Below are 72,089 nucleotides of genomic sequence, written 5' to 3'. Positions count from 1 at the left end.
ACGTTTCTGTTCTACCTTTCCAATTTTTCTGTAAATCTAAAACTGCTCTAAAATGAAAGTTTATTTTTCAAAATATGAATGTAAGAAAATTATTTTACTTAAAATACTTACATTTTTTGTCCTGGCCATGACTCAGTTGGTTTAAGCATCATCCCATACACCAAAAGGTTGTGGGCTCAATTCCTGGTCAGGACACATTCCTCAGTTTCAGGTTTCATCCCTTCTCAGGGCATGTACAGGAAGCAACTGATTGATGCTTTTCTATAACATTGATGTTTCTCTCTCTCTCTCTCTCTCTCTCTCTCTCTCTCTCTCTCTCTCTCTCTTTCCCTTCCTCTCTCTCTAAAAATCATTAAAAACATATCATTGGACCTTAGCCAGTTTTGCTCAGTGGATAGAGCATCAGCCTTTAGACCAAAGGGTCCCAGGTTTGATTCCGGTCAAGGGTACATGCCTGAGATGCAGGCACTATCCCCAGTGTAAGGCATGTAGGAGGCAGTCAATTAATGATTCTCTCTCATTATTAATGTTTCTGTCTCTCTCTCCCTCTCCCTTCCTCTCTGAAATCAATAAAAATATATTAAAAAAAATAAACATTTCATTGGGTGAGGAGATTATATATATATATATATATATATATATATATATATATATATATATATATATATATATTTTAGGGGACCAGTGCACGAAATTCATGCACTGGGGGTGGGGGGCCCCTCAGCCCAACCTGCCCCCTCTCACAGACTGGGAGCCCTCAGGGGATGTCCTACTGACGGCTTAGCCGCAGTCTGGCCTCCCTTTGTGGGAGGCGACCAGGCTGATCAGGGGAAGGCACCAACCCCATCACCCCACTGCTGCAGCCACTGCCAGTCACCACAGCCACCAAGGTGTTTTCATCAACACGGACTCCAGTCCCTTCACCATGAAAAAATGACAACTTTCTTTAGGCATTTTCAAGATGTGTCTTTCATAGGATATGACATTTCTTTATTTTATTTTTTTATCCTCACCTGAGGATATGTTTCCATTGACTTTTAGAGAATGTGGAAGAGAGAGGGAGAGACAGAGAGAAACATCAAAGTGAGAGGAACACTTTGATTGGTTGCCTCCTGCATGAGCCCTGACCTGGGCCCCGGCCAGGGAGGAGCCTGCAACCTAGGTACATGCCCTTGATCAGAATTGAACCCAGACCCTGCAGTCGGCAGGCCGAGGCATTATCCACTGAGCCAAACTGGCAAGGGCAGGATATGACATTTCTTACCCCTCCAGCAGCAGACCTTCGTTTTTTTTCTCCAGAAGTGTGGTGGAAAAACCCTAGATCACCTTTTTGGATTCTTATTACCCAAGTTACTAAGAATATTACCAGTGGCATATAGGAAGCTTAGCCAATGAGCGGTCAGAAAAGGTGTTTTCTCTGTAGTTCACACCAATAGCCACTGGGCCCTGCCCAGGCCTAAAGCCTCTGGCCAAGGCGTTCGACCTGGGGCAGGGGACCCCCAGCTCCCTCTGATCGCAGGCCCTCCCCCTGCCCCCTCGGCTCTGATCGCAGGCTTGGCCCTGCCCAGGAGCCCCCTGGCTCAGGCCCTTCCCAGGCTGCTCAGGGCCCATGCGGGGCCTACCTCAGAGTGACCTGGGTGCCAGGATCTTCCCGGGACCCAGGCACTGGGCGCCTATGTATGCAAATTAACTTCCATCTTTGTTGGGTTAATTTGCATACTCACTCTGATTGGCTATGGGCGTAGCGGAGGTATGGTCAATTTACATGTTTGTCTATTATTAGGTAAGATACATATATATCCATTTATTTATTTATTTTCTTAATTTTTATTTGTAAAGGTGTGTTTCACTTGGCAATTTCAAATTTTATGGCTTTATTATATCTCTATCTTTTTTAGACAGTCAAAGAAAATCTCAAAAAATTCAATGGTTCTCAAACATATTCAATGAAGTACTTTTACTTCCTGTTGTATAAATATATAAAACACTACAGTTAATTCAAGAAAATCACCACAAGTGATTTGAAATAGAAACATCAGACATAAAGGAGATAGTTTTTCTACATAATTATAGGAAGGTTATTTTACCTTTCACAATTTCTAGGTTCAACATATCATGTATCACAACATTCAGTTTAGGAAGCCATGAACTGTAGTAATACCAAAGTCACTTATCTTTTTTTTTTCTTTCACTTGCATGTTTATTACTGTACTTTGGTTTAGCCTTGACATGAGAATCCAGAGGTGGGTTTTTCTTATGTTGTTTCATTTTAAGCATAGAAAAGCATAAAGTGTGAATGTCTCCTTTGGACAACAATTTTATTCCTACACATCATAAGCTGCCAATATAACCTTGGCATTGAAATTTTTCAGACTATAGTCTTTGTGAGGTCCATATCTAAAAGAAGTACTTAGTTCCTAAAAGAGTATGAATCAAAAGCAAAAACAGTACTAAAATTATTCATATAACAACTATAGAAAATGTCAGTTAGTAGAATTTAAAAAAACATTTTAAATTAAATGTTATTTTTTTCTCTGTCTTATTGAATGTTTTAAATGTCCACAAAATTAAATCTTCTGGATAATTCTTGGTTTCAAAAGGCATTACTGCTTATGTGATTTTAGAATAGATGCTTCAACATCACACACACACCCTCAAAAATATCATTTTATACCACATCTTTCTTGTTTCAAAAATAGATTCCCAAGGAAAGGTATCAGGCAGGGATAGATGATAGATAAGTGGATAGATAGATGGATTAAATAGATAGATAATATATATGTGATATATACAGTAAATAATTCTCATGACACAAATGTAGAAATAATCTATTTTGTATACATTTGTGGTTTGCATTTGGAGTATCCATGTCCTCCTTTTTAGAAACCCATTGGGGATTCTATGGTTTCATGGAAGCATAAGTGATCTAGCTTAAGCCAAGCAGAGCATTTCATCTCCATGACACAGTGACTGACTCAGGGATAATCAGCAACTGAAACGAGCTCATTCCGAGTGATTCTCAAAACTTTTGCAAGAAATACTGAGACCGAGAGACTCTTTTTCTTGCTGAATGTGAATAAGAAAGCATTTTCCTCTAATGTGGCTGGCATCCATCTTGAGAAAACAGAGCACCGAGACTGAAGGAAACTGGGTTCTTAGTGACATCATTGAATAAATAAATCAAGCCTTGCCTGAAGCAAGTGCTATTTCTAGTCTTTTTAATTATGTGAGCCAGTAAATTATTTTTATTGTTTCCACCAGTTTAGGTTAGGGTGATAGTTGCAACTAAAGGCATCTTAAATAATACAACATTCTTAAATAAATAAAAAATGGGGTTAGTTTAGCTCAATTGTCAAGAACACATACTCTGTGGCTAAACTGCCTGGGTCCAATTCCCTGGTCTGTCACATATTAATTGTCTAAACTAGGTTTAGTTTATTTTACCTTTATGAATCAATCTATTTAAATTAAGGGTGGTAATAAAAGCATCTTTTCATAAGGTGATTGTGAGCTATAAAAGAGCTATGCAGAATATAATTCCTGATGCAAAGTATATACTCAGTAAGAGTTTGCTATTATATTAAACTAGAGGCCCGGTTCATGAAATTCATGCACGGGGGGTGGGGAGTCCCCACAGCCCAGCCTGCACCCTCTCCAATCCAGGACCCCTGGGGCATGTCTGACTGCTGGTTTAGGCCCAATCCCGGGATTTGGGCCTAAACCGGCAGTCAGACATCCCTCTCACAATCCTGGACCACTGGCTCTTAATCACGCACCTGACTGCCTGCCTGGTTGCCTCTAACTGCCCCCACCCCGCTTCCCTGATCGCCCCTCACTGTCTCTGTGTGCTGGTCTGATTGCCCCTAACTGCCCCCTGCTGCTGGCCAGGTCACCTCCAACTGCCCCTTCCCTGCCGGCCTGGTCGCTCCTAACTGCCCCCCACCAGCCTAGTCACCCCTCACTGCCCCCCCTGCCAGCCTAATTACCCCCAACTGCCCCCCCCCTGCTGGCCTGGTTGCCCCCAAGCTCTCTCCTCGCTGGCCTGGTTGCCCTTAACTGCCCCCCCCCATCAGCCTGGTCACCTCTTACTGCCAGCCTGGTTGCCCCCAGCTGCCCCCCTTGCCAGCCTGGTCACCCATCATGGCCCCCCTTGCCAGCCTGGTTGCCCCTCATGGCACCCCCACCAGCCTGTTTGTCCCATGCAGCCTGTTGTTCAGTAGTTTGGTTATTCCTTGCTAACCCCCCTGCAGGCCTGGTGGTAGGCAGCCATCTTGTGAGGGGGTGATGGTTAATTTGCATATTGCCTCTTTATTATATAGGATACTAAGCTAATACTACTTGACAAAAATAAAACAAACTAATTACATACTCTGTGAGGCCTAAATTTACAGATGGTCTCATGTAATTGTAGGAAATGATTGGCATTTAAAAAATAATAGGCATAATTTAACTTCATTCACTAGAAAATCATATAAATAAAAGCAATATATACCAAACCCTCCAGGGATCTAACCTATTTCCACTCTTCAACTATGTTAAATTTTTTAAGAATACATAATTATATTTTAGAAATTTGCATATTAGTCAACTATCTGAGCTTACTGATTTTGAGCAGCCTGAATCAAATCAATTACAGTTGTTTCAAGGCATCTTAAGTCACACTGATGCTCAAACTTGTTTACATGACAGAAAGGATACTTGGTAATCATGATATTATTTTCCAAACAACATATAATAAAAATGTATTACTTAAATAAGTCCTAATTTGGACACTATTTACAATTAGCTACAATATAAATAAGCAGTAGCAGACATCAAACATTTAAGAAAACTAGCTGGAGAAAAGTGAAATTGATGAAGTTCTAAGCCCTAGCTTAACTATTTGATAGAAACTGGAAAAAAATTGACTTTATTTTATTTTAGTGCCAAGAGCCATTCAGCTCTGTTTATAACACATCAGGAGCATGGTTTAAGAATAATAGCACAGACAATCTGTACATTTAATATAGTTTTTTACTATACTAGTAGAGGGCACATAACAAATGATTTTGATTGGAGAACTAGGAGGGTAAATTTAACATTTATTCTTCACCTTATTCTGCAACTTATAAAGTACTCATGGAGATGATGTACTTTCAAATATTACATGTGGCCCACCGCGTACAATTGTAGTGGTGCCCTTTATAATATCGTCCATTATAATCTTCTATCAATGCTGAATGAAATATTAAAGTCAAGTATGTATGTGGTGATTAGTGATCTAGCCTTTCATTTCCTGAAGATTTGGAAGTGATTTGAAGGCTTGTACCAGTCCAAAAGAGGGATTAGCTATTGCAGAGTGAAAGGAATTAGTGTACAATATCCTAGGGCATTTTTAACATGTCTTCTGAATAGAAAAAATTAAATGATTGTATTTGTAGAAGATAATATTTTCTTGATGTGTTACATTTAGAATCTCTTACATCCTATACTTAATATTATAATAATAGAAAATCTGTGAGCAATGACTGTACCATCTTCAATGTGTTTGCTGCTGACAGATGCTCAGCCTCATGATAACTGGTGAGTCATTAAAGTAGAACTGAAGTAAATTCCCAGTAAATTGTGCAAAATATTATATATTTAAAATTAAGATTATACCATAACATTTAGGGTTTTTTTTTATTTTACATTATTATAGGGAACTGTGAAATCAGGTCTGCATTGGTCAGAAGATAATTGTTATTTTATCAACATCAATACTAATGAGAGTGCAAATTTAATGTTAAAATTCCAAATTGAGTTGTTAAGCAACATGTCTCAATACAGGTAATTGATAGCTATTTCAATGGCAGACAAGAAAGATATGAATACATAGGGAAGCCAAACATCTATGGTTGAATTTGGAATCAGCATTTTCATAAATTAACTGAAAAGCTTACATGTAAATTCCGGTGGTTAGCAAAATAGAGAGTGTGGAAAGGTACTTATTCTCAAATACTTCTACACAGGTATTTAGTTATTAAAAATTAAGGTGAAATGACTTATTTTATCCCAGATTGATCTTTAATGATAATCAAAATCAGTAACAAATATTTTTGTGCTTATTTTTTTAACGATCCCCTGAAGAATTACCCTGTGAAAGCACACAAAGTCAAAGGCCACTACATGTGTCCAAGGTCCAGTTAGATGAGGATTTCATTTGATCTTTTCAGAGAATGAACGTGGAAGCATCTAGTTAGTGGATGAAAAGTATCCATGCTAATTTAAAACTATTGGCAATGGTGATATGCTTAATGATTTATTCACTTAATATTTTTATACAATATATAAAATTATGCTTGCGTCACTTCTTATGAATTCTTAAAGTGCCTAAAAGCATTTATAAGAATTTTTTAAATAGTTTAATACAGATAAAGAATTTAGAACAGTGGCCCTCAAGTCCAGAAGCACATTGGAATCACTGTGAACCATAAAAAATACTGATGCCTGGGCCTTACCCCAAATCCTTTGAATCAGAATTTATCAAGGACATCCCCTCTAACCCTGACAGGCCCCACACTTCTATGTTGCACAGAAACCTTCCCTTTCAGGCTTTCACAGAAGCCTGGCTCTGCAGAGGACTCTGTTTCACTTCAAGCCTTTCATGTTTTTTCCCCACCTCTCTCATACGTTCCAGCCTGGAGGTGTGGTAAGTGCTTTCCATGGTTTTCATCACTGTTTTAGACCTCTCACCTCCCTTAAAAAAATCCAAACTTTTCAGTTTGTCAGATTTATACCACACCCTACCTGTCCTTTTTGCTCTATGTCACTCATCAATCTGGAATATTTTCTCTGTGCTTTGTCTTTGGTACTTTCTCACACTATTCCTGTCATAATTTCAATGACCACATAGCTAAATCTTTCCAAAACACAGAATTCTGAATCCCATGACATCTTCTCCTCCGGTGGTCTTGTCATTCACCTTTCCTCACCTCCTAGAATAAATCCTAGACCTCGTCATTACAAGAACTGCAACTTTCCTCACTGCCTCTTGTCTCCTAAGATCCTCACATCCCTACTATGCAGCTTAAATCTATGATCAGTCTTCATCATTACTCCCTTTCATACACACCCAACTCCCTGTTCCTCTCTTGCTTCATTGTACAACCATGTCAACATTTCGGCTCTGGTTAAATAAAACCACCCCCTTACTCGGCATCTATACCTACCTGTACAGCCAAGTGTGGTTGTAAGAAAATAGTCATGCTAAGCCTCCATACTTTAACTTTATGACCACTAATCTCAAGTGTACCCTTAATGCTACCTGCTCCTAATCCACTAATTGCCCCACTACTTTCCTCTTCTTCCTTAACCTTTAATACCTTTCCCCCTTTTCTCAGTTTCAGTTTCTTAGTTCTCTAAGAAGAATAAGTAACAGAGGAGAACCATCCAAGTCCTGGCCACCAAATGAATCACCCACTTTCCTCCTGCCTATGTATTCTGCCTGGTCTCATAACCATGGTCAACCCCACGACTTCTGTACCAGACAGCATCTCCTCTTGCCTATTCAAGGGTGTCTAATAATTTACTCAACTCTCTTCTATATTATCAATTATTCCGTCTCTTCTGATTTTCCCCAGCAAAATGCAAATTAGTTATAAAGTACCCTTAATTTGAATATGGACTCTAGATTATAAAATAGTATTGTATCAATATTAAATTTCCTGATCTGGGTCATCATATTTTGCTTATGCAAAAAAAAAATAACCTTGTTCTTAGAAAATATACAAGGAAATATTCAGAAAGGGGACACAGTAGCTCCAATTAATATTCAATTGGTTTAGCTAGAAAGTGGATAGAGGATGGGAGGAAGAGAAGTTAGAAGGGAACAACAGAGGGTGATAGAAAAAAAGAGGGAGGCAAAGAGAGAATGGGAGACAGTAAATAGATTAAGTAAACATCAGTGAATAAGGAAAGGATATAGGGAGTTTCTTGGACCATTTTTATAGCTTAAATTTTTTCTGTAACTTTGAAATTATATAAAAAAATAAAGGTTACAATATAAAAACCTGCCAAAATGAGAAAAAAAAATTCGAACAGGTCAACAGATTATTTGTATTGCTTCAACAGGTTTGGCTAAAATTATTTGCATGATACAATGCATTACACTATGTTATGCATTGGGTTAATACATAGTTCAAAATGGGTAAAGGACTTAAATGTAAGACATGAAACCATAAAAATATTAGAATAATCCATAGGCAGCAAAATATCAGACATATGTTACAGCAATATCTTTACCGATACAGCTCCTAGAGCAATGGAAACTAAAGAGAAAATAAACAAATGGGACTACATCAAAATAAAAAGCTTCTGTACAGCAAAAGAAACCATCAACAAAACAATAAGAAAGCCCACTGCACGAGAGAACATATTTGCCAATGTTATCTCCGATAAGGGTTTAATCTCCAAAATTTACAGGGAACTCACACAATTTAACAAAAGGAAGATAAACAACCCAATAAAAAATTGCACAAAGGACCTAAATAGGCACTTTTAGAAAGAGGACGTAAAGAAGGGCAAAACACATGTGAAAACATGCTCAAAGTCACTAATTACCTAAGAAATGCAAATCAAAGTGACAATGAGGTACCATCTCACACCTGTCAGAATGGCTATCACCAACAAATCAACCAATGACAAGTGCTGGGGAGGATATGGAGGAAAAAGGAACCCTCATGCACTGCTGGTGGGAATGCAGACTGGTGCAGCCACTGTGGAAGACAGTATGGAGTTTCCTCAAAAAGTTAAAAATGGAACTCCCCTTTGACCCAGTAATCCCACTTCTAGGAATATATCCCAAGAAAACAGAAACACTAATCAGAAAGGATATATGCACTCCTATGTTCATAGTGGCACAATTTATAATAGCTAAGATTTGGAAACATCCTAAGTGCCCATCAGCAGATGAGTGGAGTAAAAAACTGGTACATCTACATAACAGAATACTACACTGCTATAAAAAAGAAGGAACTCTTACCATTTGCAACAGAATGAATAGACCTGGAGAGCATTATGCTAAGTTAAATAAGCCAGTCGGAGAAAGATAAATATCACATGATCTCACTCCTTTGTGGAATATAATGAACAACATAAACTGATGAACAAAAACAGAGCCAGAGCCATTGAAGCACTGAACAGACTGTCCAACCTAAGAAGGGATGTAGGGGAATGGGGGAAGAGAGATCAACCAAAGGACTTGTATGCATGTATATAAGCATAACCAATGGACACAGACAGTAGCAGGGTGAGGGCATGTGCTGGGGGCAGGAGTGGCTAGGGAGAGGTGAATGGGAGGAAAAGGAGACTTATGTAATACTTTAAGCAATAAAGAATTTAAATTAAAAAAAAAAAAACAACTTAGCGAATCTAAGTGTTTCTGACAAGTGTATGGTAGGCAGATCTCTAAGTAGTCATTTGACTTTCTTATATAGGCATAGCTTGAAGATATTTCGGGTTCATCTCCAGACCACCATAATAAAGTGAGCAGCGAAATAAAGCGAGTCATAATCTTTTTGCTGGTGGAGGGCAATGCCTTCCATTTGTAAAAATTGAGACACCTGTAAAATACAATAAAGCAAAGCACAATAAGATGAAAGGAATGCCTGAGTACATAATAGAAAATACATTTCTACCAATTTTTAGCAACTAGAATCCTATCTAATATGAGAGTAATATGCAAATTGACCGTACCTCTGCCACACCCACAAGCCATGCCCACCAGCCAATCAGGAGTGAGTATGCAAATTAACCCAACCAAGATGGCTGCAGCCATGGAGAGAGCAGGAGGCTTGGGTTTCTCCGGCAATGGAGGAAGCCAAGCTTTCCACCTGCCCTGGCCTGCCTTGGCCTCTGCTTAAGGCTACAAAGTTTCAATTATAGAAGATAAATAAATCCCAACAAAACCTGTGGCAGCCATGGAACTGGAGAGAGCAGGAGACTTGAGTTGCCCCCAGTGATGGAGGAAGCCATCTTTGACCACATGGGGGCAGCCATCTTTGACCAAATGGGGGCAGCCATCTTGTGTGTTGGAGTGATAGTCAATTTGCATATTACTTTTATTAGATAGGATAGAGACCTGGTGCACGGGTGGGGCCAGCTGGTTTGCCCTGAAGGGTGTCCCGGATCAGGGTGGGGTTCCCTTGGGGTGTGGGGCAGCCTGGGTGAGGGGCCTGTGGTGGTTTTCAGGCCAGCCATGCCCCCTGGCAACCCAAGCGGAGGCCCTGGTATCTGGGATTTATTTATCTTCTATAATTGAAACTTTGTAGCCTTGAGCAGAGAGAGAGAGAGAGAGAGAGAGAGAGAGAGAGAGAGAGAGAGAAAAGAAAGAAAAAGAGTAAAAAATTATTTACCTACCTGGATTGGGCCTAAACAGGCAGTCGGACATCCCTCGAGGGGTCCCAGATTGGAGAGGGTGCAGGCTGGGCTGAGGGACACCCCCCTGTGCACAAATTTCATGCACCAGGCCTCTAGTTAGAATATAAATTCCATAATGCTAATGTTGTTCATTTTTTTAGATTATAATATAATAGAGGCTGCCTTGCAGGAACCTTTCTACAGTAAGTGTCAAGAAGCACATAAGATGCAAACAAGTTTCTTCATGTTGCAAGCAAAAATGAATAAATTCCAGAATTTATTTCATTTGAGTCAAAAACTGGTGTAAAAAATGGCCTTTGCGCCGAAACCGGTTTGGCTCAGTGGATAAAGCGTCGGCCTGCGGACTGAAGGGTCCTGGGTTCGATTCCAGTCAAGGGCATGTACCTTGGTTGCGGGCACATCCCCAGTGGGGGGTGTGCAGGAGGCAGCTGATTGATGTTTCTCTCTCATCGATGTTTCTAGCTCTCTATCCCTCTCCCTTCCTCTCTGTAAAATATCAATAAAATATATTTTTTAAAAAATGGCCTTTGACACTAAGCCAAGTCAAAATAAAACTGCTTAAAGCATGACAATTTCAGTAGGTGGGTTAATAAGGAGACTCCCTAAAATATGTTTAAAAGCAGAGAGTAAATGGCCATGAAGTTCCTACATTATTTAATAAAATATACCTCTATTTTGTGAGTGTATTCAGGGGATCCACAAATAAGTGCATTCTTCATTGTAATAGTAATAATTTCAGAACTGAGAAGTATTAGAAATTGACAAGTTTGTAAGGATTGCTACTTTGATGGGTAGTACTATAGAAAGATACTTACAAAAGCCTTGTTTATGCCTTATATTTTATTTCATTCAAGCTGGATTACGCTAAGGTTTTCCTGGTAGTGCTTTTCCCACAATATTGACAATGGGGGGTGGGGGAGTGAGCGAAGACAAGTGGTAGGTGTTACCCACTTACCCCTTGCTCACCAACAGAAGCCAGTGCTCAGAGTTCACATCACTCTGCACCCAGCTTAACAATCCTTCTCAGCACAGGACTCTCGGCAGCCACCATCACTAGCTGAGAGCCATTACCATCCTCATAGTGGGTGGAAATCTGCTTTGATAAAAACTTATTTAGAAAGCTGAGTTGAACGATATTGATGCAGTTAAAGTCATCCTTTGTCAGTTTTCTGGCTCCAAATTATGAGGAGATGAGCATGCCTCTATAGAATTAGTTATTGTAAAATAGTAATTAGTAGTATACCAAAGGGGTCATGCTCAGAACAGGTTCAAGCATAGAGGAGACCTCAAAGAGCATCAAACTCAACTCCCTTATTTTCCAAATAAGGAAAACTGAAGACTAGAGAAATGAAATGGCATGTACAATTAAACCCACAGGCATAGGAAGATAGAACACAAGATTCCTTTTTGTGTTTTTTTCTGATTTGTTCAATATAGTGCTGGAAGTACTAGCCATTGTGATCAGACAAGAAGAAGAAATAAAAGGCATCCAAATTGGAAAAGAAGTAAAACTGTCCTTATTTGCAGATGACATGATACTGTACATAGAAAACCCTAAAGACTCCATCAAAAAATTACTAGACTTAATAAATGAATTTGGCAATGAAGCAGGATACAAAATTAACGCCAAGAAATCTATGGCATTTCTATACACCAATAATGAACTTACAGAAAGATAGACTAAAAAAAGCAATCCCATTTACCATTGCACCAAAAAAAATTAAGATACCTAGGAATAAACTTAACTAAGGAGGTAAAAGACCAATACGTGGAAAACTACACGACACTGAAAAAAGAGATAGAGGAAGACGTAAACAGATGGAAGAACATACCACGTTCATGGATTGGTAGAATCAACATCATCAAAATGTCCATACTACCCAAGAAAAGTACTTTAGCCCTTGCATAATGTAGCCTCTGATTTTAAAATTAGTTCATTTTTCCCTGTGTGTGTGTGTGTGTGTGTGTGTGTGTGTGTGAGAGAGAGAGAGAGAGAGAGAGAGAGAGAGAGAGAGAGAGAGAGAGAGAAAAGAAAGAAAAAGAGTAAAAAATTATTTACCTGGATCTTTGTTTTATGTATCCAACTATTCACTGATGAGCTAAATTCACATCAGTAGGACTCAATCATTTGAAAAGAGCAGACAGATAGAAACCGTACCCAACAGCAGACCCAATTTTCTTGACAGCTAAAGTATAACAGCCATGGGTGTCATAGGAGGTGGTGACTACATTTGAGCAGTACTTAAGATCTAATGTAATACTCCTCCACAGAACAGTGAAAAGAGTTAATATATAGACATTTCAAGGTAAATTTCTCTCATTCAGATTCAGAAAGTCAGATTTGAAAGCTATTAGCACTATGATAGATGATCCTCTTTCAGACACCTTTCTTTTTTACTGACAAGTTGCTGTTAAAAATTAAAGTAAAAAGAGGCCTCCTTTTTTGCTGCACATTTTTAATGGACCTGAAGCCAAAATAAGTCAGACTAAATTATGGGAGTAAATGACCTCCCGGGAAGTATTATACCAAATTCCAAAGTACTATAAAGACGTTTCTTTGATCTTTTTAGCTTCACAGCCTGAAATTCAAAATCTGTATTTAATTTTAGACTGCATATACCAGCTTTTAAATTTTCTTTCCAAAATGATATATCATTTTAAATGATAGACCACCTTTAACTTGTATTTCTAAAACTGCTGACTGGCATTTCTTTATTCTTTTACTCTATAAAAACAGATATAGATATAATTAATTATGAGGAGTATTTGGGGTTGGGTCTATAATGGATAAACTACTGACCTTCACTTAAGAGATAGCACTTTAAACTCAACCTTCTTTCCTAAGTGAAATGACTCTGATCCAAAGTGAAGTTTTCAGTTCACACCTGATAAAGATGCTGAATAGAGAAAAAGAAGACTAGACAGAGATGACTTTCAAATCCCTGCTTTTAGGACTATTTTGGATAACGACATCTGATTTAGAATACATCTTTTAGCAGGTTGCAAGCAGGTGTGCTCGCTTTCCACATGAACCCTTTCTGTAGTTTCACATATGCCTTAATTGAACAGCATCTTGACAATAATGCATGCCCATTAACACCTATAAATCAGCCCACATTCTTAAACAAAGAATCACTTAGATTTTTTTCTGTACATGCTGTATTAGCATAGTTGTAGAGATCAGTGCTGCATCTGCTAAGGTAAAAGTAACGGATAGACAGTAATAGTTTGATTTTATAACTAAGACTTGTCAAACTGGAGGACGAAAATTAAGTATTAAGCCTAATCATTGTGGGAGACATCAATAACAACACACAATAGAGTCAATGTGTATCACCCAGGAACCAAAAATACTTTTCACTCAGGCATAGAACATGCTGGATATATGGAAACTAATCATGTGAAATTTACTTTTACTGCCACTGTTGGAAAGAACTCACATGGTTTTGACTAGCATTGCACATGGTTTTCTGAAACTATAGAAAAAAAAATTGTGTATCCTACCCATATTTACTGGTTATTTTCTGTTTTCTTTTATCAGTCTTTTAGGTTCTATGAAAAGTAGAAAAGGAGACCTCAACCAAGATTGGAGTTGGGAGGAACCAAGACCTACCGTCAGAGCAGATTGCTCCAAACAGGAAAAGATATGCTTTGTAAATCCAACAGAAAGATGTTTTCTACTCTACTATTCCAGCAGGAGGAAGATTTTCTTTTCCCTCAATGATGGCCCAGCCAATGAAAAGCCACTACACTTTGAACTCCCAGCTTCCTTCAATGGACAACTCTTCCAAACTTTCCCTTTCCTTTGTAATAAATAAATAAATAAATAAATAAATAAATAAATAAATAAATAATAAACAAATGTTCCTCTCTTTTGTTTTCCTGACTTGCCTATGGTTGTGCCATAACTTGCATGTCCCAAATTGCAATTCTCTACTATTCATGAATAAATCATTTTTTAACTAATTGTTTTATTTTTAAGATCAACAGTTCCAACGTGGCCTCAGGGAAATCACATCATTTTTCTATGCTGGTGCCCACAATTACAAATCATGGAATAAATTCTGCTCTACCCACCTCATAGGTAGGCCAGTAAGTAGGGTGAGACAAGTAAGGCACCTAGCATACAAAATTTAAGGAGGCACTCACTCCTAGGAACATGCAAGTGCAGGATCATGGAAGTGTATTACCTTGAGCATGAGTACCTCCTTAATGTTTTTTCCCCCCTTGGTGAGCGTGAGTACCTCCTTAATGTTTTTTTCCCTCTTGGTGAGCGTGAGTACCTCCTTAATGTTTTTTTCCCCCTTGGTGAGCATGAGTACCTCCTTAATGTTTTTTTCCCCCTTGGTGCCTCATATGTCTCCTTGCCCAGGTCATAAGGTTGCTGTAAAGTTGACATAGATTTAGGATTTGAAAGGTTTAAAAAGCTTGAGGGATTATGACCCACATCCTAATAATAGTATTTCTCATAGAAAGTATCAAAATACAATGTCTCTTCTTATTGCAATTAAACAAAGAAATGGTAACTTTTTCGCATCTTACTTTTTAATCAGACAACTTCAAAGAAATCATGACCTCATAAATTTAAAGATAATTTTTGTTAATTTTATTTATTTATTTATTTATTTGGAGATTGTTTCATCTAATAGTTTTGCAGAGTGTGGGAAATAGATTTTGAAAAAAGGTTTAATTTACTAAGAGCACTTATTTTTGTTCAAATTTGGAAGGTCAAAAAATAAAAATTAAGTTACCTACCTCTCTTGCACAACCCTATCTTTCCACTCACCTTAGGCTTTCTCATGAGTAAAAGCCCTTGAACAACTAGGAAAAATATTTGTTCCCTCTTTATATTCTTCAGAATTCTAGTATAACTTAAATATCTTTTATTAGATGCCCAGTATAAACTTAGAATTTAGTATATTAATTACTTCACTTGAAAATGTTTGTTGAATGTTAACTATGGAACAAGAATGGGGCTAATTTTCTAACATAGCTTATTTGAGATTACTGTATTTCTCTTTCAGAGTACAATTGCAGAAGTTTGGGGAAGGAGGAGAGGCAGAGAGAGAACACTATTTGAAGGCATTTGAAAATAACCAAGGCGACCAGAATTTGAGAAAATAGAAAATCACTGAGGTGACTTTACATTTGCCATCACATTTTCTTCTTGAAACATTTGCCAATTTGCATCAAGGAGAACAGAGTGCAATGACATTAGTATTAAACATGTGCAGACAAATCCTATCTAATAAAGAGGGAATATGCTAATTGACCCTCACACCATTGCAAAGATGGCGGCGCCCACAGCCAATAAGGAGGGAATATGCTAATTGACTGCCCCACCCTCAAAGATGGCATCTCCCACCACCACAAGATGGTGGCGCCCAGTCCCCTCAACCCCACTGGGGCGGCAGGTGCGTGGCAAGGCTGGGCCCACTCCCAGGTGGGCCTGGCTGCTCCACGTGCCTGCCTCCAGAGTCCCGGTCCCCTCAGCCCCCCAGCCATCCAGGGCCGGCCCAAGGTGCAAGCAAATCTCGGATGGCAGCTGCCCAGCCAATGCCCGAGGCGCAGGCAAGCTTCCGATGGTGGCTGCCCAGCCACCCAGGGCCACCCAAGACTCAGGTAACCAGGGCTGGCCAAGTCTTGCGCTGCTGGCAGTGGCAGCAGAGATGTGATGGGGCGTCGCCTTCCCCTGATCACTGAGTCACCTCCCACCCCTGAGGGCTCCCGGACTGTGAGAGGGGGCAGGCCCTCTGCATCCAGGGCATGAATTTTTATGCACTGGGCCTCAAAGAATGGATCAATTCACCACAAAAAGAAAATCTATAAAAGGAATCAAATAGAAATTACAAAATAAAAATACCAACATATTTATTTATTTATTTATTTATTTATTTATTTATATATTTTATTGATATTTTACAGAGAGGAAGGGAGAGGATAGAGAGCTAGAAACATCGATGAGAGAGAAACATCCATCAGCTGCCTCCTGCACACCCCCTACTAGGGATGTGCCCGCAACCAAGGTACATGCCCTTGACCGGAATCGAACCTGGGACCTTTCAGTCTGTAGGCCGACGCTCTATCCACTGAGCCAAACCGGTTTTGGCCCAACATATTTATTTAATAGCAATAGCAGTAAGTAGAAATCTAGAATAAACCTCTAAAAGAAAAAAGGATGAAATATATACGAAATAACATGATTCCCTGAGTCGCGAAGACAAGGTCTAAAATATGTGTAGCTGCAGTCCAAGAAGGAGAAAAGCAATAAAGTGGTAGAAGCAATATTTTAAGGAAATAGGGTAAGAATTTTCCAAACAGATACAAGGTCTACTAACTTTAAAGATAATTGAAAAAAAAAAAAAAAAAAAAAAAAGAGAGAGAGACCTGGCCATGTCAGATTAAAACTTAAAAATCAAGGACAAAAATAATTTTTTATAAACAGTTTAATAGAAAACACAGTATTTGCAAAGGAACAGTAATAAAAAGTATCTCACTTTTCAATACAAACAATGAAATTCAGCAGGAAAAAAATGACATCTTTAAAACATCAAAATAAAATTGCTGCCAGTCTATAATTATTTATGCAGTGCTTGGCTAACAAATGAGCCTCTCACACGTACTCTGTTTGCAGACTCATTTTCATTTTTTATGTGTGTGAAGAAAGTTTTCTTTGATGAGATTTTCATATTACAGTTTCTAATTTTTCTTGCTGTTGCTTTACTGCGAGTTGAGAATACTGTGATGATTGTTTAGTCTGATATTGCCAATGTCTGTTATATTTTTTTTAGCACAGCTATAGAGTTGCTAAAAAATATAATGCTTTGCCATCTAATTTGGTAGCAAAATAATCCATACTCCACTGTATCTTAAAATCATGACATTTAGAATTCACTTTTATTTCCTTCTTTTGTCATGCTGGTTATGAACTGATGTAAAAAAATAAAAGTACTGCACTACAAAATGTGTATGGCACTAGAAACTCTGATCAGTTAAAACTCATCATTACAATTTGTAGTGCAGTGAGCAGCAGTGCAAAGTGATGCGCATACCATATACATGGTATTTATTACAATGGCCACTGAGATCTGCTGTTGGGAGGGAAAGCAGCCATGAAAACAGGTAATGAATGAGTGTAGCTTTTTTTCAATAAAACTTTATTTATGGACATAAGCTTTAAATTTCATATCATTTTCATGTATTTTAAAGTGATTTTTCTTTTTATTCTTTTATAGCCACTTATAAATGTGAAAATCAATCTCAGCTCATAAGTCATTAAAACAAACAAACGAAAACAATAGATAGTGGGGAGGATTTGGCCCCTACATCATAATTTACTCACTCCTACTTTAAACAATATTAAGAGATGTTAGAGCTTTAAAATATATGTAGAAATAAAGGCCATAAATGGGGTTAAAATGTTTTAAAGCCTTCAAATATTCTGAAAAGTTACAAAAATAGTTGAAGGCGGATTTCAGTAAGTTTAGTGTGCATATTATAACCTCTTAAATAACTACTGAAAAATCAATAAAAGAATGTATAAATAAAAAGATAATGGATAGAAAATTAATAAAAACTACTATATTAATAAAAAAGGCAATAAAAAATAGGTAAGATAAGTAGAAACCAATATAAAATGGTAGATTTAAACACCCAAAGCAGAAATTAATTTGCATATAAATAAACAATATACACAGATTAAAATGAAAGATATCAGAGTAGATAATAACTGCAAAACAAATATATGTTATTGACATTTTTAAATTAAAGAAACAGAAAGATTAAAGGTAAAAATAATGTGGTATAGTTATACTGACAAAGTAGATTTTAAGTCAAGAGGTATAACTAGAGATTGAGAGAAATATTTCATAATAATTAAAGGATCAATTCAATGTGAAGATATAACAATCCTAATTTTGTATGCATTAACAGGAAAGCCTCAATATATAAAGAGAAAAAATTACAGAGCTAAAATCAGAAATAGAAACCTCCACAATCATAGTTTGAAAATTACTGTCAATATAGTATAGAACAAGTAAATAAAAAATTAATATAGAGAAACTTTCCAAAACAACAGACTACATTTTTTTCTAAGTTCATGTGGAACATTTAACAAATTCACTTTGTTTTGAAACATAAAGCAACTCTGAAAAATTTTACTCTGAGCACAGTGAAATTAAGGTAGATCTACACTAATAAAAGAGAAATATGCAAATTGACCATACCTCCGTGACACCCACCAGCCAATCAGGAGTGAGTGTGCAAATTAACCCAACAAAGATGGTGGGTTAATTTGCATATGCAGGTGCAGAGTGGCCAGGCAGGCTGGGATGCCTGCTGTGAGAGGGAGCTACAGGAGCGGCACTCAGGCCAGAGCGGAGAAGACTGAAGGCTCCGGCCAGAGCAAAGACTCTGGCCAGCCAAAGCGAAGACTCCAGTGGGAGTGAAGACGGAAGGCAGTGGCCAGAGCGAAGGCCTGGGTCCCAGGTGCCAGAGGAAAACCTGTGCTGGCAGCCAGGGGAAGGAAGGCCTATTGCACGAATCTTCATGCAATGGGCCTCTAGTATAAATTATAAAAAGATACTAGAAAATCCTCTCAAATTAGGTAACCAGACAATAAAATAGTAAATAACTCATCTTTATGGAAGAAATCACTATGAAAATTAAATATATATGTATGCTCTTTTTTAATATCTTTTTAAATTAGTGTTTACAAGGAGAGGAAGGAATGAGAAAGAGAAAGAGAAACATCAATGTGAGAGAAAACATTGGTCGGCTGCCTCACCTGGGCATGTGCCCTGACCTGGAATTGAACTGGCAACCTTTCAGTGTATGGTACAACACTCAACTAACTGAGCCACACCAGCCTAGGATACATATATATTTCTATTGAATGATATTAGATATATGATACCTAAAAATGTATGAAATTAAAAACTATTCAGAATATGTGGGATACAGATAAGCCTTTTCTTTCACATTAAATTAATATTATTAAAGAAGAAAGTTACCAAATGAATTAACTAACATGAATCACAATATGCCAGTAAATATCAGTAAACACAAAGAAAAAGAAAAAAATAAAGCTAGTAAAAAGTAGCTAAGATAAAAAACAAATGTGCAATAGAAAAATCAACAAAGCTAAAGTTTTATTATTTTAAAAGAATAGCAAAATTTGTAAACTTCCATAAAGTATGATAAAGAAAAAGATACAATGAATAGAAAAACATGGATAATGTTTATTGTTATTATAGTTATTACATGTTGCAGTTATCACAAATGTAATAATAGGAATTTATGAAAAACATCACAGCAATGAACTTGACTACTTCAATTAAATAAACAAATTTCTGTGGAAGAAATAATGACTTAAGACTTTTGGCTATGACTGAGTCAAACTCATCTCTCCTAAAACATCTCTAAAACTCTACAGAATTAACAACAACAAAACATTTCAAGGCTCTGGAAAGCACATAAAGGTACATAGTAATCTAGAAGCATTTATGCAGCAGCTGGGATTTGAGAAAGAAGAGTAGAAATTGTTGTCTCTTTTGGGCAGCTTTCAATACTCCCCTGACCAGCTCAGCTGCTGAACAAGGCCAAGGCAGGCCTTGAGAATGATCAACTCTCTGCCATAGTTGAAGAGGTCTCACATAGTTTGGAATGATGGGCAACACCCTACAACATTGCCTGTTTATTTCTTGCAGGCAGGCCACGTTCGTGATTGGGCAACTTAATATCATAAAAATGCCAATTCTGCCCCAAATTAAACTGTAAATTCAGTGCAATCAAAATCCAATAGGCTATTATGTGAAAACTGACAAGCTTATCTTTATGGAAATATTAGGATCCAAAAATAGCAATGGCAAGGTTAAAGAGAACAAAGCTGTTGGATATACATTGTCAGACATCGAGACTTACTTTAAAGACAGTAATTAAAATGTGTGTTTTTCAAGAATGAAAGAGAATAGAATCCAGGATCAATTACATATATAGGTTCACCTGATTTACAACAAGGCAGTGCAGAGGGGGAAAGAAGGTACAAAAATAATGGGATATAAAATTAAAGAAAAAATATTTAGCCCTTATTTCACTATATGAAAAATAAATTCCAGATGGGTCATAGAACTAAATGTGAAAGCAATAAAGCTAGTAAGAGGTAACATAGAAGAGTATCCTTATGACCCTGGCCTAGGAAAAGACTTCTTAAATGTGACACAAAGATAATAACCATAAAGGAAAGATAGGTCTGGACTCATTAACATCAAACTTACTGATCATTAAACATATTATTAAAAGCATGAATGGTGAACTTTTAAGTGGGAGAGAAGAACTATCCTATATAATAAAAGCATAAAATGAAAATCGACCAAATGGTGGAATGACCAGTCGCTATGACATGTACTGACCACCAGGGGGCAGATGCTCAACACAGGAGCTGCCCCCTGGTGGTCAGTGCACTCCCACAGGGGGAGCACCGCTCAGCCAGAAGCCGGGCTCACTGCTGGAGAGAGCAGAGGCGGTGGCGGGAGCCTCTCCTGCCTCCGCTGCAGGCTGGTAGTAAGGAGCAAGGGGTCCTGGACTCTGAGAGCCCTGGATTGTGAGAGGAATGTCTGAGGGCCGGTGATCAGGCCTAAGCTGGCAGGTGGACATCCCCCGAAGGGTCCCTAACTGCAAGAGGGGATAGGCTGGGCTGAGGGACCCCCCAAGTGCACAAATCTCATGCACCAGGCCTCTAGTCTATATATATAAGCCTAAGCGACCGGAACGACCAGAATGACTGGTCGCTATGATGCGCACTGACCACCAAGGGGAAGACGCTCAACTCAGGAGCTGCTCCTGGTGGTCAGTGTGCTCCCACAGCCAACCTACCACGGCTGGAGATGGGTGGTGGTGGACGCAGCCGCTTTCCCAGGGGGTCTGAGGGCCAGCGGCCAACCTCCTTTGCCCTGTCCCTCCCTCCGGCCAGCAGGGCCCCCATCAGCCCACACTCTGTGGTGGTGGTGCAGTGGCGCAGAAAGGAGGAGGAGGGGAGGCGAGGAACCGTGCAGTAGTTGGGTGCCAACGGTGGTGGCGGTGTCCGGTGTCCATTCCTCCCACACCTGGCCCAGCGACCATCGCTTCCTATCCTGACCCCACAAGGGCCTTCGGGCCCCGGTCTGGGATGGGGAACTGGGAGTGTGTGACAGCAGACACGGCCCCTTACCTAGGGGAACAGAGGGCCAGCTCGCTCCTGGGGCTGGCAGCCAACATCCTGTGGTCCCTCCCCCCAGCTGTCAGGCCCCAATTGGCCCAGTCCCAATTGGCCCTGATCGCTGGCCAGGCCTAGGGACCACACCCGTGCACAAATTTTGTGCACCAGGCCTCTAGTAAGTATTTAAAATATATTTCATATATATATATATATACACACATATATATATACACACATACGTATTTAAATATGAATATATTTATACAACAGATTAATCACACAAAAAAGACATCCAAATTAAAAACGTGAAAATACCATGAATAGTAAACCTCAAGTTTATTCTTGATGTTTAAACTTTTCAAATTCAAAAAGTTGGAACCCTGGCTATTGTAGTTCAGTGGTTAGAACAGGGCCTCAGGCACTAAAAGGTTGAGGGTATCTTCACTTGGATATATAACTGCCACCTCACATTCAACAGGTCTACAATTCAAGTTACCTTTACATAAAATTTATCATTTGTATACTACTCAATCAACTGGTAACATTATTAGTCTTCAAATTTTCCAAGTTCAAACTTTAAAGTCTTCTTTTAGTCTTTGATGTCTTAATTTCATCAAATTTACTACTATTAAGTAATTGTGTCTTCTAAATATTTTATAATATGTCATTTTCTCTCTATTTTCATTCTTATGCCTTCATCATGTTTTCACTGGATGATTCTAACAGCCTCTTGCTCAGCTTCCTTTACATTGTGGTAGCTTCAAGTTGACCCCCAGTGATTTTCATCTGGTATTCATACCCTTGTGTAGTTTCTTCCCACTATTACAAGACTTGGTCTTGGGACGAGTAAACTGTGGGAGAAGTAAAAGTATGTAACTTTCAACATAACATTATAAAAAGACTGTAGCTTCCATTGTGGGGACACTCTCCTTGCTTTCTTGTTGTCTCTTTCATTCTTGGATCACTCACTCTGGTAGAAGCTAGCTGCTGTGTATGAGAACTTTGAGGCAGCCTTTGTAGAAGCCCTACTGGCAAGGAAATAATATCTGTTATTTCCCAGATAACAGCCAGTGAAAAACTAAAGCCTGCCAACAGCTACATGACCAAACTTAGAAGTGGTTCTTAATTTTAGTCTTATGTAAACCTACAGCCTTAACTGACAGCTTGACTTGTGAGAGAAACTCAAGCTAAGATGCTCCCTTAAGAAATTATAAAATAATGTAAGATAATAAATGGATGCCTTCTAAGCAGCCCGGTGTGGGGGTTTTGTCACACGGCAATAGATAACAAATACAGCCTTCACTTTATATGCAGGTAACTTCCTTACAGTCTCTAGAGACTTATTACTGTTGTTACTTTTGAGTCCAGATAACTCTGCTTATATTATTACTAGAGGCCCGGTGCATGAAATTCGTGCATGGGTAGGGTCCCTAGGCCTGGCCGGTGATCACGGCCAATAGAGGCCTCCTGGCTGCCGGCCAGGGCCTCCCTTCCCCAGCTGCCAGCTGCTGGCCAGGGTCTGCCTTTGTTCTGTGCCGCCCCCTGGTGGTCAGCGCACATCATAGCAAGAAATCAAACTCCGGTCTCCCGACCGAACTCCCCTGGGGACAATTTGCATATTAGCCTTTTATATCTACACTAATAAAAGAGAAACATGCAAATTGACCAACGCTATATCCACCAGCCAATCAAGAGTGAATATGCAGATTAACCCAACAAAGATGGTGGCAGCCATGGAGCTGGAGACAGCAGGAGGCTTGGGTTGCCCCTGGTGATGGAGGAAGCCAAGCTTCCCGCCTGTCCTGGCCACCACTGAAGGAGTAGCTGGGAGCCTGGGTTGCCGGGGAGCATGGCCAGCCTGAAAACGGCCCTCAGCCCCTTACCCAGGCTGGCCTTGCCCCCATGGAGTAAGAGTCCCCTCTGGGGGGCATGGCCAGCTTGCAAACAGCCATCAGCCCCTCAACCAGGCTGGCCAGGCACCCCAGTAGGACCCCCCAACTTGAAGTGGGTGCAGCCAGCCTGAAAATGGCCCTCAGCCCCTTACCCAGGCTGGCCACACCCCCATGGAGTAAAAGTCCCTGCTGGGGGACGTGGCCAGCCTGAAAACAGCCCTCAGCCTCTCTCCCAGGCTGGCCATGCCCCCATGGGGTGAGGGTCCCTGCTGGGGGGCATGGCCAGCCTGCAAATAGGCATCAGCCCCTCACCCAGGCTGGCCAGGCACCCCAGTGGGAACCCCCACCCTGAAGGGGGTGTGGCCAGCTTGAAAGCAGCCCTCAGCCCCTCACCCAAGCTTGCCATGCCCCCCCAGTGGGGACCCTCACCCCATGGGGGTGTGCCCAGCTTGCAAACCACCACAGGCCCCTAGCCCAGGTTGGCCAGGCACCCCAGCGGGAACCCCCACCCTTATCTGGGACACCCTTCAGGGCAAACCAGCCAGTCCCCACCCGTGTACCAGGACTCTATCTATACTAATAAAAGGGTAATATGCTAATTAGACTGGGAGACCTTCCAGGAGATCTTCTGGACTTTCTTCTGGACAAAACCATGGAGGCGGGGCCAAGGTAGAGGGGTTAGAGGCCAAGAGGGGAGGGCAGTTGTGGGTGATCAGGCCAGGATGGGACGGAAGTTGGGAGTGAGCAGACCAGCAGGGGGGCCAGTTGGGGGCCAGCAGGACATCAGTAGGGGTCAGTTGGGGGTGATCAGGACAGCAGGGGGGGGCAGTTTGGAGTGAGCAGGCCAGCAGGGGGCAGTTGGGGGTGAGCAGGCTAGTGGGGAGGGCAGGTGGGGGTGAGCAGGCCAGCGGGGGGGGGGGGGCAGTTGCGGGTGAGCACGCTGGCAAGGAAGGCAGTTGGGGGTGATCAGGCTGGTGGGGGAGGGCATTTGGGGGTGAGCAGGCCAATGGTGGGGGGGAGTTGGGGACAAGCAGGCCGACAGGCAGAATGGTTAGGGGCAATCAGGCAGGTAGGCAGGTGAGCAGTTAGGAGCCAGCAGTCCCGGATTGAGAGAGGGATGTCCGACTGCTGGTTTAGGCTCAATCCCTGTAAACTGGCAGTAGGACATCCTTCGAGAGGTCCCAGATTGGAGAGGGTGCAGGCAGGGATGAGGACAGCCCCCCCCCCCCCCCCCCCCCCCCGCCGTGCACAAATTTTGTGCCGGGCCACTAGTATATAAAGATAGATAGATGATGATAGATAGATAGATAGATAGATAGATAGATAGATAGATAGATAGATAGATAAACAATTCTTATTTCATACTATCTAACATAAGACCTGAAACTTCTCTGAACTTAATTGCTAATTCCAGTGCTACCCTTTGCTTATATTGTTCCACATTCTTGAATATTTTCTTTTCCTATCCACCTTCAAAGACCAAGTAACATTGAATTACTTCCATAAAGCCTTTCCAATGGCTCTGTCCTTCACTGATTTCTTCTTTGGAGTTAACTCAATTTTATTCTTATGTAAGTTCATAAGAGTTCACTTATTTAAATACATTTCCCCACCCCCACTACCTTCGCAATATTCATTCCCTTTCACCCACTTTACAGATAACCACTAATTAATTGTATGTTTAATCCTGTCACCATCCATTCTGATACCTCTTTGCCCCAACAAAGATTGCAAGAGCATTTTGAAACCAATGTTTATTTCTTGTGATCCTGACACTGCTGTTATTATTATCTCATCTAATTGTTCAAATGCTTAGAAATGCTATTATCTTGGAATGAAGAAAAGTGGTCAAAAGATTGAAAGTACACAAATGAAATTTGCAGAAGATACAAAATAATGGCCTTCTTAATAACACAGACAATGAAATAGTGACAAGTGGAAAAATATCTTAATAGCAATGCTGATGGATATAGTCATGCTTTAATATGTAGGTCAAGAAAAATCTAGAAGAAAAGTAAAAGATAATCAAGTGAAGTAATAAGATAACTGTACTGAAGTAACCATATGATTTTATCTGACTGTTATTTCTTTCCCTGAAATTAGAAGACATTCACCTCATTAAATTAGTCAATCACCATTTAAACATCACCCCCCTCCCCCTCCCAGTTTAATCCATGCTAGGGGGTCTAAATATGGAGTCACTGGATTTATGGAACAGGAAAATACAACTGCAGGTTCTTTTTTAATGGAACTGCTTTATTAATTTGTGGTTTCCTTTTTAGGTTAAGGTTAACATCTCATCTTTTTACATGTTTTATGTTAGTACAACATATTTAATGACTGTATTTGTATATTGCAGGTAGGAAATTCTGAAATAAAGGAAGAGATTTGTATCTCTTTAAACTTGGATAAGGGTTAATGGGAATGAATGATGAATATGCTATGAGGGAAATTCAACTGAAAGACTTTGGTGGGTTTTTAAGTTCTAAACTCTGGCCCAATCTCTTTTGTGTCTTAAAATTACTTTTATTTATTTTTTACATTAAATTATTTTTTAAGTATCTTTATTGTTGAAAGTTTTACAGATGTTCCCTTTTATCCCCATTGTTAAATAAAGAAATCTACCAGAGAATAAGGCTTTTAAATCTAGCTAAGTTTGTCCTCCCAAGCCTTTATAAATATAGGGTGTCCCAAGAAAATGTATATTCACACTTTGTACAACGATAAAGGCAGTGTTTATTCAAATACTTTTCATTTTCAAAATTGAGCTATCAGCTGTTAAAGTGTTTATACATTTTTGAACACCCTGTATATTAAAGGAAGAACTATTTCAGGCTAACTATTAAGTATCTTCATTTTAAATGGAAATAAATATCCAATATCATTATTCAGGGAAACAGCCTCTAAATACATATAGAATTTTAAAATTTATTTTAAAAGGGAAAGCAAAGAAACTGGAATTTCAGGTAATTTTTAGGAAAAACTATAAGCACCTAAAGAATCTCAGAACCAGTCTGAAATGTCATCTTTTCAAAGTGCAATTTTTGCTTAGGATCCTGGGAGATTTTTGTCCTCAAATATCAGGCAGGATACTTTTGGTGAAATAAAATTTCAGGGATACAAAATGGACCTAGGATTTATTTTACAAAAGCTAGATGTTTGCTGATAGAAAGGTGCATTTACTAATCATTTATTAATTCAAAAATAATTATAAAGGGTCTACTCTATGCCAATACCTACCCCTATTCTAAAGACACTCACTATATTTATATGTAAATATATATAAAATCTCACATTGGTACATTCAAGGTATGAGTTAGTGCCATGGTGCATGGAGGGTCAAGTGTTTAATTCTATCTGAAGACATGGGAGGGGGAAGGGAGTCTTGCTAGGGAAGATAGCAATTGAGCTGAGTACTGAAGAATGAGTAAGAATTTGTGGACAAGGGTTGAGAGGCATGCTCAGAACAGAAAAAGAGTGTAAGCAAAGGCACAGAAACAAGCGATAATATGGTTCCTTCTGGGAAATGGGAATAATTATTCCAGGCTGGGGCTCAGGGTGCAAATGCAGATAATACAGGGGATAGGGCTGGACAGCCAGTCAGTGGCCCATCATCAATGGAAGCATATATTATACAGAGACTCTGACCCTGAAAATCATGAAGAGGTCACTAAAGTATTTTAACAGAAGGAGCAATGAGAGTTATACTGTGGAAATGCAACTCTGGTTTTAATGATAAATTGGAGTTAAGCTGACCAGTGTAAACAGGCAAGAGTGCTAGAAATAGTCCCCGTCGGAAATTATAAAAGCTTGACCTCATGTGGTAAATAGAAAAGGGGACAGATTAAGAAAATGTAATTTGTACCACTTAGTTAACAACAGGGAAAGAAGAAAAGGGGAAGGAGAGTAGTACCATAAAGAGACTGTTTTCTGACTAATGTTTTCTCTAATGCCCTAGAAATGATAATTTCAGTCACAAGAAACCTTTATATACATTCTCTGTATCTGAGACCTGTTTTTTTGGTTTGGGGCTAAAACTAATTATGGCCTTATTCCCCAAAATTATATTTCAAAGATTACACTGTGGGTTCCTAAAGCTAAATATCTTTATCTAAGTGAATAGATAATCCTATATAATAAAAGGCTAATATGCAAATCAACTGAAGGGTGAAATGACCGGTTGCTATGATGCACACTGACCACTGGGGGCAGATGCTCAACGCAGGACCTGCCCCCTGGTGTTCAGTGTGCTCCCACAGGGGGAGCGCCACTCAGCCAGAAGCCAGGCTCATGGCTGGCAATCACAGTGGCAGTGGCAGAAGCCTCTCCCTCCTCCACGGCAGCACAAGAATGTCTGACATGGGGAGCGGGCCTAAGCTGTCAGTCAAATAGCCCCTGAGGGCTCTCGGACTGTGAGAGGGTACGGCTAGGCTGAAGGACCCCCTGAGTGCATGAATTTCGTGCACCAGGTCTCTAGTGATTAAATAAATTCATAAAAGAGAGTGAACATTTCAAATACTGCTTTTTATATTAGCAAAGTCAAGAAAACATAAAAAAAAAAAATTTGTTTATTCCAGTTTTTAACTTCCTAATAATCTTTTAGAATTCCTGACTCAAAATTTTGACCTAGATATAGATTATTTAAATATTCATTACACAAAGTTTGTGATACCTGTGAAGAAAGAGGAGGTGATTAATATTTTAAATAGTTTACATCATAATTGGAAAGAAAATATATCATCAAATCTGATGAGGTTAGAAAAATTGGATCAAGTTACAAAGAATCCCTAAATCCTTTCCCAGAGGCGATTCCTGAATTGTTTGTGTGAGCATTTATCCAGGGGTCCTCAAACTACAGCCTGCGGGCCACATGCAGCCCGCCGAGGACATTTATCCGGCCCTCCGGGTGCCGCTGCCTGTCCTGCTTAGCAGCCGACTCGTCCCGGGCCTGCAGTGTGCATAGGAATTTGTTCATAGTGTTTTTTTTTTTTAAACTATAGTCTGGCCCTCCAACGGTCTGAGGGACAGTGAACTGGCCCCCTGTTTAAAAAGTTTGAGGACCCCTGAATGCACTGGCATTGATAATACAGGGATCTGGTTGTTCATGTTGCATCTGTTTTTTCCATTAGCATTAATGGGTGTTAAACATGCGAAGGAAGAGAAGAACAGACTCCATCTATGATTAATAACAACAGCGCTTTCCACTCTGGTGCAGGCTTCTTCCTTAGAAAGCAGCAGATCTTATCTAGTTCAACAAACTAGACTACATAACACTTGGTAGGTAATGATACATTGAATCTGCATAACACAAAGAGTTAAAGATAGGTTTGAGATGATGGAACAAACCCTTCTCCAAGGCCTGGTTGTTACAGACCTTGTCAATAGTTCAGATTTGTGTAACAACATTAGCCTTACTAAATTGAGTCCTTTCTGTGTACTGAGGCACCTTCTGCATTTACCAGTTAACACTCCTGACTAGTGTTTTGGTTTCTTTTTTCTTTGGGGGAATGGGAGGGTCAGCAGAGAAATGGATGTGTATTCAGCCCATGGTAACTTCAACTAGTTGTCAACCAAAGATTTTATCCTAGTAGCAAAACCAGGCGGAAAAAAAAATCTTTTAAATTAATTTTGAAGATGCCTACATTTCTAGAATGGCATTGCTTTAACAGGGCTATGCAAATGAGTCCAATTTAGCATCTTGTATTCAGCTGGAAACCATTGCTAAATGATCAGGATAGCCAGTCACAGATATTAAAATGAATTATATCTAATCTGAATTTTAGTCACGCTACATTAACTAATAGAAAGTTATTAACATTTCAAGAGAAAAAAAGCTTTTGCCTGCAAAATTAACAGTGGCTGAGATGTGACCTGTGAGCCATGAAGCCTGATCACTGTAATGACAGTGTAATGGCATATTTACATTAAAATCTCTGCAGCTAATATGGGATTCAGAATTGGACGGTAAGTCGAGGATTATTTAGTCTGGCCTGTTGGCCTTTCTCTAAGTAGTTTTTTTTTTTTTTTTTTTTTTTTTTTTTTTTACTTCAATACAAATCTGAAACTTTTCATTTCATGACTATTTATGTTACCAGTTTCTGCAGCTCAGTCTCTCCATCTTTATTAGACTAATTTTTGCTTTCATTTTCTCTCTTGCTTCTTTTTCAATATATTTCTTTCTGTATAGCTGTGTTTCTGTATTTTTCCCCTTGTTTCGGGTTTCGTCTTTGCTATCTTTGGTTTGATGAACTTTAGGAAACTGAGGCTCAATTACAGACCAATTGTGGGGTGTGTTTTTCTGGCTTCAAAAAGCAGGCCATTTTGATGTTGTTGTTTTTAATTCTACGCTTTCCAAATGCAATTAAAGAGTGCAGTTTTGCAACAAACACTACTTGGAAACGGATAACAGTGCAACTATTTGTTGTCCTTAAAAACAGATGGTTATTTTCACTGGCAAAAAAAAGAAAAAAAAAGGAAGGGAGAGATTTTCTTCAGGAACAGCAGAGAATTATAATTTGGAGCAAGCATGCTATGGCAAAAAACTATAGATAAGTTCATAAAACAAAGGAGAGGAACATTACTTTACAGAGAAAAAGAAGAAAGTTGGGACGGAATGATTTGAATGAAAGCCAATGAAAAGAATGAGAGAGTCCAGGTTGGTGATGGCTTCTCATTGGCAGAGTTGCAACAGTTTTCATTGGATGGGCTGGTTGCTGGTCAAGGAGAAAATCTTCCTCCTGCTGTGATTTTAAGTAGAGACACTTCTTGTGGGGAATGAAAAGTCTTTCTTTTCCAGTTGGGGTCTGTTATTTCATTGGAGCCCCCACTTCTGGCCTCCCAATTTCATTTTAAAGGAGGTTTTCTTTATTCAGTGTCACATATTATTATTAGTCCCTGGAAATGTGGGAGGTGTTCCTATTATCAGATTATCTTTTTTTGTAGTCAGTTTAGCATTTAGAGATTCAACAATAAAATTTTCATAATATACAGCACTCATTTGCCTTGTAGATTTAAGCTTCTTTGGTTCCTTCTTTCTTTCTTTTAATTGAAAATTAATTGTAAACAATATTACAAAATAGAAAAATTAATTAAATAAAGGAAGAATCAAACTGGCCATTTATTTTGCAATTTTCTAACTGGACTGGAAAGGAATGTTTTTAAAATAAATAAAAAAAATAAATCATAGTATTCCATTGTGTAGATGTACCACAGTTTTTTAATCCACTCATCTACTGATGGGCACTTAGGCTGTTTCCAAGTCTTAGCTATTGTAAATTGTGCTGCTATGAACATAGGGGTGCATATGTTCTTTCTGATTGGTGTTTCTAGTTTCTTGGGATATATTCCTAGAAGTGGGATCACTGGGTCAACTACCATTTGCAACAGCATGGATGGGCCTGGAGAGCATTATGCTAAGCAAAGTAAGTCAATCAGAGAAAGATAAATATCACATTATCTCACTCATTTGTGGAATATAATGACCAAAATACACCGATGAACAAAAACAGATCCAGAGACAGAGAAGCATCTATCAGACAGTCAAACCTCAGAGGGAAGGTAGGGGAGGGTTGGGGGAAGGGGGAGATCAACCAAGGGGCGGGGGGGGGGGAGACTTGTATGCATGCATATAAGCATAATCACTGGACACAGACACTAGGGGGGTGAAGGCACAAGTAGGGGGGTTGGGGGGCAAAGGGGGAATAAGTACACATATGTAATACCTTAATCAATAAAGGAAAATAACTTTAAAAAATAAAAAAATTAAATCATCTAGGGATTGGCATAAAAATCTGTATTGCAGAGAGGTAAATTTACAAATTCTCAAATAAATCTCCTGTGGACTAGTTTATATTTTAACCTGTCAAATTTGAGAGCTGTATACAGAACTTTGATAATGAAATATAATGGAGAGGCATTTATTATTTTTAAAAAGATGGAGAACAAAAGATAAATAATGGATCCTTTTAATGCCTTACATATCTTGCAACAATTCTGCTTCAAACATTAACCTAATGCATTCTTCTCTAATCATAACAACAAATAAAGCAGATAGATATTTCTAAACTATAACTTTTTTATTGCCTCTATTCTCAAAGAGGGTATTATCAAGTGTTACTTTGCCATTCTTGGATTTTTTTAAGTCTTCTAAACAAGGACTTTATCTGAAGGCAAATTATCTAATTTACACTATGAATTGGTGCACAAATATATTTCAACACAGACACATGTCAATCACAAAGGATGTCATGAAAAAAATGCCATCTCAGTTCCATTTCTCAATTAGAAAAAGAGTATCAATACAGTGACATTGGTTTGACTGAAATAAATCTATGCTAAATGTCTGCTAGGTTCATATTTATAATAAATATAGGCAATGCATTCATAGTAAAACCAAAGCTTCATTCTATTTCTTGGATCTTTATTAAAATACAGACATATTATAAATGTTGATTGAAGAAATAACTAGAAATTTGATCTGATGTAATATGAAGCAAATTAAGTTTAAATAGTTTGAACTTTATTTGATATTTCTGAATTCATGGGCATATTTTGAATTTTTTATAAGAAATGAAAGTGCTAGTCTAAAATGAACTGACAACCAGTATCTAATTTTTCCTCTAAAATTCATTTCTCCCTTTTTACTATTGACAAAAATATGCTTATTTTGTACGTTTATAAAGAATATTCAGAATTTACCCATCCTTGAGTATAAATATCAATTGTATAAAATCTTGCTGTTTAAATTTAATCATAGGAGGTTATTATAAGAGCAGCCAATTCCTGGATACTTAATAACATCCTAATAATGCCAAGATTCATATGGTATTAGGTATTTATTTTCTTAATATGTTGGAGATGTGATCATGTTTTTAAAATATACAAATGCTTGGACAATAAAATATAAAGACTTTTATTTAATTACAAATAGGTTATATGTGTCTGCAGCCTAAATAGAAATCAGTTACAAACTGTAAAATAAGTTTAAAATAGGTACACACAAACTTCTTACCTATCTATACTAATAAAAGGGTAATATGCTAATTAGACCAGATAGACCAGACATCCTTCCGGACAAAGACTCAGTGGTTGTGAGGGCCAAGGTGGGCAGGTAGCTGTAGAAGCCGGCAGTGGCAGTAGCAGCGGGGTGATGGGGGCGGCGCCTTCCCCTGATCAGCGTGGTTGCCTCCTGCAGTAGGACATCCCCTGAGGGCTCCTGGACTGTGAGAGGGGACAGGCTGGGCTGAGGGACCCTCCCAGTGCACGAATTTTTGTGCACTGGGCCTCTAGTATGTTAATAACACTACTTCAAGGATACAATAGCCAGACTTAGATTTACTGTGATGGTCTTAGAGGCAAGAGGGAACACTGCTCAAATCCCAGTTCCTCCTATAGATTTAACATTTCATTTTGAAAGGTAGACTGTTTTTAAAAACAAGCCCAGAAGTTTCAAGTGGGAGATTGATGAGTGGTAGCCTGTGAGAATATTGGTGACATGGAGGTAAAGGCAACAAAATGCCCCTTTTACATTCTTCAATAAAAGCATCATGTGTACCTCCTTTTTCTACTTAAAATGGTATGTATTAGCCCTGACCTGGTAGCTCAGTTGGTTAGAGCATTGTCCTGATACACCAAGTTTGTGGGTTATATCTCTGGTCAGGGCACATACAAGAAGCAGCCAATGAATGCATAAATAAATGGAACAACAAATTGATGTTTCCCTCTTGCCCTTCCTCCCTCTCTCTAAAATCTATCAATCAATCAATAAAATGGTATTTAGTGTGGTCTGGGAGAATCTAAAGAATACACTAATTTTCATAACTTTCTCTCTGTCTTGGGTTTTCTTGCCTGTCATCTATTTGGTTTATGGATTGACAGTTTAAATAAGCAAACACTGTGTAAAACACATAATACAGTTATTTTAAAATAGATAAATGATTATGAAAGTCTAATAATTGTATTTCAATTATAACCATTATATAGTAAAGTATTTTATCCTCTTGCTGTATTATTCAATTATCTTAACACATTATGAACCCATGAAATTAATCCTATTGATATACATATAAGAAACCATAAATCAATTTTTTTCTCAAAACTATTTGTAGCTCACATACAGAAAGAGTACATTGTGCATATATTAACACTAGAGGCCCGGTTCACAAAATTCGTGCATGGGGGGGGGGGCGTCCCTCAGCCTGGCCTGCACCCTCTCTAATCCAGGACCACTAGCTCCTAACCACTCACCTGCCTGCCTGCCTAATGCCCCCAACTGCCCCCCTTGCCAGCCTGATCGCCCCCAACTGCCCCTCCCCACCAGCCTGCTCGCCCCCAACTGCCCTCCTGCTGGCCTGATTGCCCCCAACTGAACCCCCCCACCAGCATGCTTGTCCCCAACTGCCCTTTCTGCCAGCCTGCTTGCCCCCAACTGCCCTCCCCTCCTAGCCTTATCGTCCCTAACTGCCTCTGCCTCAGCCCCACCACCATGGCTTTGTCCGGAAGGACATCTGGAAGGTCTCCTGGTCTAATTAGCATATTACCCTTTTATTAGTATAGATTATTATTAATTGTACTCACTGTCATTCAGAGACAGAAGACAAAAGCATAAACAAGATTTAAATAATGTACATCCATCACTAGACACATCTATAATTGAAAAGGTTATGTGGCCTATGGCTAAATAATAAATACGTATGTTTAAAAAAAAAAACAAAAACAGTGGATCACATGGTGTAGTTTGAAGAATATGCCAGCAGTCTTCTTACTCAAATTTGTCTCCCTAGAAATGTGAACTTGAGCAAGTCACTTAAGCTTTCTGAAACCTGATTTTCTCATTTATAAAATACGAAGGTTGAAATAGATAATTAGAAAACTCTTTCTTAACTTGATATTTTTCTTTGTCATCATTCAGTAACAACTTCCATTTTTGCAACAATATAAGGTTTTTAAATCCCCTACATATAAATTTCCCAAACAAAACATGCATCATTCCTTGGTTTGCATTTTGCTTTCCTGATTTTTTTAGGAGAGAAGAACATGAAAATGGCAGTATGGCTCGCATAAAAGGGAGACTTACAGAACATGGGGAAATTATCTTGATGTAGAGATGGGGAACTCTAAACACAAGTTACCAGTCTTAAAGGAGGGCAAGCATTCTTGGATATGTAGAGATCTCCTAGCCAACTAACTCATCAAAGAAGGGAGATATCAAACAAAAAACATTCTCATCTAGATAAGCAACTTTAATCCAAGAACCATACTAATATCTTACTAGCTGGAGTAAAAAATTGAAATCATCAGCAGAAGAAACCAGACCCTCATTTTTAGTATCAAATTCAATTCTGAGAAGTGTGTTGTAAAAAGTCTCAAAGTAGAATACATTCTCCATTTTTGGTGTAGTTCGAAGAGCCAAGCTTTGTATATAAAGCCGGTCTAAGAGTGTAGATAGATCTGGTTTTCCTAATCATTTGAATGTTTTCCTTCCCTTGCTGTTAAGTTAAAAACATTACCAAAATAGATAAAGTGTATGCATTTTGATGAAAGCTAAGTATATGTCTTGTCCTTTCCAAACATTGAACCTCTCATAAGGCATAAGCTTATACTCTGCAGAAAGTGAAGCCCATCAAATGGCAATAGAGTCTAGTGGCAAATTAAGCTTAGGTGTCATAACAATTTGGATTGGCACTTAGCTATGCTGTTTTTTTCTACCTGTGTAGACAACTCATCCTTTCCCTCAAAGACCCGTTTACTTATCAGCAAAATAGAAAAATAATAGGGTTGTTGTGTATAATATATGACCTAATACTTGTAAAAGGCTAGTAGTAGCTGACACTGGGTATTCATTGGAAAAAGTTGGAGCAGGAATATTCAATATTTTAAACCCTGAGCATTTCATTTTTGATACATAAGTATAACAATCTCAATTTATTGGGAAAGGCATTCAAACAACTTGTTCATATATACTATTGGTCTTATTAAAGCCTGTACTCTTTCAATTATCTCAGCTTGCTGAAATAAGGGATTAAGATCAATAAATGTAGGTATGACACAGGAGACTATTACATGGGAGACCAGAGACTTTTCTTCATGTGAAGAGAATATGAGAATGTGACAGAGCAGCAAACCAAGGATACATGAGGGAGATATGGTGTCCACATTAAGGAAGGTAACTTTCAGCCCTTTGAGGAATTAGTAAAGTCTGAGGAAGTCTTAGAAAAAAAGAAAAGAAAGAAATGTGTAGTAGATAGTTATTATCCCTCAATAGTCAAAGCAATGTTATATTAAAGAGGGAGTATGTTAATTCTGTACAATTCTAGAGATCTTTAAAACACTAGAAATTAAGAGGGGGCATATTTTGTCACATGTAGATGTATTAGTTGGTGTCTAGACTAAATTGCCATAACAAAGAAAGCCCAAAATACGGTGGCATTAAATAAGATGGAATGGTCAGTGACAGGGAGGTGGTCTGGGATAGGTAGAAAGTTCTGCTCTATGATGTAATCCAGGTATTAAAACTTGACAATCAACCATCTTCAATATACAGCTCCATTTCTAAATCTAAAGTTGTCGTCATGTCCCTACTACCAGGAAATTCAGGACAAACAGTTTTGTCTTTAAACCGATGACCTGGAAGTTGCACATATTACTTTAGCTCAGATCCCATTGCCCCAAACTTAATTACATGGCTACAGCTAACTGTTAGAGAAATTTTGAAATGTGGTCTCTAGATACACAGCCATAAACCCAGCCAAAAGGCAAATGTGTTGGGGTGGGAGTGAGGGGTGACTTCTAATAAAAGAAAGAATTAGAGAAAAAACACCAGGGAGAAATTAAAATTTTCTGGCAGAAGAAAGTATTATATAAACATTAGTATCATCCAGTATTAAAATTGATAATCTTATGAGCCAACCACACTTCCTTTTTAAAATGTATTTATATTTTTATTGATTTCAAAGAGAAAGGGAGAAAGAGAGAGATAGAAACATTAATGATGAGAGAAAATCATTGGCTGCCTCCTGCATGCCCCCTACCAGGGACTGAGCTCACAACCTGGACATGTGCCCTAACCTGGAATGGAACAGTGACTTCCTGGTTCATAGGTCGACATTCAACCATTGAGCAACATTGGCCAGACCAATCACACTTTAAGAAATAGTCAAACAAAGTCATGATTATAATAGAAAGAATTTCTGAATTCAGTGGTAGATGAGGCTAGATTACAAATGTAGTGCCTTCTAACCTTTACATTGTGTGATTTACAGATGGCCCTATGGACAAGCCTGCTCTCCTCTCCCTGGCTGCTTAACACTGAAAACACTGTTGGATGGGATTTAAAGGTGACTGCTTTATACCTTGATATCTCATTTCTCTTCTTGTATCACTAGGGTGTATGGCTATGTCCTTCATTTCTACCTTTAAGCTCTTGTGAATATCGGGCAACTTTCTTAGCAATAATTTTAATTATTTTATCATAATAAAAATAAATTTACTTACATAAAATCCATACCTTTCTTACACTGATATACAGTATTGGGAGATGAATTAGATACATTTACACTTTATTTTTAAAAACTATAAAATGCATGTGTTTGTATGTGAATGTGGGCACATGCACAACAGAAAAATCTTTCTCTTTACAATAATACAGAAAACTTATTCAACTCTAGATTCAGAGCTGAGTAATCTAACGAAGATTTATTTCTAAATAGCATAGCCAAGTGTTTATAAAAATAATATTTTTTAGAATTTTTCAATCTGACAGCAAATTAATATGTTCATTTTTTTCATTGTTACGTGTAAAAATGACTAAAGTATTTATGAAAAATAATACTTCATGTGTGATTAAACTAATTTATTTCTGTTTCTAATTCCACTTACTTTAACAAAATGTGAACATTAAAAGAGAGAGCAAGGCTTTTGAAACTGACAAGAAGTTTAGTTTTCAAGAAAAATCTTGGGATTGGAGCACATGCTTGTCTACACCATGATCACTGGCATTTACAGGGAGAAATTTGTGCAATGGGCAGGAAAATTATTGCTAATGCCTTCCTGAGATCATGAGGCTTGCATTTAACAAACATAACTTTATACTTCCCAAGGCCAACCTCTGGCTAGGAGTCAGGAAATAGCCCCTTGGCAATTAGGCTGGGGACATGGGTTATTGACTGACGTACCATGAAATACCACCAGGCCTTAGAAGGATAGCTCTCTGCAAATTTGTGCTAACTAAACAGACACTTAATTGGAACGGTAAAATCTCCATGGCAAATTATAATATGCAATTTATGCCATCCATGTCTACTGCAGGCACACTCATAAAATGGATTATTCTCTAGCACTGAAAAACAAAAAATCACAAGTTGCTAAATCTTATATGAATTGTGCAGGATTCATCTCTACCTATGGCTTTTAGAATTTTGTCCTTCACACTTGCTTAACAATCTTGATGACCAGTGTTTGACTCCTATGCAATATTTAAGGTACACACTGATATTTTTGTTTTAGCATTTCCCTTGGAAGGATTAGCCTGACAGCTCTTCCTCCACAAGAATGTTAAAATGAGTGACACCCAAGTTGGAAGGGGAAGTAGGTAATCAAAGTGTCTCTAGTTCTCTTATTTGCTTCCTGCCCCATACCAACTCTCCCAGTTCAGTAGTTGATGGCTTCTGCTAACTTAGGAACAGGGAAGCAAATGTACACATGAGGCCATTTTGACCCCCATCAAAACTCCGACTTTGATGTATTCTTAAGCTTCTTTCTCGTTGCTTATGGTGGAGGGAGTGAGTTCAACACAAGCCTCTCCACTGTCACTCTATCTTCTTGGCAGATTTGCAGAAATAGCCAGAACTAGTTCACAGCTAGGTGACGATTACAGTCAGGGTCCGCTCACCACTTTGCAGCAGAACCTCCCAAACGCTGAGCTCTGAGGATCAATAGTGTCACGTCAATCTCGGCTTAAAAGAGAACCCCATGCCATCCCAGGGCCCACCAAAATGCTTCAGGCTCTCACTAACAGGGCTCCAGACTACAGACCTTGCCCTCTTTCCTCCTTTCTTATTAGGCTTTCCTACTTTATTTCAGACACTGTCGTGTTCTGATGTTAAGCTTGCTAATGTTAAAAACTAATTTACACTACAGTGTTAGGGATTCACCCTAGTTTAAAAGTTTTATCTTTCCCCAGGGACATCAACCCTTCAAGGAAGAGTTCCAGGGATGCAGCTTCCTAGTTGTCAGAGTGAATGTCTAATGGTAGGAGTCTCAACCAACCAATAACTAAGACAGGTTGCTGAGGGTAATATTTTGAGTGGATGAATGCTCTCATGGCTGCCACTCACCCTGTCAAAGTACATATAATATTTCTGTTTAGTAAACTTCATTCCAGGCACTGTGCTTGGCATATTAGAAATAGAGGCTCATTACATCACCTCCTCTGCCTACTTGTAAAGTTGGGGCTGACCCAGTAATGTACACACAGTATTTGTTTCTAAGTTTTCCTGTTCTAGGCTACAACTGTGTCTAAGCTGAGTGGCTCAAAAATCATATATTTCACAAAAGATGCTTCATGTGCCTGTTATAGCCTAAGCCTAAACTGGTTGTTCAAAATTAATTATACATGACTAGTATCCCTGCTCACGAATCCATGTGCCAGTAGCTCTCTGCGGGGCTTGGCCGCTCTGCGCCCACTGTCCAGAGGCTCTCCGTGGCCCAGAGGCCCATCCGCGGCCAGGTGCGGAATGCTTGCCTTGGTGAAGCAAGTATTCCGCCAGGCCGCTCACATGGCCCACTCTCAGCGGCCACCCGCCTGGGACTGGGGGACTCCAGTGGGGCTGAGAGGACTGGGCACCACCATCTTGTGGCTATGGGCGCTGCCACCTTTGTGACGGAGTGATGGTTAATTTGCATATTACCCTTTTATTATATAGGATTTCATATATAATAAAGGTACTTAGTACAACCACTTAAAACTTGCTGCATTAGTGCAAGTGCTGGTTTACTTGTCTGCTCTCTGCTCACTCACCCCCTGATCTCTTTATGGACTAAATTTGTGTCTTACCCATCTACGTGATTATCCTTGCCTAACTTTAATTATAAAAAACACATTATGTAAGGGACACAAGTATACTATTCAATATTATGGACAAAGAAACTGATGTCTAGAAACTTTTAAGGCTTCTTTAAAATGAAAAACTGGTAAGATCAGAAGCGGGTTCAAATCTAACTTTTTTGGCACCAGGCAACATGATCTTACCTCAACACCATTCATCTGTTGACAGTCCTTTTCAGAATTCAGCCTGATAGCAATGTACATGTAAGCATGAATGCTAAGCACAACCACCTACAGATATTTATAGTAATTTACTGACCACCAAAGTGTAAAGTATCTACTTCGTGGCTTATCTGTTAAAAATGATTGCTATCAGAGTGGTTTTCATTTGCCTCCTAATACACCTCTGAGCCTTTTGCCCTTTATTGTTGCTTGCATAAGAAACGTAAACTACTGAGATTCTAATATTAGCCTAAATGCAACATAATTTAAATAATAAATTTAATATACCATTGCCAATTGACAGAATGCCACCTGAGTTTAATACAAATGGCTTTTAACAAATGTACCCCTGCATTAAAATAGATAATTTAGATTTTAGTGTACCTATGTCATTGTAATTTTCATTGAATTTCTGTTTTGGGTAGGGGTAATTAAGAATATTTGTGTGCACTTTTCTCTATAAAGCTGCCCACCCCCAGCTGATATTTTATAACCTTCACTCTTGGAGGCTCAAAACCTCATGCAGTCTTAGAAGGTAAATCTGGGAAATGCAACCCTCTCTTTCTGAATTGTCATGGGGTGACGCCATTCCCTGGAAAGGCCTGCTAGTGACCTGCCAATAGTAAAACTCCCAGGTGAGCAATAGCATCTTTCCAAACACAGAAAGTAAATTCAGACTTGTCACAAGTGGCCATTTAGTCAGGAAACCATTCTCTAGAGTTTTTCTACATTACTCACGTAATTTATTATTCAACATGTAAGCTCACAGGTATAATTGCAAAAGACCAACCACAACAGCACTGTAAAAATTAAACACATACAAAAGTAAGCCTCTGGTGACTTTTAACAAACAACCAAAAAAACTTTGTTCTACTTCTTTTTCCTATTCCATCCAGATGGAGAGCACCGCAGGACATCCCAGAGGTAGTAGAGGTCTCACCTGCGTGATGCTGCTCTTAAAACCACTAGGAGAGTTTTCATGAAGACATATGAAGACAAAAGTGTTTTGATCCTTTAGAATAAAAAGTACAGTGCATTTGACAACAAACCCTTCATTTTAAAGTTTGAGGGTTTTAATCTTATATATAATAGATTTGGGAAAGTAACCGAGTTTATAGTTTTGCCCAGAATTCAGATGTATATTATGTGTTCCTACAGATGTCCACAAATGTACTTAAGTGACAGGATGTTGATGACATATACTATATATGGCAATTCTAATAGCTATCTGTAGTATACAAACTACCTCACTAATCTACATCAACCCCTTTTCATTCAGTGCTAGAGAAAAACTTAAGCATGGAAGTAGCCTAGCTGGTTAATCATCATCTTGTTGCCACAGAGAAAAGTCAGTTACCTCTATACAAGCTTGTGCAAATGTGGGTGAGATGGAGACAGAGAGAGAGAGAGAGAGAGAGAGAGAGAGAGAAGCAATATATTCAAGGATCTTTCTAATGCTATACATGTAGGTGAGATAATTGCCCTTGTATTACATGCTACTGAAGATTACATAGCAAAGACTAACTGTAACATATATGTTATAATATATAATACAAGACTACAGGGCAAGTTGTAATCATTAATTGGGAGATAGAACAAGTAGAGTACCTAAACATTAAAAAAGAAGACAAGATAAGAAACATTAACTAAGCAGTATTTATTTTAATCTCCATTAAGAGCAGCTGTGTGCAGAAGTACCCCTACAATTGATATTTTAGTAATTTAAACAAAATTGTAATTAAAACTTTTAATGTCAAACCACGAAGCTCCATATTTTTAATGTAGCATTTGCTTAACTCATAATTTTTTTTCTTTTTAATGTTGGCAAAAAAGATCCAGTGAATCATTTCAGAATTTGGTTTGGTTTTGCCACACAGAAGTTGACAAAGCCAACAGACACAATGCAGTAAAGTGTTTTAATGTAATGCTATACCTCTGATTCAAGACCCAGTAACAAGATGAAAATCTAAGAACAAGCATCAAACACCCATGCAGAACTGACAGAGATTGAAGCAGTTTTAAAAATTTCTCAATCATAAATTTACAAAGGGAGGAGGGTGGAAGAAAAGGAGAAGCAAGGAGGAGGAGAAAAGGGAAGGTGAATAGCTGATCCCACCCACCTTGAACACTGAACTTAGGAGATTTATGCACATTCATATTTCCTACTGACAGGACCCAGGTATTACCTACTGACAGGACACCAGGAATATATCAATTGGCCCACATCATGGATACATTAGAAATTCTGTTGCTGTTTCAATTGTGTTGAGAGGGGACTGTGTACCCAGTTGGCAATGATGCATTTTTCACTTTGGCTACATACATACTTGTCACGTGCACAGTTGTGCATAATGGAAAACATGCACCATTCACAACGACTTCCCTCAGTCTTCAGTTTCCTTCCCCAGATATCTGCTTCTTGTCTTTGCTCCTGCAGAACATCACCATTTGGTGGGAGCTCTGTAAATCTATATTTAGTGCCTGAGACACCCTTTTCTCCCAACAGCTAAGATCAGCACTTCTGTTAATAGTTTCCAGGTTTGAACTCTGGGGAATGAGGCCATCCCCTGGAATTTACTATTCCTCAGGGACAAATAAAGCTTAAGGAATACCACAAAACTCACCCTTTCTATTATCACATCCAGGAAGAAACTCTCTTGCATCTTTGACCATTCTTTTTCTTCTTGTCAAGATTTAAATGGGAATTTAGGATGGGTACACTGCTAAAAATCTGAAATTTTTTAGATTAAAAAAATAGGAAATATACTGATATAAGACTATATACATTTAATACAAAAGAGCCTGGCCTAATAGCCAACTATGGTGTTCCCATTGGCATGTCTGTCCTGGTGGTCCTTTGTACCACTATGCATGTAATGGGCTCAGAAGGCCTGTCATCTCCTTCTCTAGACTGTAAATCCATTGGAAACAGAAACCAATCACAAGGTCTAGAACATGGAAGGCCTTCAATAAATGTCCACTCAATTAAATTGAAATATCAATTTAATTTATATATATTGGGGTCCAACTCCCCCTTTCTTGACTATGTTTATTATTGTTTGGTTAGGAACATCTAAGAAGATATGCATTTCCACCCCTAGAACGGGATGGTTGTCAAGGAATGAATATAGAGACAGAAGACAATCCCATGCCCAGTTCTACCCTACTGATTGATTGCTATAGGTTCCTAGGAGTAGGCAGAGGATTGGGAGCAGACTACCTCCACGTTGACCTGCAAGCCTAGTTATCATATTAACTGCTAATGGTAGACAATTAAGAAGACCCAAGAAATGCAAAATATCAAGAGAGCTAAGCAGAGCTGTTTCTTGTACCAAGGTGACCTCACTCTCTCTATGTATTAGTATGCTAGATTTATCTTTGAAGCTAAGCTAGATCTGGAGAAAAGGAAAACTAGATATCTAAGCAACTACTTGGTAAGCTGAAGTTGAGCAATTATACCAAGCAGAAGAAAGCTCAGGTTTTAAAGTGCCTCAAGTATAGCGTGTCATAGTGTACTCGATGCCCTGAAGTCAGCACGGCTTTCTGGAATGAAGCATGTCTCTTTGAATAAAAACTTTTCTGTAATTAAATTCTATTTACCTGCATGTTTTATTTTCCATATAGCTCTCTTTGTAAAGAGTTCTAGAAGGCATAAGAAGACTTCAATAAAGCTATCAATAAAAGAATAGATGGCAATTAGAATGTGCAAATTAGTTATTTTTGCTTTAAAAAGAAATGGCGGAAATATGATTTCTGTAATGATCTCATTTTCTGAAAAGAATCTGATTATAGATAAAGAAGCTTTCCTCTAGAAGCAAGGGATGTATGGCTTGAGAAATATTGATTTATAGTGAATACTTAGAATCACACTAAGCATTGTTCTCCTGGAAATCTCAAGTTAATTATTGATAAACACCCTGATGTCACTATTGGGCTCAATATCCAGGGGCTCAAATTCTGTTTTCTGGTGACCTTTTACATCAATAGCTATTCAAATTTTCAGGTGGCTTCCATTTTAGGTTTTATTTATTTTGGTTTACATTTTGTCTCCTTCATAATAGATTACAAGGTCATTCCTACCTGCACTGTTCCACAAGTTACCTAGCACACATTATAAGCACGTGGCCCAAGAGCCAAATATAGCCCATAACAGTGTTTGTTTTGCCTTCCAGGGATTTGAAGTTTGTGAATTTCTTTAGATATGGATGCATTTTGCAGTTTGCAACAGTTCTTACCACACCCTATTGTTTTAACAGCATATTTACAACTAACTTATTGGTCCCTGTAACTGTCTGCATTGGTAAGTCTTACCCTAGAGCCCAGGCTTTCCCTGATGCAAGAAATATTTGTTACTCCATGCTCTTCTTTACACCACACTGCTCTACTCCTTCACTTGCCTGATTCTATTTAGCACTAAGTTTTCATAGGCCTTCCTTCCTTCCTTCCTTCCTTCCTTCCTTCCTTCCTTCCTTCCTTCCTTCCTTCCTTCCTTCCTTCAGTGTTTGTTGAGCTGCTTGTACATTCCAAGCACTGTCTTGGGCACTGGTGACAGGGCAGTGTCTGCTGGTGCTCCATCATGCCTGCTCTCATAGACTTTCCATGCTTGTCATTGACAATAAACAAATGCATTGCAGGTGGGGATAATTGTTATGTAAAGAAAAATAAAGCTGAGAAAGAAAATCCAGTGTGACAAGGGAAAACTATTTTCAACAAGGAATTAAGATTCTCTCTGGGAAGGTGACATCGTAGTGCATCGCCTGGATAAAATGACAGAGAGATAGATATCTGGGGACAGAGATTTCCAAAAAAATGTGCCTTCTCTTAGAGAGAGCTCTGTCTTTATAACAGGCAAGAGCTTCTACCTGTAGCACACTCTTTTAGTTTTTCTCATCTGAGGATAGCAGAAAATTGCCAGTGGATTTAATTCTGTTAGCATTTTTTACACTTTTTTTTTAAAGCCAAATGGGGATAAAATCAGTAATTTTCAAACTCTTCTTTCACTATTATAAATTGACTTGATGCTTCTGTTATCCTTGAAATAATGATAACAGAAATTTGCTATTCTGGGAGAAAATATCTATTTAAAAAAAATGAAACAATTACTTACAGAAAACTTACCAAAAATGCCAAGGTTACTTCAAATAGCAAAAACAATGACTAACAGATAATGGCATGGTTATGTGATAAGAGAACCACATTTCTTTTGCAAACAGGTTTTTTTTTTAAATTTCTTTATTGATTAAGGTATTACATATGTGTCCTTATTCCCCACTGCCCCCCACCCCCTCCCCCTCCCACTCATGCCCTCACACTCCTGTTGTCTGTGTCCATTGGTTAGGCTTATATGCATGCATATAAATCCTTTGGTTGATCTCTCCTCCTTACCTCCACCCTCCCCTACCTTCTCTCTGAGGTTTGACAGTCTGATAGATGCTTCTCTGTCTCTGGATCTGTTTTTGTTCATCAGTTTATGTTGTTCATTATCCTATATAATAAAGAGGTAATATGCAAATTGACCATCACTCCAACACACAAGATGGTCGCCCCCATGTGGACACAATATGGCCGCCACAAGATGGCTGGCAGGGGAGGGCAGTTGTGGGTGATCAGGCCTGCAGGGGAGGGCATTTGGGAGGGACCAGGCCTGCAAGGGAGAGCAGTTAGGGGTGACTGGGCCGGCAGGGGAGGACAGTTGGGAGGGACCAGGCATGCAGGGGAGGACAGTTAGGGGCAATCGGGCCTGCAGGGGAGGGCAGTTAGGGATGACCGGGCTGGCAGGGGAGGGAAGTTAAGGGTGAACAGGCCAGCAGGGGAGGACAGTTAGGGGCAACCAGGCCAGCAGGAGAGGACAGTTAGGGGCGACCAGGCTGACAGGAAGGACAGTTAGTATTGACCAGGCCAGCAGAGGAGGGAAGTTAGGCATCAATCAGGCTGGCAGGGGAGTGGTTAGGGGGTGATCAGGCTGGCAGGCAGAATTGGTTAGGGGCAATCAGGCAGGCAGGCAAGTGGTTGGGAGCCAGCAGTCCTGGATTGTTAGAGGCATGTGCGACTGCCCGTTTAGGCCCGATCCCAGTGGTATCGGGCCTAAACGGGCAGTCGGACATCCGTCGAGGGATCCCAGATTGGAGAGGGTGCAGGCTGGGCTGAGGGACAACCCCCCCCCCCCACCGGGGCACGAATTTCGTGCACCGGGCCTCTAGCATTCCATAAATGAGTGAGATCATGTGATATTTATCTTTCTCTGACTGGCTTATTTCACTTAGCATAATGCTATCCAGTTCCATGCATGCTGTTGCAAATAATAATTCCTTCTTTTTTACCACAGAGTAGTATTCCATTGTGTAGATGTACCACAGTTTTTTAATCCACTCATCTACTGATGGGCACTTAGGCTGTTTCCAAATCTTAGCTATTGTGAATTGTGCTGCTATGAACATAGGGGTGCATATATCCTTTCTGATTGGTGTTTCTAGTTTCTTGGGATATATCCCTAAAAGTGAGATCACTGGGTCAAATGGGAGTTTCATTTTTAGTTTTTTGAGGAAAGTCCATACTGTTCTCCACAGTGACTGTACCAGTCTGCATTCCCACCAGCAGTGCACAAGGGTTCCTTTTTCTCTGCACCTTCACCAGCACTTGTTGTTTGTTGATTTGTTGATGATAGCCATTCTGACAGGTGTGAGATGGTACCGCATTGTCGTTTTGAATTGCATCTCTCAGATAATTAGTGACTTTGAGCATTTGACAAAATCAAACACCCTTTCTTGATAAAAACTCTCAGCAAGGTGGGAATAAAAGGATCATACCTCAACATAGTAAAAGCCGTATATGACAAACCCACAGCCAACATCATACTCAATGGGCAAAAACTAATACCATTTCCCCTAAGAACAGGGATAAGACAGGGATGCCCACTCTCACCACTCCTGCTAAACACAGTATTGGAAGTACTAGCCATTGCGATCAGACAAGAACAACAAATAAAAGGCATCCAAATTGGAAAAGAAGAAGTAAAACTGTCCTTATTCGCAGATGACATGATACTGTACATAGAAAACCCTAAAGACTCCAAAAATTATTAGACTTAATAAATGAATTTGGCAATGTAGCAGGATACAAAATTAATGCCAAGAAATTTATGGCTTTTCTATACACCAATAGTGAAATTACAGAAAGAGAGACTAAAAAAGTAATCCCATTTACCATCGCACCAAAAAAAATTAAGATACCGAGGAATAAACTTAACTAAGTACATAAAAGACCTATATGTGGAAAACTATAGGACACTGAAAAAAGAGATAGAGGAAGACATAAACAGATGGAAGAACATATCATGTTCATGGATTGGTAGAATCAACATCATTAAAATTTCCATACTATCCAAAACAATCTATAGATTCAATGCACTCCCCATTAAAATACCAATGGCATATTTCACAGACCTAGAACAAACTTCCCAAAAATTCATCTGGAGTAAAAAAAATACTCTGAATAGCTGAGGCAATCCTGAGAAAGAAGAACAAAGTAGGAGGGATCTCAATACCAGATATCAAGCTGTGTTACAAAGCCACTGTTCTCAAAACAGCCTGGTACTGGAACAAGAACAGACACATAGATCAATGGAATAGAATAGAGAACCCAGAAATCTACCCAAACCACTATGCTCAATTAATATTTGACAAAGGAGGCATGAACATACAATGGAGTCAAGACAGTCTCTTCAATAAATGCAAATAGTTTTAAATAATAGAATAAATGAACATTCTACTTACTTTTTAAAAATAGTAAGTAGTGGTTGTAAATGAGTAATTAAAGAAGCATAATTTCTGTTTTTTTAAAAAAAAACACAATCATTTTATAATTTTAAAGAGTCCTGAGAGATTATTTACATCCTTTCCTTCTCATGAACAAGAAAACTAAAGCTCTTGAGGGGTTAAGTGGCTTGTCCAAGAACACAGAGACATTTATTGATCAAGCCAGAATCTAAGGGTTCCTCATTTTTAGACCAACTCACTTAAACTCTATAAACCACACTGTACTAGTGAATTTTAAAAGTTTTAAACTACTATTGAGACTTTTTATTTCCTATGTTATGTGCTAATACCCAATGACTTCAAAGAGTTCAACATTCCCTTAGTGTGTCCACCTTGGCTACAGGAATGTGAAAGCATGTTGTATCAGGGAGGCTAATTTTCTCAATATTAACATGCCAGTACCTCTCCATGCTAAACACCCTGAGCCCCAGTATGTGACTGTGAAGAACTAGACTAATTTAGGATGTTCACAAATGCTTTTAAAGGCCCTAGTGAGGCCTCGTTGATTGGAAAGATGATGTTTAAGAAACAACACTCAGTAGAGTAGAATATAAACCCTGTTGTGGATCTTTGCAGATGGCAATCATGAGAAAGAGGAACCCAAACATCTGCTAGCTAGCTAAGTTTATGCAGAATTACTAGACTGATAAATCCATTCTGATCCTCAGCCTTGTGTATATCTGTTATATCATTTTACCACTGCAAGAACAGTCATGGGTGATTTCTTTTCCCATCTTATCTTTAAAAGAAAAACATTTCTATAACTATCTTAAAATATGTTAGTTGCTAATCAGACATAAAAGTATTAATATAAAAATAATTTTAAGCAGTTCTTCAAATTAATTTTATTTGCAAAAGTAACCTAAAATAATTTAGGTATTTACTTGCTTGTGCCTAAAATTCACTTACTAATCATTAAATTTTCCTATTAGCATACAAGATGTCATTAAAATATGCTATATATAATATTATCAACACAACAGCATGCTATTTCTCTTTGCAGTATCCCCATTAAAGACATAAATTGTTCAACCAATTAGTTTAAATTTCTATACTATAAACTAATAGAAATGTATTTGTTATGAATCTTGATGTAGAGTCAGTTTAGTTTGACAGATTATATATATATATATATATATATATATATACACACACTGAGTGGCCAGATTATTATGATCTCTGAATGCATAACAATCTGGCCACTCAGTGTATATCCTATATAATAAAAAGCTAATATACAAATTGTCCTCTCAACCAGGAGTTCGACCAGCAGGCAGGCCGGCCAACCACCCATGTCCCCTCCCCCTGGCCAGGCTGGCCGGACCCACTGGGCTTCTAATATATATATTAGAGGTTCCGGGGTTTGATTTCTGTCAAGGGCACATGCTGGATTGCGGTATATATATATACCGAGTGGCCAGATTATTATGTGTTCAGAGATCATAATAATCTGGCCACTCAGTGTATATTGAGCGCTTATTATAAACTAAAAATAGATAATGAAAAAGCAATTAAGAAATGATCCTTGATCTCAAAGAGCTTACTTTTTAAAATTAAATTTATTGGGTGACATTCATTAATATGTTTCAAGTGTACAATTCTATAATACATTAAAGAGCTTACATTGCATTCAGAGTTTCAGTTAGATGTCAAAGGCCTAATAATCCTTTATTTGTTTATATTTTATTTACATTGCAGTGAAATGTCATCCATCCAGAACTAATCAAATAGCCATAGCCTTAGGAATATGTTACAAACCTGTATAATTTCAATCATTTGAAGAAAGTGAAACATACTATATTCCAAAGAGGACATTTAGAGCTGAAGGAGATAGATATCCGGGGGAAGAGATTTCCAAGTAAATGTGCCTTCTGTCTTGCACATAGTAGGCTCTCAATAAAATCCTGGTGATTGAACAATGACTCAGTTCTTTTGTTCCAACTTGAAACTCAAGGGAGATCTCTCCCACAGTGGCAATCTTGTAGCTTTCAGGAAATCTCCATGCTGTGCTTCCCCCCACATGTCAGACCACCAGACTCTAAGCTACCATTATGACAGGGGATTCTGGAACTCCATTGCTGCAAAAGACACTAGAAAGGGAATAGGACTCCAAGAAGTTCCTAGCAACAGTGAAGCCAAAGGCGCGTGGCAGGTGTATGTAAAGGCCACTTCAAAGGAGACACTACTAATTTCAGAATGGTCTGGACACAGATTTTCAAATGTTCATAAGATTCATATAAAGAGATTTCGTGTATACTCTTTATCTTCTGTACATCTTGAGAAGCAAAACATTACAACTAAAAATAAAATTTGTTCTAAAAATTGAATTGTCAAAAAAAACTATCAACTTGTTCTCATACTTAAGGGAAGCATTGTAACATTTGCAGAATATTTAGATTAAATTAAAAAAGCTTTGTTTTGAATATATTTTTAAAACCAAAATAGCAAAAACAAAAACAAAAACTGTAGCCCCAGGCTTAGCTCAGTGGATAGAGCATCGGCCTGATGCATTGACCAAAGGGTCCCGGGTTCGATTCCTGCCAAGGGCATGTACCTTGGTTTCAGGCTCCTCCCCAGCCCAGGCCCTGGCCAGGGCTCCTGCAGAAGGCAACCAATCGATGTGTTTCTCTCACATCGATGTTTCTCTTTGTCTTCCCTCTCTCTTCAACTCTTCATAAAAATCAATGTAAAAATATCCTCTGGTGAGGATTAACAACCACAACAACAAAAAACTGTGAAAAATGTATAAGATGGTATCTTAAATTGAAAAATAAGATGGATGAGAGATGAAATATCCAATAGTGTTCTCTTGCTCCAAAAAACTGTTTTGGAAGAATTTGTGTTTTTAAGATTAGACAACACTTATTACTCGCAAATAATTGCTTTACTTTGTTAAAAATCTGTACATTTTTATCTTGCTATTTCTAACAGCAACATATATAATGCCTATGGTTATAGTCCATTAATAATACAATCTATACTAATAATAGAGGAATATGCAAATTGTCTGGGATGCCGTCACAGTAACAGTAATGACCAGCAGGCTGCCTGGGGCAACAAGGCCGGCAGGGGGTTAGTGAGGGACAACCAAAAGAGAGAACAGCAGGCTGAGTGGAGCAACCAGGCCAGGAGGGGGGGCAGTTAGGGGCGATCAGGCAGGCAGGCAGGTGAGCAGTTAGGAGCCAGTGGTTCTGGATTGTGAGAGGGATCCCAGATTGGAGAGGGTGCAGGCTGGGCTGAGGGGACCCCCCCCCCCCCGTGCATGAATTTTGTGCACCGAGCCTCTAGTCTAAAATAAATGCACTCAGCCCTAACTGGTTTGGCTCAGTGGATAGAGTGTCAGCCTGAGGCAAACTGAAGGTTCCCAGGTTTGATTTCTATCAAGGGCACATGGCCAGATTGCGGGCTTGATCCCCAGTAGTGGGTGTACAGGAGGCAGCTGATCAATGATTATCTCTCATCACTGAGGTTTCTATCTCTCTCTCTCCCTCTCCCTTCCTCTCTGAAATCAATAAAGATATATTAAAAAAATAAATAAATAAAATAAATGCATTCAAGTATAAACCTATAAAAATTTTTCTAAGTCTAATAATGGCCCACAGATTCTGAGCTGTAGCAATATCCTGAAATTTTAGGTAAATAATATGAACATTCAATTAAAATTTATAATAATGAGCCCTGGCCAGTGTTTCTCAGTGGGTGTTAGAGCATCAGCCCATGCACTATAGGGTCTCAGGTTTGATTTCCAGTACAGGACATGTACCTGGGTAGCAGGTTCACTCCCAACCACTAGTTGGGGCATGTGCGGGAGGCACCCAGTCGATCTCTCTCTCTCTCTCTCTCTCTCTCTCTCTCTCTCTCTCTCTCTCTCTCTCTCCCCCCCCCCCCCACCTCCCTTCCTTCCACTCTCTGAAAAGCAATTGAAATATCATCAGGTGAGAATTAACAAGAAAAAATGTGAGATAATAAAATGTGACCTAAAGGCATCCTGCATGGACACCAGGTGTTTGAATACATATAGACAAAAATTACTATTAATGTTAAATAATATTTAAGATATTAATACACATATAATATGAAATAACATAAAATATTAAAAATAGTTGAGTCTACAGTTCAGCTCCTTCATTTAAAAAAAATATATGTTTTTATTGACTTGAAAGAGAGAGAAAGTGGGGGATAGAGATAGGAACATCGATGAGAGAGAAATGCATTGATGGGCTGCCTCCTGCACACCCCCTACTGGGGATCAAGCCCACAACTGGGGCATGTGCCTTGACTGGGCATCAAACTGGTAACCAACCTCTTGGTTCATGGGTCAACACTCAACCACTGAGCCAAACCGGCTGGGCTCAGCTCCTTCACTGTTAAATGTATAAACTGAAGCCAGATAATTTCTTTCATTCACTTTCATAAGATCTCATAGTTTGTTAATGGAATCAAACTCACTTTCTGCTGATATTTACCACTAAACTGTGCTATCTCTAATTAGGAAACTGGGTTTTTAAATAATAGTGAACTACTGATTAGTTTATACCTTATTCAAAAATTTGAGAATTTATTTATAATTTCCAATAAGAATTTTTTAAAAACAAAATAGGTTTCAGCAGTTAAAGTAAGAGCAAGAGGCTGACAGAAGGCAAGAAAAAGAAAAACAGAGAAAAATTTAATCTGCTTTAGTATTTTAATCAATGCTGGACCTTTCAAAAATTCAGCACTTTATCACCCAATTCAGCCATTCTATCCATGATGCTAAATTCAGTTAGAAACAATGATGATCAGTATGTGAAAAATTATCAATATTGGTCAAAACTGGATTTTTTTCCTAAGTTTTAGATCTAGTTAACATTGCAGAAGATAAGCTAATTTTGATGTAGTAGATTGAATTGAAGTCCACAGAGGTTAGCATATTGAAAGGAAAATGAATTACCAGAATTTGGAGGCTGTATACAGTTGGCAGCCTTGACATTTGTAGCCACAACAAAGACTGCAAAGTACAAGGGAGAAAAACCACTACGTTACACTTTCCAAGCAGACCCTATTGCAATTGATTCTGTTTCTAGCCACTCTCTGACCCCACTGTTACCTCAAATCTCACTCAGCTTCCATGCCGAGTTTTTTATTCTGCCGCTGTTTTCTCTTCACATAGTGTCTTTCCAAAACCCACATCCATGTTCCACTCATCAGCCACGGCTTTAGAGAGCTTCAGGCCGGATGGCCAGGCATGACGTGCTAGCAGGTGGTGTAGCTGTTAGCCAGCCTTGTGTATCACACGAGATCTGATGCTATCAAATTCCTTTCCCCCCAAAGACTAAAGAGAGCAAGCCTTTGTGAGCATGCAGGAGGGGGATGAAAACAGTTTGTCTCCTGAGCAGCTAGCCTTTGTCATATTACAAATGAAATCACTTCGGAAATTTAGAGAATTAATATCATAATGAAGACGGGAGTACCCATTAGGGTGGTCTAATGTTGCTCTGGAGAAATGTGATGGATGCCCAGTGGCTGCAAGCCCTTATTTGCAGAGAGTCACCTCTGCAGTTGCCATTATTAGGAAGATGTCTGAAGCACAGGATCAGACACAACCATTGCAAGATGAGATAGTGTTTGACTGGTTTCCAGGGAACCGAAGGATACAAGCTTAGTTGTACCTGTCACTATGGCTCCCAGCATTTTCCCCCTTAATGTCTTTTTTAGCTGTAGGAAGTTTCTCTTTAAAGATTCAGTGCTTTCCTAATGGCATAAAGTGAGTAATGGGGAGCATATAAAAATGTTATATAGATTACAAATGGATTCAGTCTTGTTTAACACAATACATGCCAGCCTTAAAGAACAATTTTATTTAGTTCTACTTCTCTCTTGAAAATAAATTTAGCCAGATATCCCAAAATGAACACAGTGGTGGCTTTCCCACGTACATTTAGCTTTCTACGTAAAACATTCCTGGCTTTCTATAGCAATATACGTGCCTACCCAAAATCTGATCTGCATCTGCTCTTTTTGCACTAACGCCTACGGTACTTCCAGGAATTACTGTAAAATGTAATTGAATCATCATTTCTGGTGCTCAAATATCTCTCATACTGCTTTTCAGTGGCATTGGTACACATAATAGGAAATGGGAGTTTTTTGAAACCTATATCAATTCCAGACGAGATAAAAAAGGATAATTTCCCTGAGAAAAATTTGAAATGGGGTAAAAGAAAGAAAAGGATAAATATATCATGGAAAGTAAAATTATATCTACATTTTCTCCACTTCACAACTAGTGTTTTGTTTGTTTTTTTCTTTTTTTCTTTTTTTCTTTTTCTCTCAGGTGTGAATTTACACAATTTGTATGTCTTATTCCTAGGCTTGCCATCAACTGAGTAATCCCTTCTGTGCAATATTTTTCTTCCAATATCTGCCCTTTTCAAGACTAGTTTATAGAGCAGTTTATTCTCTTGATGAATTAAAATAGTATTTTTATTGGAGACTGCTGTAAAGGCATAATCACCCATTTTGGAAATATTTTTCAACTATAAATGAAAACAACTCAGAAATTACTCCCAATTCTTTTGAACAGAAACAGTGTAGCTGAGCTTGCTTACTAATCAATTAGAGAGCAAACTTGGACTACAGTAGGATTTGCTTCAGTGACTATCCAGGTTCTTTCTGTTGAGCGGCTCGTAATTTCCTATTCTCTCCTGTACTCAAAACCTGTCAGGACAGCCAGCCTAGAAATAAAGTCCAATAAAGCCCCTCCCATGTAAAATGATAAGCGGAAGGCCAAGTTCACCAAAAAGCTGAGACAGCTACTGTCTGGGTTGTCTCTGATCCTTTTGAAGGGGACACAATTAATATTATTTATAAAGCATTATTATCTTTACAAAACAGTAAATTCTACTCATTTTCCCAACACTAAAATTTGAATATTTATTTGAGTATTTATAATATTTCAAATTTGTATTTCATCACATACCTTATTACTCTTTAATTTTATCACATGTCCAAATCATTTTCCCCACCTATATTTTAGTGCCTCCTAAAAATAAATATTTTATAGTACCTATATGTTAAACATATAGGGAAAACTCTAGAAACGTTTGCTAAATAAAATCAAACTGATATAACTAGTTTATTCTATTAACTTTCCAAAATTAAATAGCGGTAAACAAATTCCATGTGTCGAAGGGACTGTATGTGTTGTTTTAAATTTTCTTCCAAACTCTTACATACATAATTCAATAATAAAGAAATTCAAATAAAGCAAATAAAAGGTTCCTAATGAAAGTAATGTACCTAAAGCAAATAAAAGGTTCCTAATGACAGTAATGTACCCCACTAGTGTTCAGACTCTAGAAACGACAAATGTGATCTTGGACAGAGAAGAATCTAATGAAAACAATCACATTAAACGTAGCTCTTCCCTGCTCAGGGCTCAATAAGTGAGCAGCAGGCTCTCTCTGTCTAGCTTACAGAAAACAGGAGGTAGCAGTTTGCAAGGAGCAGCGTTTTAATGTGATTGGACTATAACAGACAATCTATTTACAGCATGCTCTGGGGAGCTTATAAACAAATGTTGAGTAATTTCAGCCAGCAGTAATTACCCTTGCAGCTGACAAGGATAGCATGAGACTTTCTCCTTCACCTTCAGCCCAGTCCAGAAGGCAGTGTACACAATGCCACTTCTAATTATTTCTGCATTTCTATGGCTAAAGACCAAAGTGTGTTATTAGAGAACATTTTAGAAGCTTTTTAAAAGCGTATTTATTAGGACAATTAAAAGTCATCACTATGACAGCAAATAAAAGGTTCCATTCTCAGGAATGCAGTATCAAATGAGCTTGTCTGCCCATTTACCTTTAAGGCAATGTGGACTTGCTCTGTGTTATCTATTGTGAAGAGCTGAGGCTAAAGCTTGGCAGTAAAAAGAAATTGTAGGGGAATGCTTTTGGTTTAATTCTGAGATGTGCCTTTTGACGTTTACAATTCTCAAGCAATTTCAAGTATATGACTGAACTAACTTCTCAAAACACACAGAATTTTGAAACCTGCGTGTGAGTGTGTGTATGTGTGTGTTGTGTGATTATAGATACTGCTGGAGATAAAATGCATGTGGTCATACTATCTTTCCCCTTCTGCCTCTCACTGGAGGCACCGGATTACCCTGGCTGATTAAAGACTTTTATCTGGAGGGGTCATTCATATTGCATCAGTTTGACATACAGAAGATGTTAAAAAAAAATCAAAGATCTAAAAATAAACCTTTGGCAGATAAGCTTCTAATGGAGTGCTGAAAGAGTAAAACAATTATGCAGAGCAATCACCCTGAGCGTTTGTAATTAACAATCAAATTACTTCCCAGAAGTGTCCAACAAGAGAACTTTTGTTGAACATTTCTAGACGTGCCAAACTACCCCAAAGTAATTGGGGAAATCGGTGAACTGTGGTGGTTGCCGGTTCTCAAACACCACGGCCAGTTTGGCATTCCCGGAGTTTTTGATTGCCTCGATAAGTTCGGTTCGGATCCCAACTGTAGGAATTGACAGCAGATATCTAATCCAGCAAAGTGTATTATTTACATTTTTTGATATGTTACATTGCATTACAGTCTGTCACATTGCATTTCATCAACAACGGATAGAATGTTGCAAAACTTTGTATGACATGGTGACAGATCTCTCTCTCTCTCTCTCTCTCTCTCTCTCTCTCTCTCTCTCTCTCTCTCACACACACACACACACACACACACACACACACACACACACACACACACACACAGAGAGACAGACACACACACACACACACACACACCACAGAACTTAGATCAGAAGGTGAATCTGAGGGAATGCTTTTGGATTTTGGCCCTAAAAGTATCCTAGAAGCCTTCCAATGATGACCACAGCCACGGGGCTTTCATGACAATAACATCATATTGCCCTGCACAGCAATGCCTACGTTTATTAAATATATATTTTGCCAGCTGTTTGTAAATATTCTTTCAGATTGGTGATTATAATCTACAGTGGACCACAAAAGTACATGTTCTGAATGTTAAACAACAACATGCTGAAAATTAGCCTCCTTGAAAGAAACATCCAAAAAAACAAATTACAGAGTTCAACAATACACCATTGAGATGCACGTCCCTACCATGGCTCTGCTCTCATTGCTGAGACACACTTGGCAGATGGACAATAATTTGTCCTTGTTCTTGAGACTGGCAGGTGTCACTTTGGCCAAGGTGGGATGTGAGTGACAGATATTTTGCAGCTGAAGAAATGAGAATGCAGAAATTCAAGAGTACCTCTGGGAATTCTCTGGTCACTCATGGGCAGCACAAGGGTAGGGAAGGCCTCTGTGCTAATGCAGGGCTGCTTGCTGCCACTGCTGCGGGCTGCTGCCGATTCACGGCGTTTTAAATGATATTTCTATTAACAAGGGTGTGTTTCTGCTTTGATGGCAGCATTCAGAAGCTTCTATCGAGGTTGTCAGTTATATACTAAACTGCTTTAATTGCTGTTCTGTGCTTTATTCAAAATTGCTTACAGATTTAGCATTTTTGAACATGCAGGTTTCATACACATTAACATAACTTATCAAAAAGCTAGAAATTTGTTTTCCTCCTCTACCCAAAAGTGTCAAGTTATTTTAGTTTTACAAAAAGAGGAGGAAAAAAATCTTACTGGAAGATATTTAAGTGACGGTAATAGGAAATAATAATAATGATAATAATAAAAGAATAGATTACAAGACCAAAAATAATAGTATGTCTTTTTTTTACCTGGATATAATTGGGAACGTATGTCTTCTTGGTTTTAACTAATTTTATATGTGTTAAAGAGAAATTAAACACATAATGTATAATGTAAAAAGAAAAATAGCTATAAAGCCTCAAGCATATCTAAGCTATATTTTAAATATGAATTTTTAGGCTCACCTTTCTCTCTGAGTTAAAAGATATAATTATCCAAATACATTAACATGTAAATTTAGTGGAGTTTGAGGGTTATAAGAAAAAAATAGTTAAAAGCAGCATATTATAAAGATATTATAAACTAAATGTTCTCCAAAATTTACAGACACATGTTTGAAATGGAAAGATAAAGATTACTACTTTTTAAAATACGATGTAAAACTATTCACGTGCTTATTTTTTAATACTGTTTCTGGTGTTAAGATTGCAAGAAAAAGAATTTTTTTTTCTTTTAAGTCTGAGTCATCCATGACATTTACATACTGTAAGCATGATATTTAAATTATCCTTTGTCTTAAGATTATAATAGCTATTTTAAGATATACCCTTGCCCATTAAACTTGTAGAACTCATGGGTGTTCACTCAAACTAAACTAATGTTGAGAGGATACATTTTTAAAAAACAAAGTTCTCTAGCTTGATTGCTTAAAAGAATGATTATATAGAGTGATATACAAGCAACATGAATAATAGGCTACAGTTACAAGAATAGTTATCTGCCTTCATTTTCCAGTAATTTCCTTCAGACCACTGCCAAAATATTACCTTGCAAAATTAAAATTAAAGCCATATGTTGATTTGGGAAAACATTGATGTCACAGCACATTTCAACATTCGCTGAAAGAGTTAACACTGAAACTATCTCCAAAGAGAAAGAAGATATGTTGATTCAGATTGACATTTGATTCTGTTGTTTAATGTCATTTGCCAAATGTTGTTTCATTTTTAAAATAATTGCTTATGTTAAATAAATTGAAGCATGCATTTAAGCAGCATGATATGAAATTAGTACTTTCCTATAATTTTAAAAAACAGAAATAAGACTTTTCCCCATGAATGGAATAAAACATCTCCATGAAAACCAACAATGAACCGAAAAACATACAGTCACAATTAGTTTTTTTCCTCCACTTACTAGTGCAAAGATAAATTGTTCTCCTTTGGAAATCAAATATTTTCCTAAACACCATGTTTCTTTAATTGAACTGTATTGTTTATAATGATCAAATATAATTAGCAGCAACAAGTATTTAATGAAAACAAACTGCTACGCCCAAACCTTGGCTACATATTTTGTTTAAATCCCACAGATGCTCCAAGGATCACTGTACCTTCATTACAAATACAAAGTGTGCCTCCTCCCCATTCTTCCCACTCCCATTTGAAACAACAGTACCATTTAAAACAACAGGACAAAACAACAAAAACTTCTGTAATTCTAAGGACTTTAGTGCACATCAAATCCTGCTCCTAAGCTCGAGGCATTGCTTCTAAAGAAGCTTAACACTTAGCAGTTCAAATATTTTATAGATTCGTTCTTCAAAAAGACCATTTGATATTATCATATCATACAGCATTACCCTGGTATCTTTGTTTATTAGTGAGTGACCAAAATAAGAGAAGAGTGCTCACACTGGACTCATTGACAGCTAGGTGCTATATAACAAGTCTTCTGTGATTAATTGTGAGTGAAAGGGGGTTTGCTTTTGCAGCCTCGTAAAACTTTTCCCACATGGCTGAACCCACGGTCAGAAGACGTTAGGCAACATTAACTGCCTGCACATTTCTGCAAGGCTCAGGAGGAGCAGCTAGGCGCTGGGGCTCCAAGCCTGAGAACCTTGGGACATAAGACATCAGCGTCTACCTTTCATCTTTGCTGAGATTTGGAGTGGGTTCAGACCACAGAGGCTCCTTAATTCTCACTAATTCATTTGCTTTCCTGATTCACTTGGCTTAGGATAACCTGAGAATGATAATGAACCTGTGAGGGGAGCTCTTAGTCCCTTGCCTTTGAATGTGCTCCGCATGGATCGAGGGCTTTCTGTGAATCTTGCAAGAGGAAAAGAATCTTATTAACACTGATTGCTAGTCATGAGGTTTCCTCTAAAAATTGCTCTTATGTTTTAACTCTTGCCCTGCTTTTCACAAAGCAGACTAGTGGGGGAGAAAGTTACCAAAAAAAAGCAATCTCGGTGTTTCCCACTCTTTTCTGCAACTGATGCAGTCCTTTTTCATGACCCATAGATAAACACTCTCTTGTAAGACAGTTAAAATTTTTCAAAGAAATACACAAACTCTCTTTTTTAAAGAAAATCATTTTCAGACTGAATTTACACAAGTTAAGTTCACTGGTATTTCCAGTGGTTATGGAATTCTGTCGAATGACACTTTGGCTTTTACAATTATTGTGTGTGGACCTTTAAACTTCTACCTAGGTAAGAATTTGTGCTTGAGATGACAAAGTCAGTAAATGAACTTGACAAAGTGGTGTGTTTTCGTGAAGCAATAAAAAGGGCAATTTGGGTCTACCAGTCTTCCCGAGAGTGACCATTCCTTAGATCTTGAGATACAAAACTACCGACCAAATTGTTGCCTGGTTCAGTTGTAATTGTGCCTTCACGTGTTCAGTTGCACAGTCCCTCCCATGCACATGCTAACCGGAGTTACATGCAGCAGCTGGGACGAAATAGATGCACCAGGGGCAGAGGAGGGCTTGACTCAGGAGTCGGAAAGGGACCACGGTGGTAGGGCAGAGTGCTAACACACTCTGGCTCTTTACAAAAAATGTGTAACCTCTGATATCAGGTGCTTTTCCTCCATTTGGGGACTCCCTTATCAAGATTTTAAATTTCCTGCACAATCTGAGTGACCAGAGCAACCTGTGACATCCATATGCGATGTTAGAAAATGTGTAGCCTGGGTCATGGGTTGCAAACCTAAGCCGCAATCCTCACTGTGTTGTGACCATATAGAATACCAGAATGCGGAAGCAAGGGAGAACCTTAAAAGCTCATCCAGGCCAACTCTCAGGGGTTTTAAAGATGACAAAACTCGGGACTGAGAAGGTTGGGAGATTTGTCTAAGGTCAAATGCCTGTTTAATAACAGAGCTAGAAAGGAAATTTAGATTTCAGATCCCAAGTCTTGCGCTTGGTCTGACACTATCCACAAAGAGTGCTAGAATTTCCATACAAACTATTTTGACATTACAATGCACATGTTCAAGGGCTTAATGCTAATGGAAAGTATTTCGAGCAGTAAGTGGTCCTCCTAAGCCACACAACTGCTCCTCTCCATTGACTTCCTATTGCCTGACATCCTTAACTCTGTTTCAATTTTTACTCTTTCCGAGGACACCCCCTTTTATTTCTTCCCAGCCAGAGAATGTCTCCACTTATTAAATAACTTAATAACATCAGAGTTCAGTTTTTTACTCCTTTGCTTTCTCCATAATATCACAGTATTCCCTTCTACTGCCTTCTCTCAGCATTTGGAGCCATCCTTACTTCTGGCCAATACTGGGCAAATTTTTACTAGAGTAAAATTTACTTATGATTTATTTACAATTCCATGAAATCACTTGTTTGGTGAAATTTCATAAAATCTGTTGTTAGAAAAATATGCAATTTGAGAAATACTTACGAAAAACACATCAATGTTTCCATCAAGAAAATGTGATCAGTTCAAACACTATAGAACAGTGAATAAGATAGTGGGTTTGGAAGCTGACAAATCTGGGCCTAAATACCTAGCCCCTGACACTTACAATGACCTTGAGCAAGGTATTTAACCTCCCTAAGCCTCAATTTTCTTCTTTATAATAGATGAGGCTTATAAAGTCTTTCCAGATGCCTAGCATATAATTGGCTTTCAATGAATATCCCATTGTTGTTATGATGTTATTCTATTGGTATCTATATATATAAAAAGCCAGCGACCAGAACACTGTAACAACTGGAATGACCAGTCGCTATGACACCCACTGTGGCCAGGAAACCAGCCCAATCAGGGGTGAGGCCAGCCAGCCAACCTCCCGCGGCCCCTCCCCTGAGTTGGCCTTGCCCCTGATCAGCCTCTCAGGAAGGGAGGCTGGCCAACCCCCCCTGGGCCCCTCCTCCTGGGCGGCCAACCCTTGATTTCCTCCCCGCCACCTCAATAGGGGGTGGGGCCAGCTGGTCAACCTCCTGCACCCCCTCCCTCCGGCCAGTACTGCCTCCGATGGGCCCCCACCACCTCCATCAGCCTGTGGCCCCTCCCCCCAGCCAGCTCCACCCCCAATCTGCCCCCCACTCTGATCAGGGGCAAGGTCGGCCAGCCAACCATCCATGGCACCTCCCCCAAGCTGCTGGTTCCTGGGCTCCCCCACCCCAATCAGGGGTGGGGCCCACTGGCCAACCTCCCACCGTCTCCTCCTCCCGGCAGGCCGGGCCCCAGAGCCTCTAGTAAATAATAAAAGAAAAGATTCATGTATAAACATTGCAAAGCTAAAGTAACTGAGGATTGAATGGATTTGGGGGCTTTCCTAGATAAAAAGCAGGGAAAGAAAGATGAAAAGCTAATTCAAGCACTCCAGCTAGTGAGACTGAAAGTGATGACATCACTTGTCACACCTTGACTGGGTGAGTCTTGGAAGCAGGTTCCAGTGAAGTGGCTTTGATAATTGTGGATTTGTGTCAGATGAGGGCAACAGAGAGCTATCCAGACAGGCAACTCTGGGAACCTGAAAGCCATGAACTTGGTTATCAACCCTTAGGGGAAACACAGAGCCAGTTAGAACTGAGGAGAAAGCCAAGAATGGATTCGAAGCAGAACACAGAGTCTCTGTTGGACTCAGAAGAAAGTCAATGGTAAAAGCTTGAAACAAGCCAACTCACTGAGCAATAAAAAAGAGAAAAATATAAAATAGCTCTAGGGTAGAGTCGGGAGAAATAGCAGTGGTGGAGATCCATCAGAAAAGCTATGTCTGTGATTCCCTAGTGAGGCAGCTATCATTGGAGTTTGTGAAAACCACGATGCCTTGGAAAGAAAAAGAATTTTAGAAGAGGAAGATTGGGGGGGGATGGTTATGGAAGGAGAAAAATGGTGCGTGCTTTAATATGCACAATCAAGGTGTCCAGTAGAAATGACCAACCAAGAGAAAAAAAATATGACCAAAACTTAGCAGAAAATTATTCAGAAAAGTCAAGGAAACTAATATTTACTGAGAATCCAGTGTGTGCTCTTCATTCTCACTTAATCCTATTTATCTTATGCAAAAGGTATTATTATTATCCCTACTTATGAGATGCAGAAACTAAAGTTACAGAAAGTTAACCAATGTATCCAAGAGCAGATGCCTCATAAATGGAAGAACTATATATACTGAAAATTAATATATTCCTGGTATCAAAGCTCTTACCATCCATCCCTGCTGCTCAAAATTGAAACCATGAGAATGCACAAGTTCTCTAAGGGACAAAAAAAAGTGGGCAAGAGTCAAAGAAGTCAAGTAAGTGTTTAATGCTACAGTGATTTCAGGAATTAGGACTGATAGCAGCACACTGTTGGATTTGGCAATTAGGAAGACACTAGTGACCTTGGGAAAAGGAGTTCCTGTAAGGTGACGAGGACAGAAGTCAGGCTGTCAGTGAGGGATGGTGAGGGAATGGTGGCTGAAATTGTAAATTGCCCTTCGGAGAACTTGGCAGTGAAAAATGTAACTCTGAAGAGTTGTACAAGCTGGAAACCTCTTTTCCTTTTGTTAGGCAATACATGCAAATATTTGTGAGCAGTGACGATAGAATCACTAGAAATCCATGTTCATTCAGAAGAACCAGGGAGTAATTATAAAACACAGTGATGTAGGAGGGAAATGCTCTCTCTGGCTAGTGAAATTGTCCTTAAATGTTATGAAGGAAAGACAGGATAGCTAAAGTGTAGTTTTTCAAAAAGGATACAAATACAGAGATATTGGAAACTTAGGGTGATATAGGAAATAAGAAAACCTGTGTCATATCTTTTATCAGTCAAGTAAATAAGATGTTTTAAGAAATAGATCTGGGGGCCCAAAGAGTGTAGGTGAATGAATGAACAAATGTCAGGAGAAAATCTATAGGCACTTTGATTAGCAGCAGAGGGAGAGGATGCACTAAATAGACAGAATTTCCTTGTTAGGTGAACTTGAGTTATGAACAACCCAAATGTGTGTTAAAAGTTGATGATCAGAGCTGTTATAACTGACCCGACTAGGTCCATCACAACTTACTGTAAAATTCATCCTACTGCAGCATCCAGGGGAGAGATGCATGCCAATAAGACAAGCAGCATCCATCTTGCCTCTATGAGACATGGTATTTAATAGGTTGCATAAAAACCAGAACAGATAAAGATATTTACACCTGCCTTCTCTTCCCACCTCATATAGAGTAAATGGCCAGGACATCACTTCCAGAGGCAGAATCTAGCAGACTTTATCTTGGTGCCTGAACTCCACCGTTCAAACAAAAACTTACTGGTAAATCTGATTTTATTAGAGAAAATTAAGGTTTTGCAGGACTCACATTATGGGCATTTAAAAAATCTTGACCTAGAATGAATGGTAAATTTGATAGCATTCCTTGAAAGGGCAGAAAAACCTGGCTAATATATTAGCTTGGCTATTAAAGAGTAGGTTGAGCATTTGTTTTCTTTTTTCTTTATCCTTAAAAACCTGTGACAACTCAACTTCCTTTTATTGATAAATTATTAGCTAACAATTCAGTCAATATCCAAAGTACATACTTGAACAAGATAAGAAAAACAATGACTTTTTGTCAATCTGTAACACTGAGTTGCTTTACTTCTGAAATTCAAGTCAAATTTTAAGAAAAAGAAAAAAAAAATTATTTTCTCAGCATTAATGCCATTAATCCTGATGTAATTTGAAATTTCATACTGTTCTCTGAGCCAGAAATTCTAGAATACAGATATCATGAATACAGACTTTTTCAAAAACACCACTACAGAGGCATATGTGATTTAGGAAGTGTCCACATGATAGTAAAACAACCAATCAATTCAGTGAAAAAAAAATCAATTGATTCAATAAAAACATCAAACAGGCTATTTGCTGTCATGAAGATCAAACTACTGTTCGACAGAACTTTTACTTTTTAATCAATGGTATTGATGTCTGTAAACACTGTCTTCAGTTAACCAGCCCATGTTCCCCATACAAAGGAGATCTGTGCTGCTTTATACGCAAATTTCATTTGTGGATTCTATCCTCTGGCCAATTTTTTAAAGTCCAAAAGTAAGGATTGTCCCAATTTCCTAAGTTCTTATGCCAGGAAGAACAAAGAGGTGATTTTAACAAGAGACCACAAGTGAAAGCCCCAACTTCAGGCCCAAATCTCAATTTCCACTTTGCAGCTCTTTCTGTCATGTGTCATTTCGTTCTTATTAATTTCCTTCAGAAAGGATTTCCTTTTGCAATGTGCTGCCATCTATTATGCAGCACGATATACCTCAGGCAACATCCTCATACTGAAAAGCTTCTTAAATGTTTACCTTTAAAAGAAAGGTGGTAGATTTTAGCCTTCTTTCTTTATACACATCGTTCACCTTTTTCGGTTGATATCGCTGGAATTTGTAGCATATCCATCATTATCTAACTGCCAACTGTTTTCAGAGGAGCTGTTGCTTTAAGCTCATTATTTCTTCTGGTTGGAGAATCTGCAGAGCCTCTCTCTACAACCCACAGCAGCCGGCATGGTACATGTGCACAGATGAATAGTCAGGTTTGTCTTTCAGAGACGCTTTGTACCCAGCTTTACCCCCAGAACTCAGTGTGTAATGAGCAGCAAATGCATACTCATGTGTCTTAAAAGTGTACAGTGAAGCCATTAAAAATTGCCAAAATAGAGAGCAATTCTGTAAATAAGCTGTTATTATAGTACATAGTTTCACAGTGTTTCTTACTTACCTATGAGTTTGGTATTTATCATGACTCTCCTATAATTAGTTTCCACAAAACTTCCTTGATGTCAAGTAGGGTTCATTGGGCAGTTGCCTTTCAAGAGGAGTTAAATGAGCTACACTTTGGGAGATTTCCAACTAAATCTGAGAGTGGATAATGAAAGGACTAACATGCAGATTGGGGGTAAAGTAGGTGACGTCTCTGAATACTATTTAAAGGTCTGTGCAGTCACATCCTCACTGAGCTACAATCAGAGAAAAAAAAATGTATGTCTTATGTTGTTTTCTATAGCTCATTATTTAATAACCTAAGTTAACAGGTATAGGTATTTCAGAGTTTCAGAATGTAATTTTCAGATTTTTAAAGATTGAATGGTGCTTGGAAATATTGAAAATGTGTAAACTTACCATGGGTACTGATCTCTAAAGTCTGAGGACATGATATATTGGGGTGTATATACCTGCCAATAATTGCCAGGTCACCAAAATAAGTATGTTTTCCTCTCAAGGCACATATACAGAACACTCCACCATGATCATGCCTGGTCTTGTACATTATGCACTGTTACTGTTTTTGTTAAAGCAAATAAAAGCCAAAAGGATTCGTTATCTCAGCTGTAAATATCTGAATTACAGAAACAGGGCTAGAAAGTCACGGTTTCCTCCCCTTCCACTGTCTTTCCCACGGCTAAAACCAGCACGGCTCTATTGAGGTCGAAAAGACAATGATGTGTTGTCACTCACTCCTGCTATACCCACCCACGGGTACTATCCCTAGTGATCTAGAAGCATCTTGGATCTTCAGGTATTGATAACAATTCTCTATGCTCACATGAATGGATTAAAATTATTGTGATGGTGAGAAATACCATCTGCACCCCATGATTTTAACAAGAATACTAAGAAAATCAGACAAAAAAATAAACAAAGCCATTATATGCTAAGCCATGGGATATTAAAGTTTCCAAAAGGACAATCAGGAAATAACTATTTTTAAGCTCCCAGCAGGAGTATACGCTACCGCTGCTAATGGTTATATACATCTCAGAACTGAAAGATGGAAGCTGTTCTAAAAGTTTAAATTTTATCACAATATGTTTTAAAAATAGATCAATGAAAGATGCTCTTCTTTTGAAGCATTTCTGTGCTGCTTTATACGCAAATTTCTTTTGTGGATTCTATCCTCTGGCCAATTTTTTAAAGTCCAAAAGTAAGGATTGTCCTAATTTCCTAAGTTTTTATGCAAGAAAGAACAAGCTGTAATAGTTCAACTACTTTATGCCATTTTTCTATGAAATTTAAAGGCCATGGAACAGCTAAAGAGTTTGATTGTAGAAAACATCACTGATGAACATTTCATTTAGGTGCTACACAAAGTAAGGAGTGGTGGAAGGTGTGTTTAAAAAATCCTTGCCCTGACTGGTGTGCGCAGTGGTTAGAACATTGGCCCTCGCACCGAAGGGTTGTGGATTTGAAGGTTCAGCCCCAGCCCCTGTCGAGATGCTTGTGGGAGGCAACTAATCAATGTGTTTCTCACCCATCAATGTTTCTCTCTCTCTCTCTTCTCCCCTCCCTTCCACGCTCTCTAAAAATCAATGGAAAAAATATCCTTGAGTGAGGATTAACAAATAAATAAACAAAAACAAAACAAAACAAATTCTTATATGAATCATTATGAGGATATCTACCATTCATATAATTAATTTAAAATGTTGATATAGTTATAGATTCAGACACAGTTGTAAGTAAAAATACGGAAAAGTTATCTTCTACACTTTGCCCAGTTTTCCCCAATAGTGACATTTTACAGACTATATTGTAATACTGCAATCAGGATCTTAACATTGATACAGTCTACCTGTCTTATTCAGATTTCCACAGTTTTACTTGTGGACATTTGTGTGTTATTTTATGTTTTAAAGATTTCAATATTCTAATATAAGAACTATTTTTTAAAAATAATGTGTTGATTTTTTTTTAAGAGAGAATAATAGAGAGATAGAAACATCCATGAGAGAAAAACATCTATCACCTGCCATCTGCACACCCCATCTTAGGGACCAAGTTCACAACCCGTCTATGTGCCCTGACTAGGAATCAACCAGTGATCTCTTGGTTCATGGGTTGACACTCAACCACTGAGCCACCCTGGCTGGGCAAATATAGTAACTATTTTTATTAAATTTTGTCACAGTATGTGATGGGTAGGCACCATTTTGGTGCCTGAATCTGAAGCTAACTATCTCTAGTTTTATAAATGAGCTAGTTTATATGTTTGATCATATTTAACTTCAAGAACCAATTTGCCACATGGCAGTAATGGTAACATAGTCCAAGACCAAAACAGATGTTAAACAAGAAGGCATAAGAGCTTACAAACAATGCTGCTTACTTTCCCCCAAGAAATTGGGTGCTTTGAGGACCAATAAAAATACTGTGAGCTATATCTTTAAGTTCACTCCTGTGTACAGCAATGGGTTGAATTTTGTCATTATTTTTATTGAGTGCCCTCTGGATATATAGTTCTATACAAGTGAAAGGAATAGGATTTTATGGATAGAGATACATCTGGAAGGCCCAAAGTCCTAAATTATTGGCTGAATCTTAGTGCAGACTACCTAAATATAATCCCAAATGGCAATTTTTTATTTTTATTTTCTTTTTCAATTTTTCACTTGTAATTAAAAATTGTGGGGTGTTACAAGGCAGAAAGTACTGACACAGTAAAACTAAAAGAAATAATTCTGATTATCTTCTTTGCTTTCAGAAGAGCATTCTGTCCTCAGTCATAATAGTAATATAAGCTAATATCTAAGTATTTCTATATGTCATGATGTGTGTTTAGCCCAGCATTTGCACTACCTAGTTTAATGACTGCCACACTCCAAATGTGATCTAAAATTTAGAGACTATTATTTTACCCATTTTACAATGACAAAACCAAGGTTTAGATTATTTAATTTACTCAAGGCCATAAAACTGGTAGTTGGCAAAGCTGGATCTTGAATTACAGTTTCTACCACAACATCCATGTTTTTCTTTTATCCACTACATTATATTGTTTTCATTTCTACAGTCTATTTCTTCATTTTACTTAGGGTCAAGAGGAAAAATGACTTCCAGGATCCATGGTCCTTTTCTGTGAACAGTCATTGACATTGCCCTGTATTGTAGAAGTGCTACACAGGGATCCGAGTGAGAAATCTATGGGGAGAAATCTACCCAGAACAGGAAGATAACACTATCTATACTAATAAAAGAGTAATATGCTAATTAGACCGGATAGACTGGATGTCTTTCAGACATCATTCCGGACATCCTTCCTGACAAAGCAGGGGGTGTGGCTGGTCTGCAAACTGCCCACGGCCCCTCACCCAGCCGGCCCATACCCCAGCAGGGACCCCCACCCCGATCCGGGACCCCCTTCAGGGCAAGCCAGCTGGCCCCCACCTGTGCACCAGGCCTCTATCCTATTTAATAAAAGGGTAATATGCAAATTGACCCTAATGGCAGAATGACCAGAAAACCACTGGACCAGTCAACTATGAGGTGCACTGACCACCTCTTGGTCCCTTTCCCCAGCCGGCAGGCTCTGATCGCCTTATGGCCACCTGTGGCAGGGGCAGGGCCGGCGAGCGGGTGGGAACAGCTGACCTCTCGGTTCCTCCCCCCGGCCGTCAGGCACCGATCACCCGATGGCAAACCGGGAACCGGGGGTGGTGGCGGCAGGGGGCAGGGTCAGCTGCGGACAGCTGGGGAAGATGGCCCTGATCGCAGGCCAGGCCAAGGGACCATATCAGCACATTAATTTTGTGCACTAGGCCTCTAGTATAATAATAATTATTATTCTTTTTAAAATGAAAATTAAGTTTCTCTAGGAGTAACTGATAACCCACTATTTTGTAGTAAGTAACAGTTACAGTGCCAGGGGGGATAACTTGTGTGTGGTGAGTCATTTACACACCACTTGATAACTAGAAGCAAGAGTAAAGCGGAGTCTTTTACCAGGAAAAGACCAGAACAGTAGGCACATGCATATCCTCTGCTTTAATCCAGAAGCACTGAATTTATGAGTCCTCAGAGGCCTTTTAAGAGCTGGAAGAAGAATCCAGGGCTGGTAGTCAGCGGACACTGTGCAGAGAACAAAGCCCTGATGGCATCAAATCAAGGGGTCCCACCCCCCCTAAGAGGTTGTCATAAATCTCAGGTGAGACACCACAGCACCAAATGGTTCTCTCTGGGCACATACATAAAATATTTTCATTCCCAGAGCATCAAAATTACTGCTTAAAGAGGCTTTATAATAAAAGAAGGTAAGTACCCTTTGTCAGACTCACAGGCTGGCTGCCTGCAGCCTGCAATACTGAGAGTAAGGAGTCCACCCAGCAAGGGATGTTTGATGAGTAACTCAGCAGCAAACTGACCCTCATGGCCGGAGCCTGCTGGTGTGCACGCCCCATCGTACAGAGAGACAGATGGAGGTGATGAGCTGGGGATGGCTTCCAGTGCAGATGGGGTGCAGAAAAGGTGGCTTGTTAATAACACTGCTGCTCCAAGCAACTTCTTGTCAGCAGTCAAAGTTTCAGGATCATGGACTTGTGGCTTCTTGAAAATTGCTGGAGGACTGACATAATTCCTAGTGTAATTCCTGGTGTAGTTCCAATAAAAAAATAAGAAAAGTCTTATAACACTCTAAAGGGCTGTGATAAGGCCATTGGTATGAAGTGACTGACATTTGATGAAATTTTACATCTTCTAGTCTTCAGTATTTATACTGTTCAAGAATGAGATTTTTAGAGTTGGTGTTCATGTTAACTGTGCCTTTATTTCTTTACTTTTTGGTAAAAGCAAACAATCAACCCCAAAGCACTTTCTTCTAGAGACTTTTGTCTAAAAATATTTTGAATGCATGCCATAAAGCAATTTTTGGTGTGAGAACAAGCAAGCATATGGATTATTGTAGGAGGAGTTCATTTTTAGACAAGGTATCAGGCCAAAGTACTGAATTTTATGCACAGGGTCAGGTGATCTTTACTAAAAGTATGATAAATGCAAAAACATCTAAGAAGATTAATTTAAACATTGTTGGTATTTGACAATGTAATTACACACTAGCTTTTCCCCCTCACACTGTCACAGATGATACTCTCATAAAATGATGATATTCCTTTCTTTTCAAAAAATAAAATACAATAAACATTCTAAATGTCTTCCTGGGATAAGCCATAATGAATAATGTCTTACTAAGACATGTCTTACTGAGCAATTTCAAACTGACAATGAGTATAACAATAATTTTATTTATTCTACAAAATGGACAAAGCATAGTTTCCAGAAGGATTCATAACAGAACTTCCTTTTGTCAAAAATTAGATATTGGCTTTCATATATTAATAAATGGTAAATGTATTCCATAGTTTCCCTTTTTGCTCCCAGTTCCCTCTTTTAATGATTATGAACTCTAATAGATAGTGCTAACAGAGTATGAGAGGCCCACTTGTGCTCCCCAAAATAGGAAAACCTTAGCTTCTCAATGCTTGAGACTGTGTAAAAATGATGACAAACCCTTATGTTTTTGGTGGATTCACAGAGTTCAGCCACATATAAATGTATAGGTGGCACTGAATCCCATGCTAGTATCATTATTCCCATTTTACAGATTAAAATATCAAGTTTTTGTGAGTCTTAGTGTTCACTCACACTTACTCAGCTTGTGGACTGTAAAAGGAAATGTCTACAGCTGGAGGCACCAACAGAAAGAAACAAGATTATACTAGATACCCAAAGTCAGGTTACATGGTCTACTAACGAATACAAGAGTAGTAAGGTAACAATGGGACAGCATATTTGAAAATTGGTTCTTTTCTGCATTAGGTATAGGATATAAGAAAGAACTATTGCTTCCATCCCTGGCTCTGCTTAAAAAGTCATGCTGGTACACAATGAACTGGTTAGGATGAATAGAGGAGAAGGTACCTGCAAACTATAGTCATGCTCTATGCTACATATTTGTCAGGAGTGACTGCAGCCACAGTCTGTGGGGGCGAGGTGGGGTGTTTCAGAAGCACAGGGCTAGCAATCAAAAGTCTAAAAAAAACCTTAAGTAAACTTAACCCACTAGGGTATTTTATCAAGCTGTAAGACAAATAGACTTCTTTTTAAAAGAAAAAAATGTCAACATATTTTTCTCTTTCACTTAATCTTTGATTGCCTTTCAGGTGGTGGCAGAAGGGTTGAAGTTGGAAGTGAGAGCCAAGTGTTGAAGGGAAGCAGCGGAGTCTGTCTCTCAAATATTCCTGTTAATCTCCTTCCTGCTGCCAGACCTACCACTCAGCAGACTCCTAGGGGCTAAGCAAGTATTAAGGAGCAGGAAAGGGAGAAAGAAGAAGGGAGAAGGAAGAAACTGATGTTGTGGTTGGGGAAAAAGAAAGCAGCAAAACCTTGTTTTCCATGAACACCCCCAAATCCCTTATTTGGTCATGTTTCAATTCAGTTTTGATCTCTTTTTATGTATATATGTATGTATGTATGTATGTATGTATGTATGTATGATCTATCTATCATCTATCTATCTTCCAATTGGCTATATATTTATAAATTATAAGTGACTTCTTACTGAGAATATTTGGGCTAATCATATTTATTCATATTTCTATATTTTACTTCAAATGAGTTAGGTCTACATATATAAATAGCCACCCACATTGATGCACACTCTAGGTGATAAATGAATCAGATAAATCTATTTATAAATTGCCACTTCACACAGTAGACCCAAATGATCTATTTTGCTTCTGGACCTTTAGTTTAGCTGACAGATGACTGAAATGATGTGTTACCAGAAGGTAGTCCTGTAG

This window comes from Plecotus auritus, assembly GCF_963455305.1.
Source record: "Plecotus auritus genome assembly, chromosome: 5".
Taxonomy (NCBI): Eukaryota; Metazoa; Chordata; class Mammalia; order Chiroptera; family Vespertilionidae; genus Plecotus; species Plecotus auritus.
Note: the sequence above shows the minus strand (reverse complement) of the source record.